Source organism: Nuphar pumila, chromosome 3, assembly GCF_984573655.1.
Source record: "Nuphar pumila chromosome 3, dmNupPumi1.hap1.1, whole genome shotgun sequence".
Taxonomy (NCBI): Eukaryota; Viridiplantae; Streptophyta; class Magnoliopsida; order Nymphaeales; family Nymphaeaceae; genus Nuphar; species Nuphar pumila.
The window spans coordinates 116,840,283-116,912,371 of NC_143251.1; the positions used below are offsets into that span (position 1 = coordinate 116,840,283).

Here is a 72,089-nt window from a genome sequence, read left to right on the forward strand (position 1 = left end):
TGCGAACCTAAAAGGACGGACCTAGGACTACTTCTGGGTTTTTGGTTTTTGTACTCTCTTGTGTACATATGATATATTTTGTAAACCTTTACACTGAGAAGTGATTGAAAGTAATTTTTGTACTTGCTTTCGAAAAGGGAAATTTTAAATTAAGTTTTTGAAAAAAAAATGGCTGTCACAACATGCATGCTATTTACTCTTGTTATACTAAATTTCTTCTATTATTGAATGCTTACTAGTTATTATAATATTAAAAAATAAATATTTTTATTAGATATGTTCAAACTAGGTTTTTTATATATATATTTCTAATATATATATATATATATATATGGCTAGGCCAAGGGAAACCCCATGATCCTCTTGAGCAACTATGGTAAGACCACTAACTTTAACAATCCTGCAATACAACCACCAAAAAATCTGCTGTTTCAGAACAACAAATAGTAACATCTTATTTGGACCCAAAATTAAACATAATCAAAACATATAAAAACCATGGGAGGATTGCACTGAGGAAGAAAGCATTCAACGGGTACGTGCAAAGTAGCAGAAACTCTATACGATCATTATCCTGAATACAGCGTTAGCAGTTCGATTATACTAATTCAAATTTCTAACAAACAAACAAAACATGAAACCACAAATTCCAAAAAAAACAACTAAAACCATCATAAAATCAAAGAGAAAAAACCAATAATTCTTCAAGAATATCAACAAAAAGGGCAAAACTAAAACATGGGGTTTCCTCAAATTTCCTAAAATGTTGAAAGCCAACGCATAACAAATAGAACCATCACAGAATCAAAATGTAAGAAGCAAGAACCCTCAAAATGTAGTCTTTTTAAAAAAACAGAAATTGACCAAAACAAGTAAACCTACAAACGAAACAACCAAAAATCATTCAAAAACATAACCCAACCGAAAACTAAGAAATGGGTATTCTTTTTCCTTATCTGTTTAATAATCCCCACCAAGAGAGAAGTCTCACCTCTTCATATTTTTGAGTGAGTCCCAGTCGTTCATCTTCGGACATGTCCGGCCTCAAAACGGCCATGGTCTCGTACTGCCTCAGACCAGGCGGACATTGGGGCTCCTCCTTCTTCTCATCAACCGCGATCGAGGAAGCAGACGGCCCGAAATCGGTGTCTTCGTCGCCGATACCGTCTTCGAAGAAGGATCCTGAGAAGTCCAGCGTTAGAGCTCGGACGAAATTGAAGGTGGGTGCTCTTCTGAGCGATCGAGGACGGCGGTTGCTGTAGGAAACAAGCAGAGAGCAAGAACCGACGAGTGGAGAGGCCGAGGAACCTAAATTGGTGGTGATGGATTTCAAGGAGGGAGAGAAAGGGGTGAGGAGAGTGGACGAGGAGAAGGCTGCCATTTTAGTCAGGGTCACTAGTTGCCCCGAGTGCTCTTTTCTGGTAGAGAGAGAGAGAGATGGATAAGGGGAGAGGAAGAATAATTACGAAAAGGCTGCTAACGTATGATCTATTCACCAAGGAACGGAGCATGTTTTTATCGGACGTATTTGGTGATAGAATCATTGGTGAAAAGATTAGGTGCAATGCTGATCACCCTCCATCTTGGGACAGGCTTGTCAGTTGTGGGGCCCAAGGCCTGATGGAAGGCAATCAGGTGCTTAATGCACAATTTCTGTGCCATGTGATTGCACCCAATGCGGAAGGAGGTTGGCACGGTGGGGGTGAGGCCTTGCCGCTAGACGGATGATCAAAGTTTGATTCTCATGAACGTCGTTTCTCTGCACAAGCCGATGCTCATCATAAGAATTTGATGAACTTTCACGAGGTAACTCGTTGTCTTGAGTCAACATGAATTCTTGAATTTCATAGGGTCTTTTTTTACCTCTTAGTGTCTTTTATCTTATGAATTCTTCTTTCAAGTTTCGAATTCACTCTTTATACTCAATTGGCTGGGAAAACAAAATCCCGGTTGTTGGCATCACTATTTCTGGTAGCAACTACACTTTTTTGTTTATGCATCTGGCTATAACTTCGATGCTTAACCTCATTTTAATAAATTTTTTTGTTGGATTTCTTACATCATCAGTTTTATGTTGGTATTGGAGTTCTCTAACTCCTCTAGGGCAGACCCTCTTGAGAAGTCCTGAACTATTCCTTTCTCTTTATCTCATACTTTATAACAATAGCTCAGCAAGATTAATACAAATAACCAATGTTGGGCTTAGTTATGCTCGTATAGGTTCATTAATGAATATATTTTATGAAAAATAATTGTATTGTCCTTATAAAATGATGCAGTTTCGAAAATGCCTCATAATTTGTCAAAATCCTGTCCATAACATTTTTACCTTTTGCGAACCTCCTGAACTTTGCACAAATATATTGTGAACCTCTTGAAGTTCGCATGTGAACCTCTTGACATTAACACAAATATGTTATGAACCTCCTCACGTTTGCACAAATATATTGAAAACTTAACATTCACATGTGAACTTCTTGATGTTCGCACAAATATATTATAAACCTTCTCACGTTCGTATGCAAAGAAGCTCTTGACGTTTACACAAATATATTGTGAATCTATTGACGTTTGCACAAATATATTGTGAACCGCCTGATGTTCACATGCGAACCTCCTGACATTCATATAAATATAGTGTAAACCTCCTCACGTTAGAACAAATATTGTAATATCGCGTATTTTCACATTTAGTTAAATTTAAAGATTTTTAAAAATTTGGCTAAGTTTGGAAGAAAAATCGTTTGGGGCTCGGTTTTTAGACTGATGTCTTTGAGTCTGGGCTTGGCTCAGGTCCCATCGATAAGGTCGTAATGAGCCAATCAAAGCGAGATAAAGAATTTCATTTTTTACTTTTAAATTCAAGCAAAATTTAGATTATTTTTGGACAAAATTCAGAATTTGATATTAGTGTAATATGTCGTTGGATGCGTCTCAAAATTTTGAGCGCAACAATATGTTACTTTGTTTAAAATCGAGTTTCGGTTGACCCAAAAATTTTATTTTTCTAAAAAAAGAATAGTTTGTCGGTTTGGATCTGAATTTGGATCAGACTGAATCTAATGGGTTTGGTCCGAATTAATATGGATTTGAACTCTATCCAAGACCCATATTAATCTAGATTTGGTTCAGTCCAAAATCCATATGAATTTTTAGAGATAGATTTGGATTTTGGATCTGAATTCATATCCAAATCCATGCCCAACGATTTTTGAGCTTTAAATTGATCTAAAAGCTTTAATTTGAAGTTAAATCAGGTTAAAAAGTCTCTTAGGTTAATTTGTTTATTTTGAAAGCTTTTAAATAATGATTAATTAATTAATATTTAATAAATAATTAATTAATTAATTTTTATTGCTTTTGAAATTGTATTTTAGGGTTGAGAATGACTTCTTAATAGAGTCCTTACTCATGTCTAAAAAGTCTTGAGAGGTTTTAAAAAGGGACTTTAAAAAAATTTGAAAACTTTGAAAAAGTAAAAAAAATAGAGTTTTGAAAATTCTTGGAAAGGGAGGTGAGAGAGAGTCCTCTTATGAGGAAACTTTCCCTCTCCGGGCTGGAAAAAGGGAGGGCCTCGCCCTCCCTCTTGTCTATATAAAGTCAAAAAAAAAGAAGGAAAGAGAAAGACAAAGAAAGAAAGAGAGAAGGAAAGAAAAGAGAGGAAGAAGGAAGGAGAGGAGGAGAGTTGCTCCCCTCCACCGACATTTTTCAACATTCACCTCTATTTTTCCTCACTTTTTTATTCAAGGTATGAGTTTTCTCTCTTTGGAAGTGCGAAATGTTAGACTCGGTCTATGTACAAATGGATTTAATCCATTTAGGGGTAGATCAACTTCATACTCATGCTGGCCAGTATTTGTAACTCCATACAACCTTCCACCAAGCTTGTGTATGAAACGTCTAAATCTTTTCTTGTCTCTGTTGATCCCTGGTCCAACCTCACCTCGCCAAAATCTTGATGTATATTCAAGGTCATTGATTGATGAACTAAAAGTATTGTGGGATGATGGTGTTACCACGTATGTTGCCCAAAAAAAAAAAATCAACATGAAGGTTGTTGTTCTATGGACAATCAGTGACTTCCCTGCATATGGTATGCTATCTGGTTGTAGCACACATGGGAGGTTGGCATGTCCATACTGCATGGAGGATTCTAAAGCTTTTAAATTGAGGCATGGAAGGAAGCCTTGCAGGTTTGAGTGCCATCGTCGATTTCTACCTAGCGACCATCCGTTCCGACGATAAAAGAATGCGTTTAAAGCAGGCACAACTGAAACAGAAGGTCCATCCTCAAGATTGTCTAACATAGAGATTCTAAGAAGATTGCGATACTTTCCAGATGTATTAACAAATGCCCGCAGTCCTACACCCTTTCGTGGATTTAGGAAGGATCACAATTGGACGAAGAAATCTATTTTTGAGAAACTATCGTATTGGTCGACCCTATTGATACGACATAATTTGGATGTGATGCATGTGGAGAAAAATGTGTTTGATAATGTGTTAAATATAGTAATGAATGTTAAAGTAAAAATGAAGGATAATCCGAATGCCCGTATGGATTTAAAATTAATATGTAAAAGACCATAATTGGAACTCAAAGAGTATAATGGCAAAGTACTGAAACCAAAGGCAAAGTACGTGCTCGGACCTAATCAAATAAAACATGTATGTCAATGGTGGAGACAATTGAGATTTTCAGATAAATGTCTCTAACATTGCTCGGGCTGTGAAGATTGACGATGGACAGTTGTATGGGTTGAAGAGCCATGATTGTCATATCTTTATGCAACAATTGATACCCCTAGCATTCCATGATATGTTAGACAAACCTATATGGGGGGTATTGTCTGAGTTGAGCGGATTTTTCAGAACATTGTGCGCATCGGAGGTCGTAGTATCAGATGTAAAGAATCTCGAGGACTCTGTCATCACCATTGTTTGTCTGCTAGAAAAGATATTTCCGCCAGCATTTTTCGATGTTATGGAACATTTGATCATACATTTGCCATATGAACTAAGGGTTGGTGGCCCTGTGCAATATCGATGGATGTACCCATTTGAAAGGTATATGTTTTTTTATATTTGTCTTTTTAATGACATATATTTAAAATTTGAAATGTATATTTTTGCCATATGCATGTTCGACCTCAAAAAAAAGGTTTGCAATAAAGCAAGAGTAGAAGGTTCTATTTGTGAGGCGTACACTTTAGAAGAGATTTCAAATTTCTCATCTATGTACTTCGAACCTCATATTCCAACACGTTACACATGCCCGGCCCGTAACGATGATAGAGAACAAGTAACTGTAGCTGACACGCTGTCGATATTTCAACCACTTGGGCATGTATTTGGTAGTTGTCGATCAAGGCTCTTGACAGATCGAGAGCAAGACGCAACACACATCTATATTCTTTTTAATTGCTCAGTGATCGACCCATACATTGAGTAAGTATATGTAGATGCAACATAATTATAAATCTTTTTATGTTCTATACGTGGATATATGGCTCGGTAATATAAGTATTTGTGCTTTGCAGACAATTTGATATAGAGTTGCAAAGAGAAGTTTCATATCTCACTGATGCAGAAGTACAAAAAGAACGTGAAACTAAGTTTGTGGAGTGGTTGAAACAGTTGGTAAAGAAGCTATAGATTGGATTTTCATGCAATAATTTGATAGAAATCCATGAAAAAAAGTGTTTATAGCTATGTTTTTGCAAAAACACATGGAGGATGATGCATGGATCTTCTTCCATGGTTATACTCTTGATTATGTTCATTCTTTCATGCAATAAAAATTCTATATATACTAAAACAAAAATTCTATTGGTAGTAGATGTGTGTATTTAGAGGCTTCTTTTGAGGGATATCGATTTCCATGGATACTTGTGATTCGTTCGGTCCTTACTCACATAAATTTTTTGTGCATTATTTTATTTTTGGAGCTTCATGCTAATTAAGTCTTTATATTCCCTGGCTTTAGTTGACTGTTGCTATATTCATGGTAGTCACAATCTACCTATCGGGATAAAATGAGTGATCTCCTAGATGACTTGTTGAATGCTTTTGTCATTTACAGGTTACTGGTTATGGGTGTGCTGTTGTGGAATTTTTCTTAGGCACTAGATCATCATATGTAATGTATTAGACAGTTTGGTTTTAGCCCATGGTTTCTTGTTGCTAGTAGTTAAGTACACTCATCCTACGATATTTTTGTTTTCTTAAATACAAGGTTCACAACTTCGTTAAACGTGAATTGATATAACCAACATGATCAAGAACAACGGTATAGCATTTTATTATAGTACGTGGAATCCTTATTGCTATTTGTTCGATATATATTAACAGATCAATAATATTCCTATTTATCCATGGTGTGTTTTCAATACTGGATCCTATTACTGGAAATAAACTAATATAAATTTGGTTTATGTTGTTGCGTGTATGCATGCACAAAGTGGTGTGATCATGGTGGGTAGGGATTATATGTAGAACTTAGGAATATAATATTACCGTGCTGCCATGTCTGCAAAGCTTGGGGTTGTTTTGTGCAGTAACAAGGGAAAGGAGATTTTGGAGAAAAAAAAGTCACACTTTCCCACTGACATCAAATTCGGGTTGTGACTAGTTTCTAACATAATAGGTCAGCTAAGCATTTTCCCTATTAAAAAAAACAAGAAAAACAAAATTATATTTATATTTGTATTTTGTGTGTGTGTGTGTGTGTGGGAGTTAAATGATACAGTATCATCTCTCTTACACTGACAAACTTACATATGTATGTGTGTTCTTGTGTGTCTATCATAATCTAACTTACAATTTTGTTGCATGGGAGCTTTCTAAAAATCTTGTGGATCTGAAAAACTATGGCCACATCAGTATGTTGTGATCCTAAAATCATTGAAGACGTCTGATTGCTTATTGGGTATGGTCAACCCTTCTATTCTCCTACAAGACTAACTGCGGTCAAGAAAGAAATCTGTCTAACTAAATTTCATTTCTGTACAATATGCTTTCTGGAGAGGTGCCACATGTTACCTGGCTCAAATGCTTTCTAAACTTTGCAGTTTTGCAGCAGTAAATATGGGTTGTGTTTGAGTGAAATTTTCCATTACTGACTTGTGCCTGTGGAGCTCAGAGGGGGTCGGCTGGGGCTGCACACTGTCATTCAAAAAACAAAGGGAGAGCTTGTGTAGCAGGGGGTGTGTCCTGCTACAACCAGCTGATTGGGTTCAGCTAGGTGGGGTTTGAACCCCTGTCGACGGGGTCAGCTTGGCCTGATAGGCCTGCATCAAGAACACGCACTTTTAGCACTTGCTTGTGAAATCTGAAATTTTGATCTCTATGCATGTTAAATTTCAAGAATATGTTATATACATGTACTTTGATTTCATTAACTATTAAGATTGAAATTCTTTATATGTTTGATGTGACATGATTAAGCATCATACTATGATAAAGTTTTCTTCAAGGGCATGGGCATAGATAAGATTTATGTGTGTTTTGTATGTACATAAATGCACAAATGTTCACTTGTCCAACTTAATATGATTCATGAATGGAAGCATGTTTGTAGAATGGTCACATAAAGGTACATGCACATGAATACTGAGCACATACACATGAAGGTGGTAACTCATGCACAGGTTAAATTTGCATATATGAATGTGCATTTATAAAGCATGTGGTTTATTTCCTATATGACATGTTATGGTTTTTGCATATGATGCATCGATGATCGAAATGAATCATCGTGGGTCGGGTGGGCCTCGAGTTGTGGTTTGCTCATTTATTTATTTTAAATACATCACAAAAATCACATTAATATTTTACACTGCATTGCACTGTTCTATATGTTTTCACGGGCAAGAGTCCTGTGATGACTCTCGTAGGGGTAGATGCGAGTTGTTGCATTTCTTTGCAAGCTGAATTTCAAATTAAAAAAATGGGATAATAATAATCTAATAAAAATAAAAGAATAGTGTAATATACTTTTTAAGATGTCTTGTTGGGAGTACAAGATCTTGGAGTTTCAGTTTTAGGGGACCACAAGGATACAAAAACTCCATGTATATTATTTGATTTATCCCTAAACCTGATATTGAGGTTCTTTCTCCTAGCCATGGTTTTATGGAGAGTCTGTCAATTTGCCTAGGAGTGATGTATAGACACAACTGTTATTTTCGTATACCAAGAAAAGTGACACTTGTGGATGGGTGGTCTCTGGTGTCTCCGACATTAGATGATGATTTTTAATGTTCTGATGGATGATGTTGTTTCCTTATATCGGTCGAGGGATAAGTTTGAAACCCAATAATAAAATACAAATTATGTGCTAAGCTACCCTAAGAACCTAACTTGACCTCAAAGATTTTACCCGTTTGGTGTATCTACAGGCAACGATAATTAAAAAGAACTTAAACTATGTGCATTTAATAGGGACATACATACAAAAAGAAAAATCTAATAAGAAATAATAATTTACTCATTCATTGCACTGAAGTCATGCATATTCCTGCTATATATTAGATCATGCATGTTTACCTATTCCCTTAATTGTTAAATATTGGTGTATGCATAATGTTGTTCTTTAATGCATGTTAAATGATTGTATTGCTTAAATTGTGATCCTTGTTACTTATTAAATGTTCATTCATGCTTAATAATTATTTTCTATTGCATGAATGCTTAATTGAATTATAAATTTATGATAATTGCATACCTCTAAATTATTGCATGAATCCCTATTTGTATTTCTTATGCTCATTTGTTTCATTAGAGATACTCGTACTCAAGATTTTGGTTCTGACACCCCTACTTCTGTGGTTTTTTGCAACCGCACGAGATCAATGAAGTGACTCGCTTTGGGGAGAGCTATGAGTGTTACACGTTTACTAGACAATGTTACAGATGGACATTGTGGCTCTACTTTTCTTTCGTTTCCTTTACATTTACTTGTTATTGCATTCTGATTTTTTTTATGCAATTGTCTCGAGATTACTAATTCTTATTTAATTAATAAAATTTTGGTTTACTATGGTATAAATGATAAATATAAAATCTCTTGTAGTTGGTTGGTTATCCAATGGAGAGTGAAACTGTAAAGGCCCTAGGTCTCTGGAAATGTTTCTGCAATGGTTTGCCTATAAAAAAAACTGCATTTTTAAGGGGTATGAGTTGGGGTCGATACAAATATATTGCAAACATTCTGGCATTCGCATATGAACCTCTTGACGTTTGCATGTAAACCTCCTGACATTCATACAAATATGTTGTGAACCTCCTGACGTTCACACAAATATGTTGTGAACCTCTTAACGTTTGCATGTGAACCTTCTAACATTCACACAAATATGTTGTGAACCTCTTGACGTTCACATTCGAACCTTCTGATGTTTGCATTCGAACCTCCATTTGTTTGCATAAATATATTGTGAACCTCCTAGCGTTCACATAAATATGTTAACCTTCTGACATTCAAATAAATATGTTGTGTAAATGTCAAGAGTTTCAGAACATATTCGCATAATATGGTTAACAAAAGGTAAAAATGTTCTAAAAAGATAGAAATCAAGATTTTGGGCATGGGGAGGATTTCAGAAAATTGTGAGGCATTTTTGAAATCGTGCCATTTTATGATTACAGAACGATCATTTTCTATATATTCTACATACACTTTATATCATTGAGTGTAGACGGTTGAAGTGTTTGGCTTCTAAGCAATAAGTTTGGAGTTCAAATCCTATTGCTTATAATTTTATTTCAAAAAATTATTGTATTGTACGATAAAAATGATATGTTTTCCAAAAAACTATATTTTTTTAAGATTCAACCAATGTTCAAAACTACAAATGTTTAGCTTTAAAAAGACTATTTTACCCTTTACACAACAGACCTCCTGAGGTTCACGTGATATATTCCCCCCCCCCCCCCCCCGGTTGGCTTGTGTGTGCATGGTTTTACTTGTGTATGGTTTGTATTTACAAGTATGAAAATATGAAATTATGGTGTTTGTGTGAGCATGACATCCTGGTTATGTATTGCAATGATGGGCAATACATAGATAAATGCATGACATAAGAATGATGTCAGTTTTGAGTGTGGCTTGTGTGGGCATTGACTCGAGTTACCAAGAGGGTATGCCATGATGTAAAAACAATTAATAATTAAGAACAAGTTATACTAAAGGATTGGTTTGGCTCACCAAAATATGTGGTTGGAGCAAGCTTGTCAAAGGTGGATGAGCATGACCACCAACCTCGTGGAAAATTTTTTGGAACAAAACTTCTGTCATTTGGATTTAAGGGATCTGTCCCCCACTATGGGGCTTAGGGGACACTAGACTCTGATACTCGAGGTGAATGTGGAGTTGCTGAAGTACGCCTTTCGTAGTGCACGACACTACCTCATGAGAGTGAAGTAGCGTGCTCCTCACTCTAGTGCAAGTGTCGGGGTATCTTTCATGGTTAAAATATATAATCAAATGGATGAATAAACCCCTAGCGGGTCGTAGGTGACCAAGTGGGCCAGAGGAGTGGTGCCCCTTTGGTTAAGTAGGATTGAAATAATAAATGTGCATAGAGCATGACATGTACATAGCAACTAAATGAAAACACTTAAAAAAATATTCATGCATGTGTAAGTAGTCATGACACAAGTCCATATGTAGGTGCCTTGAAAAAAAAGGGTCAACCCTTGAGTTGAGAGGGTCGACTCCTGTCGTTTCAGTTTGAGGGTTGACCCCTGATTTGGGAGGGTCGAACCCCATTTGTTTTAATTTATGGTTTAGTTGCACTGAGGGTCAACCCCTAAGTTGGCTGTGTTGACTCCTCTAGGTGTCAGTTGTGGCTCAGTTGAGAAGAGGGTCAACCCCTAAGTTGGTGAGTCAACCCTTCGCTATTTCAGATAGGGGTTCAGTAGGGCCGAGGGTCGACTCCTCTTTGGTTGAAATGTTATTTTTTTGTTCCAAGGGTCGACCCCTGAGTTGAGCAGGTTGACTCCTCCTTGTTTAGTTTGTAGTTCAGATTAGTTAAAGAGTTGACCCCTGAGTTTGTTGAGTCAACTCTTTTGTGTTTCACTTATGGTCCTATTAGACTGAGGGTCGACTCATCTCTTGTTCTATGTTATGTCTTGTTTTAAGGTTTGACTCATCCTTGCACTTTTAAGATAAATTAGCTTCAGCTGAGGGTCGACCCTTCGTTCAGCAAGGTTGATTCCTCTTGAGTTCTTTCCTTGTGTATATTCTCTATGGTCTATGAGTCAACTCCAGAGTGGGAGGCGGGGGGGGGGGCAGGATCAACTCCTTTAAATTATGCTCTTGGTTGTGAGTTAGCTAAAGGTCGACACCTATGAGAAAGGTTTATTCTTTGTATTTGAGAACTTAAGATTTTTTAAAATGAACTTTTGATTTGGATTATACTTACCCAATCATTGTATGAGTGGTGGGACCATACAGAAACATGTTGTGTCTCACCCTCATACTTGTTCTATTTTTCAAGGAATAAAGCAAAGGTGGAATAGAGCGCAACAGACATTAGAGGCTTGTGGACCTTGACAGATGGATTCTTGGACCTCCTTCTGGGAAACCTTTTGGAATTATGATGTAATTTTTGAAAATATGTGATGTGAAACTATCCTAATTTTGTGAATGAAAAAAAGTGGTGTAAAATTGACCTATGAGTCAATTCACGACAGTGGAAGCTTTGATACCAAAATATGTAAAATCGACGTATGAGACGATTCACGACAGCGGAAGCTTTGATACAAAAAATGATGGCAGAGTCAACACTGGAGTCGATCCATAATCTGAGATCCAAGTGGATCTCCACGCACTGAAGCTAAAAGGATGATAGTTGAGTCTAAACAAGACTCATTCAAAGAGTGATTTGAGATAGCAGACTTCTGTTTCGTCATAAATGATAAACACAAGAAATATGCGCGACAGACACACGTTTCCATCAAAGGTAAAATCATATAAATTGGATATGGATTATCCGATTTATGAACGTATCTCTGGACCAGTCGGACTGGTCATCCACAGGCTGACTGGAAAACAGTCAGTCGTCTTCGAGAGGGTTTTGGATCCCTTAGACAAAAAAGTTTGGGAAAACTCCGAACAAAAAATTTGTAGTTTAGTCTGTCTATTTTCCAGAGAACTAAAATTTGTAAATTTTGATATAGTAAACCGATTTCTACGTCTATTTGAAGTTGGTGTATTTTTTGTCCTAATGGTTTCGAATTGCAGAACAGGAAAATAAACATGCAACAAACAAACAACTTTTCGATATATCAAACGATTGAATCAACAAAAACTCAATACATGAATATTCTCAAGAAAACAACTATCTTTTCAGATCAGGTTTTGATTTGAAAAACTAAGCATGCAAGACGAAGATACATAACCAATACGGCAGGCTTTCAAGCAAAGAACAAACAGGTCAATTTATAAATAGCTATTGACAAGCAGAGATTGTCGAGTATTTTAGGCTAACAACAGTTGTGATTCAGGAAAAATCATAAACATGAAAGATGCAACTTATGATGTTATATTTTCAACAAAGTATGATTTATAATTTTTCAATCAGTAATAAAAAAGATACACTGAAAATATGGAACAATAGCAGGGCTATGTTACTCAGGATAGGACTTAAATCTTTTTCAACTGACATGGATTTGCTAGTAATTATCATGGGAAAATAAGGATGATTCACAAGAAACCATAAACAACAAAGTTGTAGGGTAAGATCTTAGCTTTTCAACAAGCCAAAGATCACACGATTTGGCCAAGTATCCATGGAGATACGGCCTGAACACTAGAACTATGTCAGACAGGCCCAAGTACAGAAATGAGTTTCTTTCGCAAAAATGAGATTCAATCAAAACACAAACATACATCAGCCAAAAATGAGATTTAGAATAAAATAATTACAAGAACAATTTCACTAATATTCTGAGAAATAATCTCATAAACCTTAATAAGCAATCTATCATACGAAGACCAGCAACTATGCAATACACGAAATAACCAAAGACAACAAGTTGAAAGATGTTATCGAGTTTGTAGCAACAAGCTCGATGAAGATGATGTTCACCAGCCTTCACCAAGGCAAACGAAAGCACCAATGAAAGATCAACCAACGGATGTTCACCGGTGAGAACCTCAAACCGATGCACAAGCCTTTCTTTCCCAAATGAATCCTCACACCTTAGAAACAAGTCTCTCTCTCTTCCTCACACAACAAGAACAACCAAGAATTTTAACCACTCTTAGGCCTGAATTTCGATCAAATGTTCAACACCAAAGTTGTAGTTTGGTGTCTTGACTTTCCAACGAGCCAAAAGTCACATCAATCGATCTTGTATCTTAAGAGATACAACCCAAATATTGTCTAAAATGCTGAAAGTGACAAAAACACACAGCAAGAACCACCTTCTTTCAAAATGACGATTTTTCTAGAATTAAAAGCAAGCCCTCTCCACCATGGTCAACCTTTCATCTTTAACACATATGGGAAAGGGGTCTCATTAAAGAGAGAAATCTCTTTCCCCAATCAATGGCTCTTTTAAGGCTTGACTAAGCCAAAAATAGCACAGAAGATATTAAAGCCCTTCCAACAGCCCTATTTGACTTTGAGTCAAATAGAATTCAAATCAATAGACATGGCTGTCCACACTAGGTGGCTTCACCCATGGGGGGTTCAATAGTAGTTTCGATCTTGGGCAAGATCCAAAAAATGTTTAAAGCTCCGGACCCGTAGGTAAAAATGCATTAAAAATTAAAATGCAGAAAAAAATAAAATAAAAACTATCCTTAAACCCCATACACTCTCTAGTACCACAAAAAAGATTTCACGTGGCACTAGAACTGTTCGGATCCGTAGAATCCGATACCTAAAAAAAACTAAATAAATAAAATATCTAACATGATTCCTTACTTTAACAATATGAAATCGACACTACAAAATATAATTTCTGAGAAGGTAAATGCAAAAATCTCATAAATTGGAATACAATAATCAAAATAGATTTCACTCAAAGATCCAATTGGACTCGGATAGTCCTGCACGATTGGATCTACAACAGATCACATCCTAGATCGGGTCTGGTGAATTGGATTTGGATTTAATTAGTCTTCAAGGTTCAGAACATTGGACATATAGAATGCAACTTATGTGAACAAGCCACCAAACGTTGGATTGAGTACAATTGTTAAAGAACAAACAAAATATGTGTTCTGTCTTTTTTGTTCTTTCGTTCAGTCTAATCTTGGACAAGCCATCAAACAACCCCTAAGGTCTCACTTTTTGCATGTTCATGAGAATGGGTACAGATTTTCCAAAAAAACTGTAAGAATGTTTTCACAGAGAGGTATGAAAGAACTTGCACATGAAAATCAGTTGGGGCCTACTTGTGCTAACATGACACTTTCCAATACGATGATTTAATTTTTGTCACTCACGATGGGAATGGTGGGAAAAAGGATGTCAGCTCAGCAATTTCTCATAACAATTACATGAAACAAACAGGCCCTAAGGAATGAGAACGCCCTTTCAAAGGAAAGACGAATGATGAAGAAGGTGGTGCACAAGGGAGGGGAGGTGTGACTGGAAGGTCACATGAAATGGGAGAGTGGGTGAGAAAAGCTTTTCCTCCATTGCCCGAATAGGCTTTTCTCTTTCTGTTTATTTCATCAACGGTGGGAAAGGTCTGGACTTTCCCGCTAGCTCAGCATTTTCCACCAGGAACCTCTAAAACAAACAGGCTGCTAAACCATATTATGCATTTTTTTAATATGTTCCATTGCTATACAAAGTTTCCTCGCTTATGAAAATTAAGTGCCCAATTGAGTTTGAGAAAATGAATCACTATCGTGGACTTGACAAACACCTGCACTTTAGAATGTACAAAAGATAGACAAAACTCAAAATAACAGAACAAACTTCTCATTTTCCAGAAACAAAATTTTGGAACTAGCCAAAAGTCACCTAACAGTTGGGTGAAACTAGTTATAATACTTTAGCTATTTGAGAGTTTTATAAATTGGCGTAAAACCACCTTATAGTTAGGTGCTAGTGTTTGAACAGTAACGTGGACCAGATAGAGGTCAAACACTCTCAACTATCAAGCTGGCGCACATATCACACACACACACACACACACACATCTTCCATTGCAATGTAGAAAAATGAGATTTTCCACATGAAAATCCAAGATACAAGAATAAATCTCAGAAAAAAATAACTTATGATATTATTTCATTAGATCCAAAAATACAAAACCGTTCCACAAACTATGCAAGACCATGGATGCCAAAAGATTTCTCGAGCGAGTGAAAACAACACCCATGACCAAGCCTAGAAATACAAGAGGCAAAATTCGCTGAATGTTGAAATGGGCAAGAGCAAATATTACAGCACTGGCCGCTATCGCACACCACACAGGCATGTAGCGAGTAAGTGAAGGCAAAAGGAAGCCCCGGAACATAATCTCCTCCCAAATTGGTGCACAAACCGACACCACAATCACGTAAAGAGACATAGCCACAGGATCGCGCACCATTATCGACTGTTCTACATTGGATGTCATTGGTGAAGGGAATGGCAAGAGATCAAGGTTGATCTGAGCCAAGCGATTGACCAGTGGAAACATGAGGCAGCCCAAGGCAACGTCCAATTTCCATTTGCCCTTAAGGCTGAAATGGAACCAGTTGGGTGGAAGTGGCTGGTATCGAGAAAGGCAACCATGGAGGACAGCGATTCCGGCAAACCCCTCAGCTATGTCAGTTAAGAGGCTGTACCAAGCCTGGCCTCTGTAAGTTAGTGCCTCTTTACTGATCCCAGCAGCGTGAGCAATGAAGGGAATTGTCCAAGAACCAACAAACCAGAAAGAAGCAATCCACAAGAGCATAACCTGATTATATATTTTTTCAGTTAAAAGCATTCTTGAGAAAAGTTTGTGTTTGTGTCAGCCATTGTAAGCTTGGAACAGAAAATATGGAAAGTTTTGACTAGGAAATCTGACCTGGAGTAATGTTTCTGCTGTCCAAGGTACTGTCCAAGGTTCAACATGCAGGATTCTGGAGACAGCATTAACAAACTGGAAGGGAACAGAGGTTCAATAAGTCTTAAATTCAATGCTGGACAAAAAATAAAGCAAAGTATCAACAACCAACCAAACTCTGAAATCTCAGGTCAGTGATCCAAACAACAGCACTTCTGAAGTAACACACCCATTTCATATTAAACTTCACTGCTTCAGTGTAATTTGACAAGGAAACCATTCAAAACCACTATTTTCAATTAACATGAAACATCTACTTTGTTTGATTGATCATCGATGAATTGGGCCTCATTGGTTATCTCGAAGAATTTTACATGAGATCATAAATGAAGTAACCTTCAAGAGAAAGGATAGATACACATTTAACAGACATCCCTCAATCAAATCCACAAACATCAAGTCAGCTAAAATGGAATAATAATATATTGATATTCTCAAGATAAAGGGCAACAGGATGAGAACAAACCTTTTGAAGAATGTGTGCTGACTGATTCTTCTCTAACAATGATTCATTAAACTCAAGATTATCTTCTAATTTCTCTGACTCATTTTCTATAGATTCTGCATTGTTGATGTCAAAAGATGATCTGTGATGGGTACAACATGATATTTGCCAGACCTACAAAGGAAGAGCATACCAGTTAAGAGGAAAAGCAAATGTTAGTCCAGGTTGCTCAAGGATGAGTACATCTTCTGACTATGCCGCATAAAGGAGGAGCAAAAACACAAATAAAAGCATGGTCTTACCTTCAATAAATAAATAAACAAATAAAAGCATGGCCTTCAAAAAATTAAATTGAAAACAGATCCTAGTTTCCCAGTGTATAACACAGTAGGGCTGTCAACCGGTCAGATCCGGGTTGGGTCGGGGTCAACCAGTATCTGCCTATATTAATCGTGATCGGGTTCAGGTTTGGGTAGTTATCATAAATCAGAGATGTAAATTTCCATACCTGACCAGATAAATACTCAAAACACGGATTACAATGCAGCCAGGTAGGGTTGGGTCGTATCTTCGTTAAGCGCATACATTTATTAGTTTTCAGTATAGTGTCAACAACAAGGTGTTTGTCTATGTCACATAGCTGTGGATACGGGTTCGGATGCGGCGATGCGGCACTTTAAAAAGGCTTGGGTGCGGGGTGCAGGGAGGGTATATATATAGATGAAACTGGACTTGGTTATGGTTAATTGAATCTACTTTTGGACAGAAATGGACCTTAGTATAGTTGACTTCACCTGACACAAAGGAAGTTGTGTCCAAGTGTCGCACCTGCATGGGTGCGGGTGTGGTGCCCTATTAGAAGAGTTTGTGTTACATAGGTGTTTGTGTAATGGTTGTACGTTTTTTCTTTTCAAGTAGTGGAGTCGGGATCGAATTCCACAGCAACCTTTATTTTTAGAATGTGGACATACATACTTTGTATGGATGCTGATCATGCATACATTTTAGCGTTTAATTCATATTAAACCATGCATGATCTAGTAGAAAATTGCATTAAAATCCAATGTTTGTCGTTAGTTTCGAGAAAATGTGCGAAAAAGATAAAACTCAGAAAACGCATGAATAGCAAGTTTATTTTGCGATTTATTTTGAACTTTGTCACTTGCAATTATTTTAGTAAATTAAGTAGAGAAATAAAGAGAAAAAAAAATGGTAGAAATAGTTAAAACTTTAGTTTTGAACAAAGAGGTTAGGATTTAGTATTTTAGAGAAAGTATTTCTCTTGGCAAGTCTCTGTTTGGAATTTCTTTAAATAAATAAGGGGTTTTTGAAATCTTGTAAAAATACCCTAAAAATACCCTTTATAATCTCACGTAGAGGGCCAAGAGGGGGGTCTTTTCCCATGCAGCCGACACCCCTTCTTTTCCTTTCTTCCTTCTCTTCTTCCCTTCTTCTTTCCCTTCTCTTTCTCTTTTCTTCACCTTCTCTTTTCCTTCCTCTACGATGAAGAAGCTCAGTCCGGCGGTGGCGCAAGGAGGAGACCAACTCTTCTCTCAACCAAATCCGTAGTAAGTAATCCTCCCTCTTTTCCTCTTTCTCTCCTTCCCTCCGCTCTCTCTTCTTATTCTCTTATCCCATCTCATTTCACGTATTGTTTGTTGTTTTTTTTAGTTGTTTTTCATCTGTACACACTAGCATTCGGTATTCCCATTCTCAGTAGAATAGGCATTCTCCATTGCACAGCATCAACATTGCATAGCTTTGCTCACCGGTGATTCCAATTGTCGGATTCTCCTCTGCTCTGCCGGATTCATCTGGCCGTGAAAGCAGATTTAACCTGCTGTTCTGAAATTATCTGCTGCTGCCGGATTTCCACCATGAAAATCCTTTGATTTCACGGTGGAGCAGTTACCGTGAATTCCCTATTCATGGCACTTGATTTTCGTTGATTCACACCTAAACTTCCTTCATCACCGACAACATTTCACGGCACTTCACGGCTGAGCCTTGTTCCCATGAGCCTTCACGGCATTTCCGGTTGAGCCTTCATTGCATTTACAACTGAGCCTTCACGGCATTTCCGGTTAAGCCTTGTTTCTGTGAATTTCACGGCATTTCCGGCTGAGCCACCACAGCATTTTCGGTTGAGCTTTCATGGCATTTCCGACAGAGCCTTCACGACACTTCACGGTTGAGCCCTGTTCCTGTGAACTTCATGGCATTTCTGGCTGAGCCTTCACAGCATTTTCGGCTGAGCCTTCACGGCATTTTCGGCTGAGCCTTCACGACATTCACAGTTGAGCCTTCATTAGCACTTCACGACTGAGCCTTGTTTTTGTGAACTTCATGACATTTCCGGCTGAGCCTTTACAGCATTTTTGGCTGAGCCTTCACGGCATTTCTAGCTGAGCCTTCACAACATTTTCGGCCGAGCCTTCATTAGCATTTCACGGCACTCCACGGCTGCACTCGATTTTCACTTCACGGCATTGCATTTTAGGTATTTTTATTTTAGGCATCGCATTTTAGGCATTTTTGCTTTTCACGTTTTGCATATCTTTCGTTTCGCACATTTTTGCAGATTTTACATTTTTAGCATAGTGTTAGTTTTTCGTCTTTCGTTCCTTGTGTGTTCGTGTTTTGCAGAATAGCGCAGAGTGAAGGCAAGCGAGCGAGACACGTGGTGGCGCACATTCGATACGTGACACGAGGCGCGAGCGCACAAGATATTTTTGCTTTTATTGTAGAATTATGAATTTAATTTTGGGCTTGTAATAAAACCATTTTAAACCCTCTGCGCAGGGTAACATTTATATAGTAGTTAAGTAGTTTATTTTCTCGTATTTTTCTATTTTTGGCAATAAAGTGTAGTTTAATTGCGTGTTTGAATACAAAGTATCCCCCGTTCCCTGATATCGACCCAGACTCCACCACTCGTGCGAGCCGGTTTTATTTTTGGTGTCTGGCTTTCACAAATTTCCAAATTAAAAATCTTTTCAAAATTGTTTTAAACAAAACAAAACCACATCAAATTTTGGCGCCGTTGCCAGAGAACGGCGAGATACAAGTATTCACTTTATTGCATTTGATTGTTCACGTTTAATTAGGTTACTAGTTTACTTCTGTTCGTGAATTAGGACTGTTTAGTTTTCATTCCTGTTGATTAATTAGGATTGCTTAGTTTGTTTTTCGCAATTAGGGTTAGAACCACGTGTTTGCACACCGTAAAAACCAATTTACTTTTCCTGCACAACCCACCTATTAGGATACCCTTAGAGGTGATTGTGCACGATTGATATTGTGCTCTTAGTTTGCTTTTCGCAAATTCCCTGCTGAGTGCAAGTGTGTGGTGTTTTATTTATTTCTAGTTTTTCAGTATTGCTTTTTGTTTTACCGGTTTTGTGGTTTGTGTGGTTTGGCCGCTTAGCGCATTAGTTAGGCAGAAAACCCAAGTTTAGGATGTTTGTTGCACCAGTCTATCTCTTAGTGCATGCAAAAGCTCCGCTCGCTTGACCCCGAGCTTGTTGAGCCAATCGAAGGCCCTGAGTCCCTCATTAGGAGAGCCCATCGATCCACTGCCATGGCCGACGATCAGCAGATGATCCGTCCTCTTAGGAAGCACTTCATGCCAAACACTTACACTCCCGTCTCCTGCATCACGAGACCTGATGTAGGAGCGCGAATCATTTCGAAATAAAGGTCAGTGTCATTCAGATGCTACCATCCTTTTATGGCCTTAGCAATGAAGACCCATACCGTCATCTCGACGAATTCCTTGAGATCAGCTCTACAGTGTGGATCAATAACTTTGGATATGACATGATGAGGTTGACGTTATTTCCATTTTCCGTCAAGGATAAAGCCAAGCACGGGTTAAAGGCCCTAGATACGGTTCAAATTACTACTTGGGAAAATATGCAAAGGGAATTCCTAAAGAAATATTTCCCAATTGGTAAGACGAACTAGTATTGGAAAGCCATCACCAGTTTTTCGCAAATCGAGGGAGAAATGTTTCATAAAACTTGGGAGAGGATGAAAGATCTTCTCCGTAAGTGTCCACACCATCAGGTGCCTCGCTGGCAACTGGTGCAATATTTTTATAACAGTCTTATTGAGAAGAATCGTCAAATGGTTGGCGCTGCCTATGGGGGCACTTTTATGCTCAAAAGTGAAGACGAAGCATGGACCCTCTTTGAGACCTTAAGCGAAAATTCCATGCACCATGTTGTTGCTTCACGTTTTGATAGGGCCGCACCTGCACAGGATGACGCAAAGAAAGCAGGTATTTTCGAGATAGGGATGCACCTTGAGTTGAGTAACAAGGTCGACCAGTTGTCCCAGAATTTGGATCAGCTTCTGTGGGGTCCTTCTCCTGCCATGCAGGTGTGTGCGTTGTGTGCTAGCCCTGCACACCATGTTGTTGAATGCCCAGTCGCGCCACAGTACCCTGAGTTTGTCAAAGAGCAAGCTCAGATGGTGCAGAATTTCGTTAGGCCTGCACTCAATCCACATACCAACACATATAACCCAGGCTGGCGAAACCATCACAACTTCTCATGGCGAAACCCACAAACCCCCCCCCCCAACCCTTCCCAAAACCAACTCAGGCAAGGCAGTTATGCGCTTGGATTTCAGAGACCTAGTTACCCCCTAGCCCAACCTGCCTATAGTCAGCCCCAATCCTAGGAACCTTCGACTAGCCAATCCTTTGAGGATAAGATGTTGCAAGCCTTATCGGATATTAAGGCGAATTTGAGCTCTCATACTCACTCTGTTGCAAAACTTGAGACACAAATGGGACAACTCGCCAAGGCGCTTAACAGGCGAAGTGAAGGAGCATTACCTAGTCGGCCAGTGGTGAATCCTAGGAGCAAGGAGCTGGCCCATCAAGAGCAGGCTCAAGCGATGATCACCCTTAGGAGTGGGAAGCAGTACCAAGTGAGGGAGGCTGCAGAAGAAAGAGAGAAGATAAGTGAGAAGCAGCCTGCCTCTATTACCTCACCTCAAGAAAGCGAGAGAGCTCTACCATCTGAGCCTTCGAAAGCCTACGTTCCTAAATCCCCTTTTCCTGATGCGCTAGAGAGACCGAGGTCATTAGGCAAGTCGGGAGTGAACATGCAAGAGATGCTTGAGATATTTAAGCACTTGATGTTATCCAGCAAGTCCCTGCATACGCAAAGTTCCTCAAAGAGCTTTATACATAGAAAAGAAAGTTGAGGTCCCATATTCCAAAGAAGATATATTTGACCGAGCAGGTAAGTGTGGTGTTACAGCACTAAAACCCACCAAAGCTCAAGAACCCAAGGACTCCGATCATTTCATATGTCATAGGAAACATCACTGTTGAGTGTGCATTGCTCGACCATGGGGCAAGTGTCAACATCTTGCCAGGTTTCTTTTATGACAAATTTGAATTAAAGGAGATGAAGCCAAGACCTATGACTTTGCAGCTCGCAGATAGATCAATCAAGGTCCCACGGGGGGTTCTTGAAGACGTTCTAGTCAAGGTGAAGGATTGTTACTTTCCTTTCGACTTCATTATTTTGGATACGAAGGGAGTAGAGAGCATGCGACAGACCCCCATTATTCTTGGATGCCCCTTCCTGGCCACAGCCAATGCGTGCATTAACTGCCGCACTGGTGCGATGGATGTTTCATTTGGCAACAGGAAGATGAGGCTAAACATTTTTCATGCGGCTATGGAGCCTACCAGAGAGGAGGCTTTTTTCGAGATGGATTTCATTTAGGACCTCGAAGAAGTAGAGCATGCTTGGTTATTGAGTGATCCACCTTAGGAGGAGGAGGATGAATCACTCGAAGAGGATCACCTAAGATTGATTGAGAGTCAGACAGGTGATTTGAGTTGGACCTGGCACTTTGAGCCACTTCCCGATTTGACGGAAAAGCCTGCCCGACCATCCATAGAGAGTCCCCAAGAGCTGGAGTTGAAGCCCTTACCGACCTTACTCAAGTATGCCCTTCTAGGCAAGGACCGAACTCTCTCAGTCATCATTTCCGCAGACCTGACCAATATGCAGGAGTGTCAGCTATTACAGGTCTTACATGAGCATAAAGAGGCGATGGTCGGTGGCAAATCTGAAGGGGATAGATCATTCCTTTTGCATCCATAGGATTATCATGGAGGAGGGGGCTAAACCCTCAAGAGAAGCGCAAAGGAGGCTAAATCCCCACATGAAGGAAGTAGTGAAGAAGGAAGTAGTTAAATGGTTGGACGCCGGAATCATTTATCCTATCTCTGACACTCAGTGGGTGAGCCCTACCCAGGTTGTTCCCAAGAAGTCAAGGATCACCGTGGAAAAGAATGAAAAAGGAGAAAGCATTCCAATGAGGACTACTACGGGATGTCGAGTATGTATAGATTATAGGAAGTTAAACAGTGCAACTTAGAAGGATCACTTCTCGTTGTCGTTCATCGACCAGATTTTAGAGAGACTCGCAGGCCAGCAGTATTTCTGCTTTTTGGATGGATAAATCAAGTGGTCGTGCATCCCGAAGACCAAGAAAAAACGACATTCACCTGTCCCTACAGCACATTTGCTTATAGAAGAATGTTGTTTGGGCTCTGCAATGCCCGACAACTTTTCAGAGGTGTATGATGACAATTTTTTCTCACATGATGGATGACGTCCTTGAGATTTTCATAAACGTTTTTTTGGTCTATGGCTCTTCCTTTGATGATTGTCTCTAGAAGCTATCTCGTGTACTTCAACATTGTAGGGAGACAAATCTTGTACTCAGTTGGGAGAAGAGTCATTTCATGGTATAACAGGGGATTGTTCTTGAACATATTGTGTCCAAGAAAGTGATTGAAGTCGATAAGGCCAAAGTGGAGACCATTGCTAGATTATCTCCACCGACCTCTGTGCGGCAAGTGCGATCATTTTTAGGGCATGCAAGTTTCTATCGACGGTTCATCAAGAATTTTAGTCAGATTTCTCGACTGTTGTGTAACTTGCTGTTGAAAGACCAGCCGTTTGTTTTTTATGATGCCTGTTTGAAGGCGTTTATGGCCCTGAAGGAGGCCTTGACCACAGTTTTGATTCTCCAATCTCCTGAGTAGTCAGTGCCTTTTGAAATTATGTGTAACACTTCTGATTACGTAGTTGGAGCTATTCTTGGATAGAAGATAGAACGACGATCTCATGTTATTCACTACGCTAGTAGGACCCTCTCTGATGCGCAGTTGCATTATACCACTACAGAGAAGGAATTGTTAGCTGTAGTTTTTGTGCTTGAGAAGTTTCGTTCTTATTTGTTAGGCTCCAAGGTCATCATTTACTCAAATCATGCTGCATTGCGATATTTGATGAGTAAAAAGGATGCCAAACAGCGTCTCATTCAGTGGATTTTTCTATTGCAAGAATTTGATCTCGAGATTAAAGATAAGAGCGGATGTGAGAACCTTGTAACAGATCTTTTGTCCAGACTGACAGTGGAGACATCCACTGATTAGGGACAGATTGCGGATTCATTCCCGGATGAGCAACTCTTTTATATCAAGCATCTACCCTGGTTCGCGGATATCATCAACTTTTTGGTGACTGGAGAGTATCCTGCGCATTGAAACTGTAATAAGAGAGATTAATTTTTCGCGCAAGTGAAACACTACTTCTGGGAGGAGCCAGAGTTGTTTCGATTATGCTCGGATCAAATGATTAGAAGATGTGTTCTCGAGGAGGAGTATGACTCCATTCTATCTTTTTGTCATTCATTGGCTTTTGGAGGCCATTTTTTCAGCCGAAAGACCACCACAAAGGTCCTCCAATCGGGATTTTGGTAGCTGACACTTCATAGAGATGCTCACGAGTTCTGTAGGAGGTGTTTGCGTTGTCAGCAGACAGGTCGCATCACCAAGCGTGGCATGATGCCTCTCCTTCCTATCCTGATTATTGAGATTTTTTATGTTTGAGGTATTGATTTTATGAGTCCTTTCTTGCCATCGTTCAGATTTGTCTATATTTTAGTGGTGGTTGATTATGTCTCCAAATGGGTCGAGGTTGTGGTCACCCGAACCAATGATCATAAAGAGGTACTTTGATTCATCAAGCACAATATTTTTAGTCGGTTCAGAGTCCTGAGAGCGATCATTAGTGATGGTGGTACGCATTTCCGCAATGTGCAAGTAGCTTCCTTACTTAAGAAATACTCTATTCATCACCGGATTGCCACACCTTACCGCCCACAGACTAATGGCCAGGTCGAGGACTCCAACAGGGAGATCAAACGGATTCTTAAAAAGACAGTCTGATCAAACCGCAAGGACCGGTCCCAGCGCCTTGATGATGCCCTATGGGCTTATAGGACTACTTTCAAGACTACGATTGGCATGTTCCCATACTGATTGGTCTTTGGGAAACCATGTCATCTCCCTGTTGAGTTGGAGCATAGGGCATATTGGGCTATCAAAAAGTTTAATTTTGATATGGCTTAAGTTTGCGCTGAGAGAAAATTACAGTTAAGTGAGCTTGAGGAGATGCGCAATGAGGCTTACAAGAGTGCCAAGATTTACAAGGCTCGAACCAAGCAGTTCCATGATCAACACATTGTGAGAAAGCAGTTCGAAATTGGTAAAAAAGTGTGGCTTTATCATTCGTGGCTCCATCTTTTTCCAGGAAAATTAAAGTCTAGATGAGATGGATCGTTTATTGTTCATAGAGTTTTCCCATATGGAGCGATAGATCTTTTGGACCCTCGCGCGGGCAGCAATTTCAAGGTCAATGGGCAACGACTGAAGCCCTATATTTCAGATACTGTGATAAGGTAAGACATCGAGGATGTCGACCTCGTGGACGCGTAGGGCGCACACAGGTTTGTATGTCGTATTATTCATAGGATTTTGTAAATATTCATAGAATAGTATCTTGTCTAGTTTAGATTTGCTTTCATGATTAGATCATGTATACAATTTTGGGTAAGTGTAGGCATGCATTCATATGTTATATAAGGTAAATTTCTCCTCCTATTCCCCTTCCTATCTTCACCTCATGATCATTCACTTAGTCTCGTTCAAGCATGGGAGAGTGCCACTGGGACAATGTCATTCAAGCACGGGGGAGGGTGTAGTTGCACACCCTGATATTTTTGTCTACGTACTTGCATATTATTACACATCATTCAAGGAAAGTAGGTTTTTAAAGAAAAAGTTTGAACTTATATGAATGTTGTGCAAAAATCTAATGTTTTTAGAGGATTTTTAAGCCCCACGATTTTTTTTCTCTGACATGGATCTAGAAATTATGGTTGTTTATGTGGATTTCAAATAAATGACGATAGATGCATGTTAGAGTTTATTTTTAATCACAAATATGAATATTACAGTGTTATTTTTGAAAAAACTAAGCAAATGAACAAAATCGCAAAAATGAGCTCAAAAGTGTAAAAGAACATGCGTTAGGTTGTTTGGACGTGTTTCGCAATCCTTAGTAGTTGGGCTCAGACGCAAGTTGAAGCGTTTGAGTTTCATATCGAAAAGGAGAGTGAAAGTCTTCGTTATCCCCACTAATTGAGAGCATACACAAGTTGAAGTGTTGAGTCTCATGTCGAAAAGGAGAATGAAGAAAATCACCTTTATGTCATAGTCAATATCTTTTGCCTATATTGTTTGAACAAGAAAGCTCGTTACACAGACCTTATAGAAAGCATAAAAGATATTGGCATTGCACAGGACATAAAAGCAGACCATACGCAAGCCATAAAATAAAATAGTGCGCAAAAAGAAAAAGTGTAAAAAGTTGAAAATCAAGAAAAAGAAAATAGCATAAAAGAAAAAGTTCAATGCTTAGAAGCAAGATTGAGAAAAAACTATACAGAAAACATATGAGTGAGGATAAGTAAATAATAACATGTGCTTATTTGATTTTCTGAGAATAAAACATAAATAATGATGATATTTAGAAAAGTGAAAGAAATGTTTTATTTTGTGGTAGTATATAAAAGACCCTAATTATGTTTTGATTATATAATGATAAAAAATATTTGCGAAAACACACTCTTTAATTACCTACTACTCGTGAAGTTGAGTACTTTTATGCATACATGACAGAGATGTTTGTGGGTAGCATCACTGCAAACTCTCACGAGACCTTACTCGTTCATTGGGGTAACTCAGGGGTTGAAAGGACTTATTGCATGTGTTAAATGCAACCGTGATTCCTACGAAAGTGAGTTAGTATGAATAGTTGTTGATTCTTGCAATTTTCCAGTTTGCTCGAGGACTAGCAAACAATAAGCACGAGGGTATTTGATCATGCATACATTTTAGCGTTTAATTCATATTAAATCATGCATGATTTAGTAAGAAATTGCATTAAAATCCCACATTTGTCGTTAGTTTTGAGAAAATGTGCGAAAAAGATAAAACTCAGAAAATGCATGAATAGCAAGTTTATTTTGCGATTTATTTTGAAAACTTTGTCACTTGCAATTATTTTAGTAAATTAAGTAGAGAAATAAAGAGAAAAAAAATTGGTAGAAATAGTTAAAGCTTTAGTTTTGATTGAAGAGGTTAGGATTTAGTATTTTAGAGAAAGTATTTCTCTTGGCAAGTCTCTGTTTGGAATTTCTTTAAATAAATAAGGGGTTTTTGAAATCTTGTAAAAATACCCTTTATAATCTCACGTATAGGGCCAAGAGGGGGGTCTTTTCCCATGCAGCCGACACTCCTTTTCCTTTCTTCCTTCTCTTCTTCCCTTCTTCTTCCCCTTCTCTTTCGCTCTTCTTTACCTTCTCTTTTCCTTCCTCTATGGTGAAGAAGCTCAGTCCGGCGGCGGCGCAAGGAGGAGGCCAACTCTTCTCTCAACCAAATTCGTAGTAAGTAATCCTCCCTCTTTTCCTCTTTCTCTCCTTCTTCCCTCCTCCTCTCTCTCCTTCTTCTCTTATCCCATCTCATTTCATGTATTATTTGTTTTTTTTAGTTGTTCTTCATCCGCACACACTAGCATTCATTCTTCCCATTCTCGGTAGGATAGACATTCTCCATTGCACAACATCAACATTGCATAGCTCTGCTCACCAGTGATTCCAATTGTTGGATTCTCCTCTGCTCTGCCGGATTCATCTGGCCGTGAAAGCATATTTAACCTGCTGTTCTAAAATTATTTGTTGCTGTCGGATTTCCACCGTGAAATCCTTTGATTTCACAGTGGAGCAGTTACCGTGAATTCCCTATTCACGACACCTGATTTTCGTTGATTTACGCCTAACTTCCTTCATCACCGGCAACATTTCACGGCACTTCACGACTGAGCCTTGTTCCTGTGAGCCTTCACGACATTTTCGGCTGAGCCTTCACAGCATTTCCGGTTGAGCCTTCATTGCATTTACGGCTGAGCCTTCACGACATTTCCGGTTGAGCCTTCACGGCATTTTCGGCTGAGCCTTCAATCGCACTTCACAACTGAGCCATGTTCCTGTGAACTTCACGGCATTTCCGGTTGAGCCTTCACAGCATTTCCGATTGAGCCTTCACGACATTTCCGGCTGAGCCTTCATGGCATTTCTGGCTAAGACTTCGCAACATTTCCAGTTGAGCCTTCACGACATTCACGGTTGAGCCTTCATTAGCACTTCACGGCTGAGCCTTGTTCCTGTGAACTTCACGGCATTTCCGGCCGAGCCTTCACAGCATTTCCGGTTGAGCCTGCATGGCATTTGCGGCTGAGCCTTCACAACATTTCCGGCTGAGCCTTCATTAGCATTTCACGGCACTCCACAGTTGCACTCGATTTTCACTTCACGACATTGCATTTTAGGTATTTTTATTTTAGGCATCGCATTTTATGCATTTTAGGCATCTTTTCTTTTCACGTTTTGCATATCTTTCATTTCGCACATTTTTGTTTATTTTACATTTTTAGCATAGTGTTAGTTTTTCGTCTTTTGTTGCTTGTGTGTTCGTGTTTTGCAGGATAGCACGGAGTGAAGGCAAGCGAGTGAGACACGTGGTGGCGCGCATCCGATACGTGACACAAGGCGCGAGTGCAGAAGACATTTTTGCTTTTCTTTTAGAATTAGGAATTTAATTTTCATTTAATTTTGGGTTTATAATAAAACCATTTTAAACCCTTTGTGCAGGGTAACATTTATGTAATAGTTAAGTAGTTTATTTTCTCATATTTTTCTATTTTTGGCAATAAAACGTAGTTTAATTGCATGTTTGAATACGAAGTATCCCCCGTTCCCTGAGATCGACCCGGACTCCACCACTCGTGTGAGCCGATTTTATTTTTGGTGTCTGGCTTTCACGTTGTTTTCATATCAAAATATCTTTTCTAAAATTGTTTCGCAAAACAAGGACATCAGATGCCTGGATCGTGTACCCGATTCGTTCGTTCTTTTACAAGGTCAGATATCCAAGACAATTATTAATGTAACTCCTAGATCCGGACCCATACCTGGTCGGGTTTGGGAATTTAGCCCCATACCCACACACATTTCTATTTGGGTTTTAGTACTTCTGACCAAACCCTACCATGTGGGATCCAGGTCGGGCGGGTACCCATCTAAGACCCGACCCATTGTCAGCCCTATATGACAGTAATAAGAGACCTATAGCTGCAAAATGAAAAGTTATATTCTACATCATGATTTTGCTCCATATGGAGAATGCCTTTAGAGGAACTGACAAGGCCAAAAGAAAGAGCATCAAAGCAGCAGCTAAATCAGTTTAATTACCACCAAACACAGATGCAGATTCATTAAATCATCCCTAACTTGTGATAAACCAATTCAAGAGATATCAAATAATCACCCTTCCAGATAGTTGAAAATTTGTCCATACAATGGAGAAGATCAAGAAATTATGATGAAAAAGCCATAAAATGCACCATCCATGGACACTCGCATGAGGAAAAAGCTGACATATTTTTTAATTCACTACAGCACGTAACATTTAACAATGTCAATCTGAAAAAATCAACAAAAACATACAAATATCCCAAGCTTAGTCAAATTATATAGGAAAATACATCATTTGTCCACTAAGGAACTAGTCACAATATACTCATAACTATTTCCTGCTTAATACCAAATATTGCAATAGTCCTATTACATAACAATCACTAAAAACACATAAGCAATGGAGAAAAGAAGATCAGCCAAATATAGGAAATCCAAAAAGACAACTGTGGAAACAAGGTAGTGAAAGATTCCACCAATGTGCAAGCAAGACCATCACAATTTTCAAAAGAATCATTCCAAGAAACTTACCTCATACATCCAGGAGCAAGGAAGCCCCCAAAATACCCTCAATTTCCTTCATCAAACCTCTCATCAACCAATTCCCTAACACGAATACAAGTTAATCTAGCTAACCCTAACTCTAACTTGGACTCCAAGCAACCTTTACGGATCTAGATGGATCCAGACTTGATTCAACCAAACCCAAATTAAAAATGAACCCAAACACAATCAAAGGACCTATGCTCATACCCAACAACCCAAACCAAAAACCAAAAACCCAATTTAAGACTGGTAAGACCCATAAACCCCTACAGTGGATGTGTGCTATCATTCACAGCCCAAGTTTCTCATGTTTGAAATGAGGTAAGAAAATAGGGCATGTGAAAAAAAAAATCATTCACTCAAGCAAACATACCCATAGACATGAATTCACTTCCTTCTAATCCCCATGAAATAGTTAAAAAAACACACTTATTCGAAAAAAAAACTATTATCTGCATAAATTATAACTTTCAATCCGAAGTCCTAGGGAGTTTCCGATTGGGTATCATGAAAAAGAGACTTCCTTTTCTTCTCTCATATAAGAACTCTCCTTCACATGTATCTAACACTCCGGATGCAAAACTAAATAAGAAACTTTAAAGCTCATGAAGATTCAAAATACATTCTGATTCACCAGGTTTCAGTATTATGCTGTTCCAATTGGAAGTTTCTCGACCCATATAGATCTCATCCTGCAAAAAATTTTCATGCATACACAACCCAAAGCGTTATGTAGGATTCTATTGAAGTATGTCCTACACCACACAGAGTGATTCTTAACTAGTAATGTTATGCATTAGTAATTTAGCAAGCATTAAGCTAGGGATCTTGAACTGCCAATTGTCGTTGGAAAAAAAATGAGAAAGTTAATCTAACAGCTTAATGCAAGATACAATAGCTCCCTACAGATATAGATAACCATGAGACACATGTGGTCCTTTAAGACTGGATACAAAAATCAAGAAATTGAACTGAATATTAGATGTAGAAATATGACTAGCTGCATCTGTCAACTGAAACTTCTTATCCACCACAATGATGGAGTTGTGCCTTAGCTAATAGAGTATTCATCAATGGTTTCATCTAGCTGAGACTTGGAACACACCACACCATTGCCACTGGCCTCTCAACCATACAGATGATGGTGCACCCATAGTCGATTTTCAGTGTTATAGAACACTTCAAGACAACAGCTCGACGGTAGGTCCTCCACCATTAGTTGAAGAAACCTTGGCTGTCAAATGTAGCGTTTCATGGACAATTGAACCTCCTTTTTAGCCTCTTCTTTGTTCTATGAAACTTCTAGAAAAGCATGGCACACCTTCCCTCAAGTCATCAATTTGGATTTTACCTCTTTATTTTCATCAGTAACACTAAAGTCAGTCCCATAAGAAAATTTCTTATTCTAGACCAAGCGCTCAGCAAAACCATTCAAAGAATGAGTGGTCTAGCGTCATACCTATTATAAAAAAAGAAGAGAAAAAGTGTCTCATCTCATCTCACCCTCTCTTAAAATCACATCCACCAACAGCTATTTTCTACTTAAAGTAGTGAAAATTCCAACAGATCTCAATCATATGAATAAAACTAAAGAGTTTCCAAGAACGAATCGACCATATATCAGCACAAATTCGAACAATCTTCAATCCAATGAACGAAACTATGTGATTTCAAGTAAAATATAATGAGAAACTTTCACCAAATTCAACGAAATAGAAAAACAAGAAGGGGGACGAAAACGAAGGCTCGGCGCGAATCGAGCCGAAACCGAGAATTCGATCCGTACAAGCAACGAAATCGATCGAATTGCCGAGCCGAACCGAAATCAATAGCAGAGAGAGAAAAACGAAAAAACAACGAAATCGATCGTTTCACGCAAAAATTTCACCTGATTAGGAGCTCGGGAATGGGGAACCCTTCTGGGGAAGCACGGATTGGGAGGCGAACAGGCGAGGGTTAGGGTTTGGCTGGGCGGTCGGGACAGGCGAGCGCGGGAATGAGGGGAGAGAGGGATCGACGGCAGCGGGAGGCCTGATCTCACGCAGAGGCCGAACATCGGGTGGATCCGATCGTCTCTCTCCCCCCGGAAACCCTAATCCTCTACATCAGAGGGAAACCCTAATCCACCACCACGAAGGAAGAGAGAGAGAGAGAGAGAGGTTACCCCGAGATGGCGGGCGAAGGAGGGCCAGGTTAATGCACCGGATTACGGGAATAAAAACGGGTCGGAACTTAGACCCGGATCCGATAATCTAGTTGCCGAATATGGGTCGGGTCGGGTCCGGAACAAATATGGTTGGGTTACTTGGGTATATCTAAATCTGGGCTAATATCGATTAAGAAAATTTGGTCGGATTCAGGTTGGAATCAAATCTAATCTGGCAGGTCTTATCTCTCTTCCTCCCCCGAAAATCAATGGATTTTAATATTTTACCCATCTTCAGTAGATCCAAAGTTGCCCACGATGGCTAGGCTCGGAAAACATCTCCAAGTTGAAAAGAGGTCAGGAGTTCAAAACCCACAAATGCACGTCCCTTGCAGCAAGGCTGAAGATAGGTGTATTCTATGATGGGGAGGGGCCCAGGGGGGGGACCTGGGGTATTAACAGTAACAAGCTTGAGGTGTTTTTTCCTGGTTATTCAGAAAAAACCAAAAAACAAAAAGCAGATCCAGAGGTTTATATCTCAACTCAAATCGGATCTGAATCTAAAAATGAAACCATGTTTGCAACCCCAAGTAGGGCTGGTAAATGAGCCCAACAAAAACCCCCAAAGGGTTTGGTGTAGTGGAGGGGGGGCTTGGCCACTAGACTCATGAGCATCAGCTCTTTGCAAATAAGAAGGGGTAAGGGCATTATGTCCCTTGCTTGTGCCCAAACCAGGCAACTCTCTGAGAGCAAGGAGTCCGCCACCGGTTTACATCACCGGGAAGCCCACCGGAAGTACAACAAGCATAGCCAGCACGATTAGGTTTCTGATCCCTGAGCTGGTTTTTTGGTTCCTCATGAAAAAAAAAATGAGCCAAAAAGAACCGAATAGGGCATGTTCAGGCTTGGCTCATTTACCAATTGGTAGAGCTTGTGACTCGACTCATGTTCGTGTTTACTCGAGCCCAGCTCGAGCTTGGCTCATGAAAGAATGAGACGAGCCTAACACAAGCTTGCTCGTGTAAAATAACCATGTTAACTGTTATATTCTAATATATAATGTTTATATATCACACCTTAAATTATTTGTAAGATTTAGGATTACAAACTGAAAGGGCTTTAATTGTGGATCTGATTTACCATCAGAAGTTTTCAGGTACACTGGTTTCTCCTAGCAAACTCAGCCATTAAATAGAAAGCACAGCCAGCCAACCCGGCCAACATGGTGATCTTCTTCGGCATCCTTCCTCTGTCCTTCCTAACCACCAAGGCCTCATATATGGGCCAAGAGTTCACCACAACAAAGCCAGAGATGAACAACTGAACAAACATATCCTCCACAGCCCCTTGAATCACTGCTCTAACTGCACCAACTATCAGTGTGACCAAGCTGATTACTGCAGCTGCAGAAATGGTGAAGAACATCGGCGAAGTGTCTCCGAATTCAAACACGCCTTGTTTGTATCGCTTCGCGACTTGATCATCTGCAACCTTGCTGGTTATGTTGAAGACAGACATAGAGATGCCCATATGTTGCAACAAGTACTCAAGGAGGCCAAAGGGGAAGCAGGAGACCCCTTTGATCATCCACATCCTTTGATCACTCCACCACCTTGCAAGTGTACCTCCCTCCATGATGTAATCAATCATGTCTTGACCATAGGAGCCGAGGAAGAGGTAAGTGTAGAGATAGATCCATGGATCAGATGCCTACAAGAAAAAACATGGTGTCAATTTTCATTTGCTAGTTATGCAAAAAGCTGCTTTTACTATCAAGGTGATATTGCTGAATAGTTCTCAACTATCCCACTTAATTAGTGAATAATAATGTCTTGAAAAGAGTGTCCAGTTCATGAAATGATCCAGGTTTCTCATTTTTCTTTGATAATGAAGGAACCACCCATGTAGGGCAGTAGGGAAGGATTCATGGTCTCAATCGTTCCTTTGTCAATCGCCCCCTTGGATGTAAAACCTTAGGGATGTAAATGGGTGGGATCCAGGATGAAGGTTTTGCAATTTTTGGCTGTTCCAAATCCTATTTCGATTTGAATCCCCATGTATTTAGCCCATGATTCCTATCAAACAAATTATGCTAAAATATATCTATGGCTATGTTTGCAAGCCTTGAGTTAGCCATTGTGTTGTGGTTTCCACCATGTTCCTATATTCTTACTGTTTGGGATCAGAGGCATTGCTGAAAGGATGTCTTTGGGACTGGTGCTGGCAAGCTAACACCACATTTCAACACCTTTCACGAGAAGATGTTTTTGGCAACTCCATCTCTCAATATCACACATTGGCAAAAAATGATATTTTTGCAACAGACTGAAATCTTGTTTCCATCCCTTTGTAAGGCTCCCAAACATAGCCTATGAGTAGGGGGCAGAGCCGGACCTGTAAAGAGGCCAATGAGGCTTGGGCCCCTGGGCCCAAAAAAATTTTAGGGGCCCATTTTTAACGCCCGAGCTCCCCTATTTTATTTAATATAATATAAATATTTGAAATATTATATTTATTTAATGTGAATGCAAATTTTATTGTTATTTTGATTCTTTAAAAAAAAATCGGAGGCGCTGCCCCCGAACTCCTACTATTAATAGGGGGCCCATTTTTTCCCTCCGCCTCAGGCCCCATAAAACACAGGTACGGCTCTAAGTAGGGGTGTCAACGGGTCGGGTTCGGTTCGGACCAGGGTAGAACCATATACCTGGATCTGATTTTTGGGTATGGTATCAGGTCCAAACCCGGGTCTAATCAGGTCCGTTATAAAATAAACCATACCCAGACCCGATAAGAACTACATGAACCAGACCCAAACCTTATTTTTTATCATTTTTACATTGAAAAACTTGCTGATCTTAATCTAAACTCAGGTCAGGCCCGGGTCTGGTATAAAATTTCGCAAACTATACCCGGATCCACGTATTAATCTGACCTTCGGGCCCCAACCCAAGTCTTAATCGGGTCTTCTTATTTATCATCATACCCGGACCCTATAGGGTTTGTTCCTGGTAAATATGACCCGTTGACACCCATGAGGTTTGATTGAAAAAATGCAACCTACAACCATGGTTTCTACCATATATATATATATATATATATATATATATATATATATATATATATATATATATATATATATATATATATATATATATATAGAGAGAGAGAGAGAGAGAGAGAGAGAGAGAGAGAGAGAGAGACCTTAGGAAAGAGTGGTAGACCAACAAGGAGAGCAAACTGTGGGAGGAGGGCGTAGATGATAACGGGTATGGACCACAGTGGCCAGAAGGCATAGTGTGCGTAGGACAGGGCATTGATTAGAGAGGCCCTTCGGGTGCCATAGGTAAGAGGGCACTTGAAGCAGGAGAAGGACACTTCCAGCAGCCCCACGCTCCACCTCTTGCACTGTCCCATCATGTCATTCAAGGAGATGGGGAAGTCGGCCACAAAAGATGGCTCTGGTGGATTGCAAAACACTGACCGCCATCCCTCACAGTGCAGGTCATAGCCTGTGTAAAAATCCTCAACCAAGGACCCATACCTAAATCCAATCTGTAATTAAGCATAAAAACTTGTTAGAAAGTAAACAAATAACCGTTCATCCCAAGGAATGTCCAAAATCTAGTACCAATAATAAATGCATGGAGTTTTATGCTGGCAGGATAGTGATGGTAAGTATGGCAGGCAGAGCCAGTGCTGCTATAGGTCTATGATACTGGGGTGGTTTCTGGGTGTAAATAAATAAAAAAAAAACAGTCTATATATCTTGGGCTGGGTAAGTGATAGTGCCCATGGGATACCCAGCCAGATGTTCAACCCTAAGTGTGAACATAACCAATCCAGTGAGATCCAGGTCAGGCAGGTAATCAAACCTGGTTGAACCTTGTGAGAAATCGGGTCTAATCCAAACACTTTATCATTTCCACGTGAAAATCAATAGTTTTGAATGGTTGAGTATCACAATGAATCAGATAATCAAAGATTCAAGTTTCGTTGGTGAGATCCGAGTCATCTCTGGATTTGGAACCAGACCACTCTCCAGAACTTAAATACAAAGCCGGGTCAAGCATGACACACCTCATATCTAACTCATTTCTCATGCCTAAAATTAATGCAAACATATCTATAGGTAGAAGTTACACACAAAGAGAATAGGTAGCCGGTATCTATAGTGTTCACTTATGAGTAGGGGTGCACACGAGCCAAGCTTAGGCTCAAAAAGCGCAGCTCGTTCAAAAAAATTTGTGTTCAAGCTCGGCTCGAGCTTGAGCCTGAAAACCTAATGTACAAACTTGGCTCGGCTAAAGCTGAGTTGACTTGTTTTAAAAAAACAGTTTTCAAACATGTGTAAATGGCCGAAATTGACCCCTGCTCCTCACGCACGAATGCATGATGCCCTCACCACTTGGGTGAAACGACCTTTTGCACTTTTTAATAAACAAATTATATATGTTAAAATTAGTCATTATATGACTGCATTAACCGAGCTTTATCGAGTTTCAAAGTTTGATCAAGCTCTGGCTCCTTTACTTACCCAGGTGAGTTCGAGCCGAGCTCAAGCTAGCTCGGCTCTTTGTGCACCCCTATATATATATATATGTGTGTGTGTGTGTGTGTGCGCACTCACGTGTGTGGGTGTGTGTGCGTAAGGAGAGGGGCGGAAGGGAAAAATATTTGCTAGTCTCGTGGGTAAGAAAATCCTAGTTGGAACTCATAGGAGGATGTTATTTTGAGCAAATCTAATCTCAAAGATGTATTCAGCATGGTAAGAATGGACCCTTAGACTATATTTTCTCGATTTAAAAACATAATTTTTTGAGGGTTCAAGATATTGTAAGCTATTGATTTTTGAAACCCTATATATATATATATATATATATATATATATATATATATATATATATATATATATGCTATGGTTCTCCCGGAGCACCTACTCACACGAACTAAAATGTCATAGTTGTGGTTGTATCTTCTCAATGTACTCAACATAGTTTATTTGACAGGAATCATACTTTGGATCATGTTTTTTGGACATAAAAATAGGATTTTTAAGTCATACAATTTTGATACATTGTGAGCCATTGATTTTTAAATGTCTTAAAAAACTACATGTATACATTAATCACATATCCAAAACTTATCTTATACTAAATAATGCTTATAGATCATATCTATAGGGTCTGATCAACAAAAAAAATCAAGAAATTTGAAAATCTAAAGCTTCTATCATCATTACTATATGAGTGTATGTGTGTGTGGATATGGGTAATACCTTTGTGCTAAATGAAATATGCTTAGGGGTGTAAATGGGTCAGGTTTGGTTCAAACCCTAGCCTCGATCGGGTCCAAACTCGAGTTTAATCGAAGTAACCATAAGAGAAACCATACATGAACCCGATAACATGAACCAGACAGGGCCATACTCGGTAAAACCATATTTTTATGGTCGATTTACTAGGATTCCACACCCAGTACATGTGCTTTCAATGAAGAAAATGATAAGTGGAGCCTAGAAATTTTACAATGATCGTGCAATGTTGATTTTTTGAACCTTATAAAACCCCACCCATGTGTTAGAATAGAAAACTCCAAGAGCTTATCCATATAAAATCAAATACATAGATCACATCCGTGCCGTAAAAAATTAAAAATAACCTGAAACCCATTTAGCATGTGTCATGGAGCATGCATGTATTACCCTGATATATATATATATATATATATATATAGAGAGAGAGAGAGAGAGAGTAATTAATGTGTTTCTTAGGCTCTCTTTTTAGTTAGGTCTCGTTAGGACCCCTTCAAAAATCGTAGTTTTAAGTAACTTTTTTCTCAATTCTAACACCATAGATGTGATCTACAGGTTTTGTTTAGTGGGAATAGACTTTTGGATCACCGGAATCTGACCTGTATACAGGTTTTTCTAATGATCCAAAATCAATGGCTACGAAGGTATCAGTTTTTTCCAGCTCATAAATATATATTTTTTCATCAAAAAAATATGATCCAAGAGTCGATTCCCACTAAATAAAGCATGATAAACACATCTAACGGGTTCATATCTATCATAAAACACTTAAAACCTATGGGACAGAATGAGAAATGGGGCCTAATATGTTGAGTTCTATATGTGGGCAATGCGCTCCTCCAGCCCACCTTCTCGTTCTGCTCCATTCTGCCCCCTCAAAAAATATCTTTTTTGGGTTTTTTTCTCACATCTAACACCATAGATGTAATTTATAGGTTTTGTTTAGTGGGAACTGGCTTTTGGAGACCTGCATACAGGCTTTTTTGGTGATCTAAAATCAATGTCTATGAAGGTATCAGTTTTTCTCGGCTCATAAAATTATATTTTTTCGTCCAAAAAACATGATCTAAGAGTCGATTCCCACTAAATCGAACAAGCTAAACACATCTAATGGTTCAGATCTATCATGAAACACTTCAAAACTATGGGGCAGAACGAAAAATGGGGCCTAATATGTTCAGGGCATACATATACTTACAGTGGAACCCCATTCAGTTCCTTGCTCGTAATTGCACCCTGCAACATGATGAGCTTCTTCCATGGTTACCTCTGACCAAATTGGCTGTCTACCTTCATTCTTGCAGGAAGAGTTTTCCAGTATGACTTCCGGATGTGGTGGTGATGAAGGGTTGCCGGCGAAAGCTCTGCGCTGGAAAAAACACCCGGTGCCGAGGTAATTTGGGCCTTGTGATCCATCCATACCCAAAGGATTGATCTGAAACAGGCGCTTATACTCATTGCCATAGATGTCATTCTTGTTGATGCCAGGGTAGATCTGGGGGAACTGCACGAACGCGAGATCAGTGCGTAGAGCTGGATCGAGCAAGAAACATAGAGCTCGGCAGGGTGCGACCGGATCGTTCGAGTACATGTCGCAATCCAGGTTCAGAAGTATGGGAGCATTGCTCATCACAGATGATACTCTTAGCTTCACAATACAGGAACAGTTATGTCAATGCTTTGTAGTCACAAGTGTAAAATATGCTACTTAGTTTGTGGATAAGCTATGAACATAATGCGTATCACTAAGTCTTAGGGCACGTTTGGCGAACCTGTGAAATGATTTCTCACATGAAGAAGTAAGACATATTTTCTCATGGAGAAAGCGCTTCACAGTGTTGCAAACATGCGATTCATTTTCTCTGGGCAAGATGACCAAAAAAGGCATGCCATTTTTAGGGTGAGAAAATTTACCTATGAAAGTTTTCTCCACCCTTCACAGTCTGGTCCCTGATTAACTAGCGTAGTTGTTGTTTTTTTTTATTCATGAAAAGAAAACTTGGGCCAGCCTCCCCATAATGTATCGGTTACAGAACTCATTCTCGAGTTTTCTCAGCAAGGAAAATCTCATGATATATTGAAATGGTTTAGTTTGTTTTAAAACATATAAAACATATCCAATTGCTTTCTTATGTTTTTAACTATAAATGCATCAAGATTTTTTTTTAAAATCTTGGTACACTTGTAGTTAAAGTTATAAGAAGAATAATTAGAGGGAAACAACATAAGTATAAAAAACTAACGAAATCATGATAATGTCGAATAATATTGCCATGTATTGAGAATATGTGAGCTCCAGAAAATCTTGTGAAATTATCAGGATTTTCACAGCTAGTAAATATTGTGAATAGTGAGGTATTTTCAAAACCTCATCCCTTTCTATTCCTTGAGAAGCTGGCCTTGGACAACATTTGTGATCGACTATGTAATATACAGGAACTAGTGAGACAGGAATCCTTGGATATAGCAAAGCAAATCCAGTGTTCTGAGCAGAATAATTGTATTTTGTCCAATTAGGACACAAGACCACGCCTCTGGGTACAGACTCTAATGTAGGTTGGGCCAATGAGTTGTTTTCTCATTTATATGGGAATCAGAATCAGTACCCTTGATGGGAGAGGGTGGTGTATGTTCCCCCTGGATGATTCACTGAATCCCACGTCTGTGTTCGGGACTTTGAATGAGCACCACGTATACAAGAACATGAGGCTCGTATTCCCGTGTATGTTGACATCACTAAGCATTGGAATCTGGTGTGGTTGCAAAGACTTCAGTACCCTTTCTTGCTATTCTTCTCATAAAGTGATGGTTTGAGAAAATGACAAAAATGCCTTTCATTCAAAAAAGAAAAAACAAACAGTTCAAAAAAAGGACAAACATGTCCTCCATCCAGAAAGTCGAGGATGATGTTGACTCTTCAAATTCTTCTTCTTCTTTCTCCGTAAAACACTGTAAAACCCCCTCTCTCTCTAGAGAAGAAATCAAGGGAGGCAAAGAGTTCTCCCTAGAGAAGGCCATGAACATCAACCCTCTCACTCTCTCTCCCTTCTCTCTCTACTTCTGTGCATATCCAACAGACGATCTTATATTGCTCCATCAAACACCGACTGACTTGCACACTGACTATAGCAACGTTCAACTTGATGAGCTGTAGAGCTTGATTCATAGTTTTTGCCCTTATAGGAGGAGGGTTTGGGGGCTCCTCCCAACGTGGATAGCATCGTTCAACTTGATTCGTTGTAGAGCCTGATTCAGAGTTTTGCCCTTACAGGAGAAGGGTTTGGGGGCTCCTCCCAGCGTGGGTAACATCATTCAACTTGATGAGTTGTGGAGCCTGATTTAGAGTTTTTGCCCTTACAGGAGGGGGGCTCCCCCCGGCAGCGCCCTCCGGACCAAATTTTTTTGGGGCCTTGCAACAGCGATTTGTAGTGTTATCGGGCTTTCCTACAGCAATTTGTAGTATTTTTTGGTCTCTAACGAGCCCGCAAATCGCTATAGCGATTTATAGTGTTTTTGGATCTCACTATAGCGATTTGTAGTATTTTTTGTAAATCGCTATAGCGATTTATAGTGTTTTTGGATCTCACTATAGCGATTTGTAGTGTTTTCTGCAAATCGCTATAGCGATTTATAGTGTTTTTGAATCTCACTATAGCGATTTGTAGTGTTTTCTGCAAATCGCTATAGCGATTTATAGTGTTTTTGAATCTCACTATAGCGATTTGCAGTGTCTTCCATAAATCATTATAGCGATTTGTAGTATTATTTAGTAAGCAAATCGCTGTAAATCGTTAGCCGAATTAGGATCAACTTGTCACGGTCATATCTCCCTAACCGGAGGTCATATTCCAAATCCATAAAAAGTGGGGTCTTCGTTATTGAGTCTAGTTTATTTCTGTAAATTTTCAGTGATTTATATTGTTATTTCATTCCCCTATTTAACTAAAAACCAGACCTCTATTATTCTGTGTTATTTGAGTTGCACAACACCATTCTCGTTTGACATCCACATCTTGATTCTGGCATGCTCCTTGCTGGATTTTCCATTGATTTCTTTCAACCTTGCTTGGAACAAAAATATGTCTTTCTCACCACGATACCCTGTGCATTTTTTGACCATGACACCCGGGACCCATGCCGGGGGAGCCCCCGGACCCCCCTCCTGTAAGGGCAAAAACTCTAAATCAGGTTCCACAACGAATCAAGTTGAACGATGCTACCCACGCTGGGAGGAGCCCCCAAACCCTCCTCCTATAAGGGCAAAAACTTTAAATCAATCTCCACAATGAATCAAGTTGAACGATGCTATCCACGCTGGGAGGAGCCCTCAAACCCTCCTCCTATAAGGGAAAAAACTCTGAATCAGACTCCACAACTCATCAAGTTGAATGATGCTACCCACGCTGGGAGGAGCCCTCAGAGCCCCCTTCTGTAAGGGTAAAAACTCTGAATCAGATTCCACAACTCTTCAAGTTGAATGATGCTACCCACGCTGGGAGGAGCCCTCAGACCCCCCTTTCTGTAAGGGTAAAAACTTTGAATCAGACTCTACAACTCTTCAAGTTGAATGATGCTACCCACGTTGGGAGGAGCTCCCAGACCCCTCTCCTGTAAGGATAAAAACTCTGAATCAGGATCTACAACTCATTTAGTTGAATGATGCTACCCACGTTGGAAGGAGCCCTCAAACCCTCCTCTTGTAAGGGTAAAAACTCTGAATCAGGCTCCACAACAATCAATGTGCAGGTCAGTCGGTGCTTGATGGAGCAATGTATGATCTTCTGCTGGATGTGCACAGAAGCAGAAAGAGAAGAGAGAGAGAAGGTTGATGTTCATGGCCTCCTCCAGGGGAGATTTCTTTCTCGGATAATCCTGCAGTGCAGAGACTGGGTCTTAAATAATCATCTTCGGGGCACTTAAGTCTTTACAACCACTCCTTTTCAAGAATCGTCATTTTTTTTTGCACCAATGGATAAGAGGGTACTTAAGTCTTTGCAATCGCATCAAACTCCAACGCTAATTAATGCTGACAAACATGGGGATATGAGACGCGCATGCTTACATACGTGGTGCTCTTTGGGACCCCGAAGATGAGATGTAGCTAACTCCCCTGTTCGGGGGGGGGGAACATATAACCTGCTTCACCATGGATGGTAACAGTGGACCAACAACAATAAAATGCAGGCCCCATCCCACTGACACAGCTGTCATATTATTGGTTTCTGTCACATAAGCAATCAGTTAAACAAGTCCTGGATCCCAACTAGTGGTTCACTCAAAAGCCATCTTCAAACAACTCATTTTGAGCCGTCCATTTTAAATCCTTCCAGTGTCATCCATCCACACTAGGGACGACATTAAAAAACAATAAAGTGAGGCCATCTAAGGGATGAGCATCTTTCATGGTCTTTTCAGTGACGTTTATCTTGAGATGAACGGCATTCAAGGTGCCCCTGATAGTAATACTGTCAGGCGCCTCATTGTTCGTCATTCTAAGGTTTTTTCAGCTGTCTTTGTCATGAGATGGTAACACTGCCCGGTGTCATTATTGGTCTCATGAGACTTTAGGTACTTAAAATTACTATTGGTCTCATGAGACTTTAGGTACTCAAAATTACTAGAGCCCATGATTAATACCTAAGAGCCCGTTTGTCTGTCACGGAAAACATCTTTTTACCATGGAAAAGTGGACTTTTCCTGTGAGGCCCATATCGTGGATTTGTGGTGCATGCAAACAAGTGAATTCCCTTTCCGCAGAGAATTGCTCGCCTCAGCCTGCTTTCTACGCTGCATTCCCAGTGAAAACAAAGTCCGACGGAGGGTGGTTGGACTTTGTTCCAACTGTAACACTTTTTTGTGATTTTTTATGCACGGAAAGTGTTACCCTTCAACACAAACGCCTTAATTCTAAAGGGGGATCTAAAGAGACGGCAGACACTATATAAGTGTTAAGCTAACAACGGTGAATCTGCTTCCCCCAACCCACCATGACCATGTGCCTGGACGTATATCATCAATAGTAGCATCATTCACTGACATCATGAACATAATCACCAGTAACATCATCATCATCATCATACTTTTGTACTTACCAATGCATTGAGGGCTCCAGCCTTGAAGTGGTGATGGCAAGTCAAGCTCTTTTGTCTTGACACGTAGACCAGGTTGGGCATGACATGCCCCCATAGCATCCATATCTTTATCTGTCCCTATCAACACCTGTCCAAGAAAATTTAATAGACCTGTGAGATATCCTAAGGAAAAAGAATTTCAATGATATATATATATATAAATATGGCCCAGTTGTGCTAAGGAAAAAAATAAAAAAATAACAAATTTATTCATTCATGACAGCTCAGTTTCTCTTGCAATTGGGCCATTGCGATTCTGGGTTGGATATTTAATTATATATATAGAGAGAGAAAGAAATAGCTACGTGATAAATGGTTTTTTTTTTCAGTGTTTTTTTTTACAGTTTTGACCACATAAATATGTTTGGCATGATCGATTTACGAGAAATTCACACCTGAATCATCTATTTTTATGAAAAAAATGATATTTGGAGGCTCAAAAATTTATAAAGATCTTATACAGTGGATTTTTCTAACATTATAAAAACTCACCAATGTGTCATCAAACACCTCAACAACTAGTCCCTATAAAATCAAGTACATAGATCATATTTGTGTGGTCATAATTTAAAAATAAAATAAAAAAAACATAAAAAACCTATTTAGCATGTTTATTTTACTATATTTCATTTAACATGTACCTATATATATATATATATATAGATGTTAGACCATGATTCATGTCCAGCACCATAAATTTTGATCATGCTGGACCAAGTTAGAACCTACTTGAGGTTGGATCTGGACTCTTGACTTGTTATGGCCACACAAAATGTCTACTTTTGTTTGATTATAGGGGTCAATGCTCCATATCACGTGGCCATCCCAAATTCATGGGATTGGTGGTTGTGCTAGCAAGCGACATAATTCAAAGGACATTTTTTTAAAGGCAAGTTGGGGTTAGGCAGACCCTACCAGTTATACAATGATAGCATTGGGATTTGAACTTGCAACGTCCCAACACAAGGAGACGTGCACTAGCTGTAACGACATGTTTTACTTTCACGGTCAAGCTCTCATCCAAATTCCCTCTATTATTTTCCTAGGGTTCTCATTTCTATGACTTCAGTGTGGAATACCAAGACAATTTTGGATTATAATTTTTTTATCATTTTTGTTCCATTGCCCGAACATAACAATCACAAGTTCCCATAATTTATACCGATTCAGGTGAATCCACCGATACCTATTCTCAAGTGAATTGTTTCTAAATTAGCCAAACTTTAATTAAAAAATATAATGTGTCAATCACAACATAACACATGTTAAAGCCATTAAAATAATATTAAAAATAATTTTAAACTATTTTATATTTATTAAAAAATAGCCGATTCAGGTTAGTATGGTATCGATTTTCTGGTGATACGATCCGATTCAGACCGATACCCACCGATACTGACAATTGTGATATGAGTGGAGATGGGCCATTTTCAACTAGATCCTCTCAAGGATGTTAACAAGTTCATCCTCAACTCTCATTTTCATCTTCACTCTCATCTCCTCTCCCAACACCAGCTCCCAAACATAAAATTAATGAAGGTGTGTGGGGCCCATTGGCACAGATGTACAATTTCTAAGTGAGATATGCATTGAATATAAGTAGGGGTGGCAATTGGGTCGGGTTGGCGGGTTGGCGTGTCAGCATACCTCAACCAAACCCGACCCGTTTATTAAACGGGTCGGCTGTGGCAAACACGAACCGACCCATTTAATAAACGGGTAACCCGACACGACCCGCCAACCCATTTAATAAATAGGTTGGGTCGGGTAAACGGGTTTTCAGGTTCGCGGGTCAGGTTCGCGGGTTGACGGATCGGGTTGGCAGGTAAGCAGGTTGGCGGGTCGGGTTGATGGGTCAGGTTGACGGGTTGGCAGACTAGTTGGCGGGTCAGCGGGTCGGGTTGGCGGGTTGGCGGGTCGACCCAACCGCCTAACCTGTTTATTAAACGGGTCAGGCGGGTTGGCATACCCCTAACAAGAACCCGACCCGTTTAATAAACGGGTTAGGTGTGTCGACCCGTTTATTAAACGGGTTCATTTTTTCCAAACCCGAACCGGCCTAAGAGGCGGGTTGGCTGGTCGTGTCAGGTTTTGCCACCCCTAAATATAAGCATGGATCGGTTGTATACATTATGACTTAATCGGCTCTTAGATTGTTTAGTGCAACAGTAAAGTGGTGAGGTTGTCAGCATAGATTTGAATCTCCAAGTCAGTCACTTATTTATTAAGGAAACAGTAAAAGAAAAAGAAAAGACCACATTGAATTAAGGAGAACACCACATTGGATGTGGCCCCTTGATTTTGTCTTGTATTAATAAGATTGGGACAATTCTTTGATCCATATTATGGAATCTAGGGATATATATTTACCCTGGTTACTATGAAACACCTTTGACCGAAGTAACATAATGTTGCAATATATGTATAATACAAAGGTGCTTGATTAAGGTGTAGATATATTTTTTAGTTAAAGTGCTCCTTAATTTTTGCTTATTTTGAATCCGATCCAGATCCGAATCCCCATGTATTTAGCTGCAAGTCAAAACTAAGGAAAACATTTCCTTGTGAGTAGGGGAGAGAGTCCTCGTGGAGAAAACACAAGAACTGCCCTCAACCCATACTAGGGACGTCAAAAAAGAAGTTTATTTATTCCCATTTTCAAAAAAAAAAAAAGGTGTTCACACGTGCACACATACACATGCAGAGAAAGAGAAAACCTCAATGAAGGTAGGATGATCCTTGCGAGTAAATCCGGCCGTCCACTTGTTAAAAGCATTGTGATCTTCTTCATTGGTAACTTGATCATCGGACACATCCCCTCTTTCTAGTGCACTTTCTACCCTCTCTTTCATCTCCTCATACATGGCCTTCATTAATGATTAATTAAAAAACAATCAACTTTGGGATTATATAGTTGCTTAGGAAGAATTAAATAAATAAATAATTAACAAGAGATCGCACCACACGTGCTAACTCTAACTAATGTGATCTATATTCTTGGTTTAAAGGAACCAGCTCTTGAATGATCCTATTGCGATATATAAATATGATTTTTAAGGCTTGAAAATCAATTGAATTGAATTTTTTCATAAATATTCAAGCATCCAAAAATCATTTTTGAATCAGAAAAGCATGATCCAACAGTGGATTCCTAGCAAATGGAACAATTTGAAAACATTTATAAGTTCAGATTTGCAAAAAATAAGTCATCTAAAATGTCTAGTTCATATTATTATAGTATTCTAGTGGTATATATATATATATATAGGAAAATGGTCCGTGCTAAACCCATTTGGTGCTAAACCACGTGCTAAATGAGTTTTTCGGGCTTCTTCGGTGCTTTTTATGTAGTTTCGGCTCCATAAATGTGTTGGGCACGGTCGATTTACTAAAAATCCATACCTGATGTGTTTTTTTATGAAAAAATGATGTTTAGAGTCTCAAAAATTTGCAAATATTTTGGACCATTGATTTTTCGAACTTTATAAAAACCCACCCATGTGTTGAAATCAAATGTTTTAAGAGCTAATTCTTATAAAATCAAGTACATAGATCACATCTGTATGGTCAGAATTTAAAAATAAAATAAAAAGCTCCAAAAACCCATTTAGCACATAATTTAACATGGACCCATATATATATATATATATATATATATATATATATAGAGAGAGAGAGAGAGAGAGTGTGTGGTGATGGAATATAGCATGATAAGTATAGGTTAGTGTTGGCAATTTACCAAATGAATTTTATCAAGTAAGCCAAGTGTCGACTACAAGAGGGTGTGTGTACCAAATGGCTCAACCACTAACTATTGCCAATTGTGCTGACAAGCATATGATGCACAAACAAACACAGAATTTACCTTCAAGTCCCTCCATCCCTTGAGTGTATGCCCGTTGTTACTTGCACTAGTGAAATAAGCTTGTGGGTTCCTTTCCTTTATCCTATGCTCCTTGCAGAAGGGTATCCATCGCTTGGCAAACCTAGCAGCCTCCATGAAAGCAAAGAGGGTGAGCTTGGACCCGCCGTCGTCGGAGACATACACCGAGATCTTGTCGGCAGGATAATCAAACGCCATGACCGATAATGCCGTGTTTGCGACGTCGATCGGGGGCTCCTTGTAGGGATCAGCAGTGCATATAAAGACGTCAAGAGCTGGCAGCTCGGCTTCAGGGAGCTTGGCCATGAGGTTCTCCGGGAAGGCACGGCGCCGCACCGGGGTCCAACGGAAGGCTTGGCAGAGGATCCACATCAAGGAGAGCACAAGGTCTGCAAGGGTGATGGTGAGTAAGGAGGTGAAGGAGAGTATGGTTGGGGCTTGGATGAGAGAGAGGAGCCTGTTGTAGAAGAGGATAAAGAGTGCACATGTATAAACTACAGCATGGAAACGGTTGAACCAGAGCTGTGGTAGTGTTTGGATTGTGTGTAGTGAGAGATGTTGCTTCTCCATTGCTCACACACACACAGAAAAAAAAAACACAGAGAAGGTGAGAACTGATCGGGCCTGTGGGTGTATAGATATAGACGTGTGTGTGTATGGGAGAGAGAGAGAGAGGTGGGTCCGGGTTCAGATCCAGCCTCCACTAGGCCATATGTGGAAGAGGCCTGCCTGTGTGATTGGATCTTATCCCTATGGTGACAATTAATTTAAGAAAATATCCCTATGATTCTCATAGAACATATTTTCAATTTGGGAATTGTTGATCCGTGACAAAATGGACCTGGATCTAATCAATTTTGGATCTGACCATATTTACTTTGAGTTGACCACGTGTCACCCACCATCTGACAACAAGGCCTAGTATAGTGGAGGTGAATCCATCCTGGTTGATAGTTGATCGGATTTGCCTATAACTAGAGTTGCGAATGTATCTCTTGCCAATGGAAAAACTAATTCACTTCAAGGATGTTTTACTGATATAAAGAAAAACCTATTGTCCATCATTAAGTTTGCTAGAGATAGAAAAAGTGTTGCTTTAAATTCTATTATGATAAGTTTCTTGTCAAGGATTTGCACAGTGGGAACTTGGTTCAAAGAGGAGGGAATGACACTACAAGAAAAACCCTAATTAGCGATGGAAATTTGCACAGATTTTTTTCATCGCAAATTTATGACGGATTAGCGAGAGAAAACTATCTGTCGCTAACCTTCGAAATATTTGCATAATTAGCGACGAAAAAACTTTTGTCGCCAATCCGTCGTGAATTAGCGACGGATTGGCAAAAAAGAAATTATCGTTTCAAGATCCGTCGCAACTTAGCGACGAATAAGTGGCAGAAATATTCCGTCGCGAAATCTGACGCTACTTAGCGATGGATTTTGCGATGAAAAGTTTTTCTTGCTAATTTTGTCGCTAATTTTTTATTAAAACTATCAAATTAGGGCGCTAAATTCTCCCTCCCTCTCTCGTTATAGAGTGGCTTAGGGCGCTTCGCTTCCCTCCTCCCCAGGTCAACTCCATCGTCGTCTGCGTCATCTTTGGCGACGACAAGGACCCCTCCGCCGGCTGCAGCACCCAGCTGGGCAGCATCCTCGCCAAGTTGCTCCTCGACAGCATCCTCGAGTTGGTGGTGAGCTCGGAGAGCGACGAGGAGGACTACATGGCGGGGTTGACCCAACATGGGGGGTTTAAAGAAGCGTGGGGGTTTCGGCGATGGCGGCAGCAGTAGGAGGATCCCTATGCAGCTCTGTACTCGCCCTCTGGTGAAATGCATGTTTGTTTCGACCGTCTCTGTTGGTATGGCTTTGCTTGAATCCATCCTTTTAGCTTTCTCTCTCTTTCTTTCTTCTGTTGGGGAATTGGGGCTTCTGGTTTTCGTTTCCTTTCTTTTTTGTGATTTTTGGTAGGTTGTGACCTGTAACGACCCCAACTCCTACCTTTGAAAAATGCGGAATATTTTTTTTTTATAAGAGTCGCGGAAAACTTCTCAGAGACCTGGGGTCCCTACAGTTCCAATTTCAGTTGGATAACCACACACCACAAAGCAACTTACATTTATCAATCATAACCAATCCACTGAATTCTTTTATTAATGAATCAATAAGAGTAATATGTTCCATGTCAAAAGTGAAATATCAAATTGCAGAAAATCAGAAGAACTAAAAGAAAATAACAGTAGAGCCACTCTGTCCGTAAGTGAATCCGTCTGAAACAATTGTGACCCTCGTATCCCTCAGAAGCGAGTCGACTTTACTGATCACCTGTGCCTGGGAAAAACCAATAAAATAAGAGGGTCAGAAATCTGAAGAATTCTGCGTACAGGTTTCCCTAATGAATCAAATAAGAAAAAGAGCATAAATAAGATCCATGTAATATTTTGAGGAATACGATTATAATCAATTACTAAGTCAATTAACCATTCATGCATAATTAAACATTTAACAGGAGGGAACACGAAATATGTAACATTGATCACAACTTAATCAATAAGGTAATTAAATGCAAAAGAGCTCAATGATCAACATAAACAACCAAGTGAACATGTAAACATGCTTGAACTAATGCATAGCAAGAATATGCATGATTTATGTGCAATGCATGAACCATTTATTATCTTCTATTTAAGTTTTCTTCTTTCCATATGCATGTCCTATTAAATGCACACAATCCTTAAGTTCCTCTTTTTAATTACAGTGGCCCGCGGATACACCAAACGGGTATAATCCCCGAGGTCAAGTAGGGTTCCCGGGGTAGCTTCACACACAATTTGTATCTTATTACCAGGTTCCAAACTTAGCCCTCGATCGATATCAGGAAACAACACCATCCATCGGAACCTTGGAAAACAGCATCTAAAGTCGGAGACACCAGGGAAAACAACATCCACTGGCGCCACTTTCTTGGTATACCAAACAAACTCACAACTGTGACTAACACACCACTCCCGGGTAAAGTGGCGGACTCTCCCTAAAACCGTTGCCAGGAGAAGAACCTCAATATCGGGTTCAGGGGTAACAAAACGCACACGGAGTTTTTGTATCCTCACGGTTTTCCCCAAACCGCAATATCCAAGATTCCCATGCTAAAGCAGGGACATCAAGGAGAAAGTGAATTACACTATTCTTTACTTTTTTTTATCTGGTTATTAATTCATTTCTTTTACATTTGCAAATTTACATGCAGAATTAATAACATAAGTGTGCACATCAGCATGCTAAGCTTTTCACGGGACCACCGCCCATGACAACATAGAACAGTGCGGTAAAACATTAATATCACATTTGATTTGTTGTAATGCATCAAAATAACTAAATCAGAGAACGACTGGTTCTCGAGGCTCACCCAGCCCCTGATGATCCAATTTGATCATCACTGCATTCACAAGCAAGAAAAATCATAAAGAGCATGCCATTATGCATTCTTTTCACACGTTTTTCAATGTACATTCATCTATGACAAAATCAATAATATTTAAATGCATGAGCACGAGTTCCCACACCAACATGCAATGCATACTTTCATTCATTGCACAATTCCTGTCAAATGCATCATTCCAATTATAACATGTGAACGATCATGCAAAACTCATAAATTTCAGTGTGCGTGTATGAACAATCGTGAAATCGACACTTTCACTAAAGCATGATCATCTAAGCATATGCACATGAATAACTCATTCTTTCACATGGGTACAATTGACTCCATTATCAATAGAGAGCATTCCAGAATTCAACATGCTTGAAGAAACCTTTTATTCGGCTCAATCAAGCCCAACAATTGTACCTGGAAAGCAACTAGATACAAGTTAAGGAAATCTGAACTGATCCTGTAAGCATATAAAAAAACAAAGCCTGGATATTTCAACTTGTACAGACCCTGCTTGGGGGTCCAACACGGCTGTCAGGTAGCTGCTAGGCCTGACAGTCACTGCACAGACTCTACCAGAGCCCGCGCAGGAGACTGCCAAGGCCTGGCAGTCAGCCCTTTCTTCAAAGAGGGCCCGAAAACCCGTTCAGGCATATACGAAGATACCTAGAGGAGGGAGATCAGGAAGGCACCAATGGAACTGCCTCCTTTTTTTTTCTTTTTTTTTTGCAAACTTACATTAAAGTGCAACTTAACATGTAGAAGGTTGCCTCAATTGGTAAATTGGGTTCTGAATGCAAAAAGTAGATGTCTAATCCACATGATGTACATGAGACACAATGTGTTAGTTTGTTTTCATGGAATCGGATTTCAAGAAATCAGATAGGATCTTGCCAACAACGGCAAATAGGAAAAATACATTTTATTAGCACTGCCAGACTAACTTACGACAGCTAATTTAAGCAATACTTTATGCTCGTGTAACTCAGAAACCTAGTTGGCTTGAATTCTTCTTTTGTTACTGGGTCCCATGTCTTTGTCAACCTCTACAATCATGCCCCATATCAACCAGACATCCCTGAAATGCCCTGGGATCAGATATGATATACAACAAAAGGTATGGAAACAGATCTCTTTTCGTATGAGAACAAAATAGCATGAGCCCCCTAAACAAAAACGTAATTATGTAAGTTTGACTGTTCTATCAATGTCTTGATTGAACTCTAAGTTGTGGGATTGCATCTGAACTATGTTATCAACCCTATGCAAGAAACGAATACCCTTTCATCAAATAGTCTGAATACAAAAAAAAAAGAGTAGGCAGCTAATACATGCACACAAGTAACCAATCGGGTTAGATACAAGTATAATCACCAACATTTAGCAAAATAAAATCTTAGGCTTCCATTGAACTATATGGTCTGAACAGAATTTCAAAAAAGAATGTATTGAAATATGCTGAATAAAAAAAATCTGAATACCCTTAAGCTGGAAACAGGTTTAAACCGCGAACTTGGACTTCATAGAGCAAGAAAATTAATGTATCCATGTCCTACCCTAAAATCCGAAACTCCCAACTAAGACAAATCATACCCAACTCATATTAAACCACCGATCAAACTTAAACTCGGTTTTAAATTCAGGAATCAGGTTCTTAATAGGTTCAAAAAAAGCCATCCTGAAACCCTAAACCCATACGAGCTGCAATTCCCTTAGCTTGCTGAAACTAAATCCTTCTCAAGAAGCATTGTGAAAAAAAACTCGCAATTTAATCCCATGTGATGCGACCCACCGAAAGCTAAAAAAAAACAGGGATTTCAAGATGAGATTTCCCAAAAAAATTACATGGAATCCAGTTTATACCCCCTTTCTCACCCGATTTCAAAAGAGAGAGCCCGTACCTTTTAAAATCCAACGTTTGGGGTTGCTGCCGTGCGAGGAAGAGCTACTCCGCCGGCCTCGACTGCTCCGGTGTCGTGGTGGTTGCACGCAAGGGAAAAGACAACAGAAGGGCTGCCGTAGCCTGCGGTGGCTGCTGCCTTCCGGCGACTTCCAGCCTTCCGTTGCACGTCTACACGAGAGAGAGAGAGACGAGGGAAGGGACAAACGAGGGAGACAAGGGAAGAGGGTGAGACCCCCTCTTCCACCTCCCATTTATCGCCGAACCCCTCCCTTCTTGCCGAGATGGGTGGGGTTTCGGTTACGCCTGCGTAACCCCCCCCTCTTTCCTGATTTTAGGGTTTTATCGGGCAACCCTTATCGGGTTGCCCCTTGCCTTTTAAAAACTTACAGGGGCGCGACTCGGGTCCGGACCCGAGGCCCGTAACCCGACCCCCAACTATGTGGATCCATCAGTTGGATCCGAATGGATCCAACTGTGGATCCTCGGATAATTAAATAAAAATTTAAATTTTATTTATATATATTCCTATTATTATTATTATTATTATTATAGATATGGATATAAAGACCACTATATGGATCTCAGATCCACATGTTGGATCCATTTGGATCCAAACACGGATCCAACCTTAAATGCTTGGTTTTTCTTTTCCTTTTTTTTTGTATACTATTAATTATTTATTTAACTATTATAAGTATAGTTTTAATACCCCATGGGTTATTTATGCATTCTTTTCTGGATCCGGTAACGGATCCGAGGCCCAAATTTAGAAAAGTACTCGTTATTTTCAAATAAATTTAAATAAATAAATTACAAAAATTGAGGTTATTACATGACAGGAACAGATTCAGACGATGCGTTGAGATTCGTCGAGCCATCGAAAAATGGGAACGTTCTGCCGCTCTACATATGCACATTCTCCGATCATCTCAATCTGGTCCTCGCCTGCCATTGTTTAGTGAAGGAAGACGATCGGGAGGCTCCTAGCTTCCTCTTCGAAACCGTCGAACAAGACTACAAGGGAACGAATCTCGTAAGCCTTCGGTTAAACTGTCGTTGATCTTCTTCACGTCTCAATTGACAGACCCGTTTGTTAGTTGTGTTGTTAGAATCATGTGGGGCTCATTGTGGTCTCGATTGTTCTTCTGGTAGGGGAGGTACAGTGTTCTTGGGGCGCAACCGACGTTGGAGATTGTTGCAAAGGAGAACTTTGTGACCATTATGGATCATAGAAAGGGGAAAAGGACTGAAGAGCTTGTTGAAGACCCTATGGTTATACTCAGAAAGATTATGGAGAAGTGGAAGCCCCAATTGATCGACGATCTTCCTGATGCTTTCTGCGGTGTGTCATCTTATTTTGTATCATTTTTATTCTCGTTTATGCTTGAAAAGCAAAAGAATTTGAAACCAGCATCCGTTGATCTGGATGACAGAATGAACTCTCTGTGTGAGAATGCACGATAGAATATCTTATTCTTGTTTTCTAAGGACAGAGCATCGTATTTGCTTTTTTGGCTCTTTTCAGCACACTGAGTAGCTAACACATGTAATAACTCATATAAATCAACACCAATTGTTAATGTAGGCAATTTACGACTTGAAATTTGGGCAAGAAAGGTGCTTTTTTAGTTAACAATATTGCATGTGAGTCCCGACTTCTATTTGTGTTAAGGATTTTAACTCTGGAGTCCTCTCACCGTTTGGTCTTCTTAGTTCTTGAAATGACATGTTAAAACAGAAGATTAAAATTGAGCAATAAGAATCATTGCATTTTTCTGCAGTGCAGCTAACATAATTATCTCTTCTTGGTTCCCAAATGTCATTCTTATGCCTTCGGAACACCTTTGCTGTTTAATTATATTTTTGTATAGGCTGCTAAATTGTTTGATTTCTTGAATCTATAGATGTTCTATTTGCACTTTGACCAAGTGGACTATTGGGATAGTTAACTGTATGCAATTGTGTGTTACTGTATTTTCATTATTTTGTTTTATATTAGTTTTTTTTCTTGATTTTTTAGACCTTTTGGGTTTTCTATTTTCGGGACTGTGATGTGATAATATTTGCTACTAATTATCGTTCTAACATAATTAAAACTGCTATGGCAGTTGTTGGAAGAGGAAGAAGTGGAGGTGCCAGTATCATATGTCAAAGAGCCTCCAAAGGAAACAAAGGAACCCACTAAAATGGAGACAGATGATGTTCCAAGTAATGTTGCTCCTGTGGCCAATGGCGATAGCGATATAAATATGCAGGATGCCAAAGCTTGCAATAATGCATCTGGTTCTGGTGTTGAAAATGGTGTTCCAGAGTCTGATGACAAGCCCACACAGATGGATACAGATGCGAAGGTTTGAAACCTAGCCTTCAAGCAGTCATTAAGTGCTCATTTTGCTCTACTGGCATTTTTATGAATGGTATCATTTTTTATGCATCGTTTTATATTTTTTGTTTGATCAATTGTGGTAAGTAGCTCTTTGTTCACCTAAAGAGCTTGAGGCGCGCCTCGGCTCGAGGCGTGCGCCTCAAGGCGTATGAGACGCACGCCTCAGGGCTCTTTTTTTTATTTTATTTTTATATTTTGCTACGGATTATGTCCGTCTCTAAGTCATTGCCAATTTCAATTAGGCAATGTTTTGCGACGGCCTTTAATCCATCACTAACTTGCCGACCAAAAGTTAGTGATGGTTTATATCCGGATATAAGTCGTCGCTAATTAGCGACGGATTAGCGATGAACATAAGTCATCGCTAATCTGTCTCTAATTAGCAACGGATTGGCGACAGATAAAGTCGGTCATAATTTAGCGATTAGGATTTTGTGGCGAACTCTATTCGTCGATAATTCATCGCTAAACACGTTAGCGACGGAGTTTGTGATGGATTAGCGACGGATAGAGTCCGTCGCTAATCTACATTTTTCTTGTAGTGTGAAAATGGGTTGTATCGCTGGCCGAATGCACATAGCAAGTTTTTTGTTTAAGAAAATGACGTATAAACATGGCGTTCAGTCAGCCTAAAGTGAGTTTGGATGCATGACATTGCCGGTTAGGACGTTCGGGACATAAAGTTCTTGATTGGTTGAAAAAATAAATTAAACATGGTTGATGATAGACATATACTTGATTTCTAATCTAGTTGCATAGTTAGTAAAATGCATCAGTTGCCTTTTTGAGAGTTCTAGTATTGCTGCTCAATCACCATCGGAGGTGATATCAGTCATTTCTTCTCGTGGATGACTATTTTTCTAGATTTTCATGGTTGTTTCCTTTGATAAAAAAAAACAAACACTTTCTTATGTTTCAAACTTTTCAAAAATATTATTGAAAAACATCATGACAAAAATATAAAATTATGTCATAGCAAATTTGGTGGTGAGTTTGTTAATTCTGAACTTTTAACTTTTTTTTATGGTATGCTACAAGGATGAGGGTCAATAGCAGTGACTCTTTAACAGTTACATAAAAAGTCATTGCTATTGATTAAGCAATAATGGCGATTTTACATATCCTCGTGAATGCCTTGGCCTCGAACAAATGTCGTCATTATGAATATGTCTATAACTATCTCGGGCCGATCTTTCAAAATAAGACATGTGCAGTGCAGAGTTCTACTAAGTGGAAAATGCATCGAGTGTAGGATTGTGCAGTATGCATTCACTTGATCGGTGACATGCGATGATAGCATGATACGTGATAGGCATCAGTATTGTTGTTAGTGCAACGTTGTGTGGTGGCACGGACGTGGAGCACTGTTTGATTAAGCAGTGCCAGTGGATCAGAGGATGTTTCCTTTGGAGATTTGGTTAAAGACCTCTTGGCTTGCAAGAGTCTCATGCGTAGAAGTTGGATGTATGGGGGTGCGTGTAGATTAGGGCTATTTCTCCCAAGAATTACCTTAGGTGGTTCCAACCGAGTATGGTGACTCGAAGCTAGGCGAGTAAATGCCTAGGCGCCGATAAAAAAATCTGGGTGGTGCTCTTCGCTATGGTGTTCAATCATCAACCGGTCTTCGAACTGGGGACCGCAAGGTCTTGTTCTTTTGATGACGAGGTTTTATTATGTCATGCGCATAGAGTCGTAATATGCTCCATGGCACGCAAGGCTAAGGCAAAGTTTGTGCCTCTCTCGAAAGTGATAACTAGTATGGGATGACTATGCACTAAGCGGCATGAACTATATGAAATGCGCATTTGAAAATGTGCTTGATCAACTTCTCCTAGGCAGTTGTATACGGAGTGGTGTGCAGGGCCAATGAAAATGGTTCAGTACATGAAAAAGTGTTGGTACGCGGCCTTTGGTCGTTAGGCTGGCCAGCTTGGCACGTCGCGGGTTTGTGAAGTGTTCTATGGTCGTGACAGAGCGATAGAAAGGCTTTTGGCGGTAAGGAAGGACCGTCGTGCTGCATTAGATTATTAAAAAAAGTAAGCACATGACAAATTGGCATCAGAGAAGAAAGATTTAGGGAAATCTTATTGTTTATTGTGTGTGTGACACTGAAGAGGACAATGATGGTTTATCTTGGTTATGCAAATTTTTGCAACTGAAGTGTGGTTGACTGAGCACAGAAGCAAGATTTTGGCAGAATGGTATGGAACATCTTGTCGATGACAAGCAGAAGTGTAAGGTTGATGTTCAGTTGGCTAAGAGAACGTAGAGAAGCTGAAGGTTCCTACCAGTTGTGCGTTAAGCTCACAGGTGGAGTGTGACATTTGCCTTGTGCATGTAGAAAATGCACGTTGGATTCAGCTAGATAGATTTGCATATTTGGGTATGAGAGACTCAATTAAACTTCTAGATTCTCTCTCAAGATTGTGGGTTAGCGGAGTGCCCACGTTGAGCAGAAGGCTCATTATTTTGGTCCCTTGAGTTAGCAGATCCTCAATGGATTGTGTGTGCAGAAAACGTTATTTGTAGCTCGTTGGTTCCTATGAGAACATTTTACTGACTCTAAAAGAGAGTTACAGTGTGTTGGCTTCAGGAGGGGTGTTGCAGCATTGGAACAAAGTGCTCCTGTGAGGACGAGTGCCCAGGAAGACACTTTGAAGGACCACTTTAGAGTGATATGTAGGAAGACATTTCCCGCTTGAGAACTAGTTTGAACCATTGGAAAACTGCAAGTTGGTGCTTAAGGGAGTTGATATCCCTACAACACACATTGGTGGTCGTCTTTCTCTGCGAGGACCACGAAGGGCTTGGAATTACTCTTGCTGGGGTTGGAAGGCACCCCAACCATGATCATGAAGACGACAAGTTTGTCGTGCGGGTGAGGATGACCTGCTTGTCTATGGGACTACACTGGGGTCTCACGAGCAAAAAATGCTCAATGTTAATAAAGCAGAAGATCATTGTCTAAGTGATCGGAGATGCGTTAAAGGTATGGGACTTGGCGTGTTACAGGTTATGACAATGGTAGATGTAAACCAGAACAAGTTGAGTAGGCTGAAGAAGAAGAGTAAACCAAAGATAAGTACAAAAGGAAATTGGCATATCAGTGAAGATTGTGTTCTTACCTACAACAGCATTGTCGAGGATGACAATGGTTTTTGGTGGGGGGGAATGTTCTGGGTTGATCTTTCAGAATAGGACATGTGTAGTGAAGAGCTGTACTGAGTGAAAAATGCATCGAGTGTAGGAATATGCGGTATGTGTTCGCTTGATCAGTGGCGTACGGTGGTAGCACGACATGCGATAAGCATCGGTATCGTCGTTAGTGCATCATTGTGTGGTGGCACAGACGTGGAGCATTGTTTAGTTAAGTAGTGCCAGCGGATCAGAGGATGTTTTCTTTGAGGATTTGGTTAAGGATCTCTCGGCTTGCAAGAGAGTCCCACGTGTAGCGGTTGGACGCATGAGGGTGTGTGTGGGTTAGGACTAATCCTCTCAAGAATCACCTTAGGTGGTTCCAACCGAGTATGGTGACTCGGAGCTAGGCGAGTGAATGTTTAGGCACTGACAAAAGAGTCTAGGTGGTACTTTTTGCTATGGTGTTCAATCATCAACTAGTCTTCGAACTGAGGGTCACAAAATCTTGTTCTTTCAGTGGTAAGGTTGTGTTGTGTCATGCTCATGGAGTCACAATACGCTCCATGACACACAAGGCTAAGGCAAAGTTTGTGCCTCTCTCGAAAGTGATAGCTGGTATGGGATGGCTATGCACTAAGCGGTATGGACTACATGAAATGCGCATTTGGAAATATACTTGATCAGCTTTCTCTAGGCAGCTACGCACGGGGTGGTGCGTAGTGCCAATGAAAATGATTCAGCACATGGAAAGGTGTTGGTACGCAGCCTTTGGCCGTTAGGCTGACCAACTTGGGCAGCTTGGTGTATCGCGGATTTGCGAAGCATTCTATGCTCGTGACAGAGCAGAAAGGCTTATGGCGATAAGGAAGGACCGTCGTGCCACACTAGCTTATTAGAAAAAGTAAGTCTGTGACAATAACAGTGCCTTAAGATATCATTATTATAGGTATATTTATAACGATGACATTGTATGGTTGTTAACTATGTTGCAGTTATAAACATACTTATACCAGTGACCTTAGCTATCGTCATTAGATGTATAACTGCGACATTATATGGCCACTACGACGATGAGAGTCAATAACGATGATGCTTTAACGGCGATAATAAAAGTTGTCATGATTGATCAATAATGGCCCACATGTCGTTGTTATAAACATACTATAACAACAGTTTTATATATCTTGTTAAAGATACATCACTAACGATGATATTATTTGGCCATTAAATATTGCCATTAAAAACACTTTAACAACAATATTTAAAGATTGATAATGTTGTCATTAAAGATGAATAATGACGATGTATAAATGTCATCGTTATAAGGTTTTGCTAAATAACTATGACCTTATATATCGCCATTATATAGTATACTAACAAACTTTATAACGACGACATTTATGTTGTTATAAGTAACTTGCAGAAAAGAACGTGTGTGTGTGTATATATATATATATATATATATATGGTTGCAATGATACGCGCGTAAAGACCGAAGCAAAGTTGCAGTGGCCTAGAAGGCGTGAACCATAGATTAGAACCCTATGACACATAATTCATCATAAATATCGAGAAATAGTCTCAAAGATACACACGTAAACATAGAAGCAACCTTATGGTGGCCTAGAATGTGTGAACCAAGAAATATGACGCAATATCATTTTAGAAATATGTACGGTAAGAAAAAATTTATGATTTCTTCCGTACATATTTCTTATGCTTATGATTTCAAATTAGAGAGCAGCATGCAAACCTACCAAAAATCTGATATAGGTGGCTTAGCATAAGCATATATGCGCTCTTAGGTCATGGTCAACACGTCCTTACGTCTGGTATGATCATAATAAAGAGTATCTCGTGTAGAACTCATCGGTGCGAAAAAATGTAGAAAAATCTAAAGAGAGTTTTTTTCTAGAGAGAGTAACAATCTAAAGAGAAGGTTCTTTTCTAGAGAGAGAATCATTTTCTAAAGAGAAGAGAGAGGAGAGAGAGGGTGTGGTGATTTTCTAAAAAGGGGAGGGGGTCTTATTTATAATGGTTGGGTGTGGATCCCATCCCAAGGGATAAGTATGCCCTTATTTTCGATTTCTTCCTATCATTTTTTAATAAGGACAAATATGTCTTTTATGAAGCCCACTTAGATATTTGCATAAGATATTTATGTGATGCCTACACTATATTTTTGTTAGATATTTATGTGAGGCCCACAAGATATTTTGTGAGATATTTATGTCAGGCTCCTACTTTTTTAGGGTGGTCAATATTTTTCATAAAAAAAAAGTGAGTACGCCATTCTCTTCTTCTCGACGAGATGAAACGGATTTTCTTTGCAGAATTCTTTTATTTTATAGAACGAGTGTGATATGGCTTCTTGAAATCTTTTTGTTTCGTATTTCAGGTCAATACAATAAAATTATATAAAAATACTCCGTTGAGAAGTTTACTGAAAAATTATGGATGTTAGGAAGACAATAAAGTGAGGTTGAAAATCGATGATGAAGTTATGGACGACAAGATCTGACACCAAAATAAAGAGTTCGGCAAAGAATTGCCTGTCTCTACAATATCCTGCGCTCTCTCACACGTCTTTGAAAGGTAGGTTTTTACTCTTCAACAACTTTCCAATACAATTCACATTATAGCTTCCTTTTTGTTTTTTCAACCTTTCACCTATATTAGTAAGCTGGTTTTCTCATTAATTACAATTCAATCCATCATGAATAAAAGAATTGTGGAGATGATGATGTTTTGGACTTTATAGCTTCCTTTTTGTTTTTCCAACCTTTCACCTATATTAGTAAGCTTGTTTTCTCATTAATTACAATTCAATCCATCATGAATAAAAGAAAGAATTGTGGAGGTGATGATGTTTTGGACTTTTTTATTTATACCTTCATTTGCTGCGTCTCTAGATCTTTCTTCTTGTTTTTAGATCTTTATTTGGATTTTTCTTGGAGATATTGGGTCCTTCATTTAACACACACACACACACACATATAGTGTCACCTACCTGCAAAATTTTGTATGTAATATTCGACCATTTTAGACCCGGATATGTGTCCAAAACCACAAAATTTGATTTGGCTGGACCAGGTTAGAACCTACTTGAGTTTGGATCTGAACTTAGACTTGACTTGCTTATGGCCCCACAAAACATGATTGTTGGTTGCATCTTGATGCATTATCATCTAGGAGAACGACATTCTTGGCTTCCACGCCCAAGCTCTCAGCAAAATTGTCCCATGCCCCAAAAGCACCCTCAATTCCCAATTCTTTTGGCTTCCAAATATTAGTTGGTGTGGAATACCAAGACAATTTTGGACTTAATTTTTTCAGTTCTATTGCAGGAAAGATAACATGGTAAACGAGTTGAACGAATAAAGACCCTCTTGTTCAAGTTTGGTTCGTTATCATTTAATTCAGTTCGGGCTCGGCTCGGCTCATGTTTGTAACTAGACGAGCCGAGCTTGAGTTAGATGAGCTAAGCCACGAGCTGGCTTGTTAACAATGGGAGTTTGAATTGCAAACCACTCTTTTACATGTCACAATTTGTTTAGGCTCATTTTTTGTTAACGAGCTGCTCGTGGCTCGGTTTGTCAATTACATGAAACTACTTCAATCAAAACATGAATGAGTTCAGTAGACGAGCTGCTGGGCTTGTTTCACAGCCCTAATCACAACTCCTCATATTAAAAAAAAAAAAGGAATTTTTTGCAAATATCTGATTTACAAAATAGTCCATGTTTTATGCCATTTTGCAATTCGGTACCTGCCTTTTTCATTAACCCTTACAAATCAGTCACTGTTAGCTTCCCCTAAGAAAACAATCAAAGGTCTGACAAATTGAAGGTCCTGCTCTTATGGGAGGACCAATTTGCAAAATATGAATTAGGTAGGATCAAAATTGCAAAAATTAATATACTGGCAACTATTTGATGAAAGGCATTTTGGTGACTAGTTAATCATGGTCAGTGTTTGACTATGGTCAAACTAGCAGCTCTTCACAGAAGTATCAAGGATCATCAGTTTGTAATAAGAATGAGACAGGAAAGGACTGATTTGCAAAAAGGGCATAAGTCCGGAATTATTTTGTAAATAGGTTATAAGGCATGGACTAATTTGCAAAAAATAAAAACCCAAAAAAACTTAATAGTTTGCAAGGTCAGGTCATTTGTATATAATCGATTCTTTAGTTTATTCAATCCACCGGAAATGAGGGGGTGGTGGGGGCACTTTTCTGGAGACAGGAACAATGGGATGTGTTGTGGAAATTGAATATTAATGAACAATAAATAGGTTTGTGACCACTTTGGAACATGACCAAGATGAGCTTGGGCTTTTTGTTTCGCTTCAACAAAAAACTTCACTAAAAAGTATGAGACCTTTAGCCAAAGGAGTATTTGGACACTGTCATGTTCAAAAGTGGTCTTGCATGTATGTATTATCCATGACTTAATATGCTCTCCCATTGCTTGGTGCAACAATAAAGCCATGAAGTTGTCAGCATAGACTCGAATCTCCAAGGAAGCCACTTTATTTATTAAAAAACAAATAAATAAATAAAATAAAGTTACGACCGTCTCCAGTCAGAGGCAGCTTCCTGAGTAAAAGACAACATTGGATTTTGTCTTGTATTAAGAAGATGGTGACAACTCTTTGATTTTGATGCAAGTTGTGTAATTTTTGAATTTTCTTGCAGCTTTAGAGGAAGTTGGTAGATGCTTATGGCATATCACTTCTTTTTCTGAAAGGCAAGCTGAGGTTAGGCAGACTTCTACCAGTTATACAACTATACCATTGGGATTTGGACATGTGGAGCCCTGTTGGTTAGGGATATCATATCTTTGATAGCAATAACATTCATGGATTTTCAACTCCAATCAAACACAGCCTTAAACATAGTGACTGAAGTTTTTCCTTTTGTTTGGACCTTTGGGCTTCTCCCTCCCATTTCATTGAACAGATTAGAATGCCAATCACTCGCCATATTCGGTATCTTCAACCTCTTCGGGTAGCTGACATCGTTGGTTCGAACCAGGCAAGGGATGCTGATATGCCATATCACATTCAGCAAATTCTGACCACAAAAGGCATCTTGCCTCATTCGGGGTTCCAGGATCCCGATCTTAAGGGTGCAATCACGTTTGGAGGCTCCTCCAGTCTTTGGGTAGGAAACACCACCCGATTATGGGTCATATTTGGGTGTCCGGGACAGGACACTACCCATGGGCAGCTCTTGTTCTACTTTTTGTGACAGAAGATAGGATTCTTACTTGGAATTGATTAAAAAGATGGGCATATCCATGGCGTCTTGCTGTAGCCTGTGTAATTGTGGGGAGGAGACTTCAGACCACCTGTTTGGATCTTGCCAAGCTGTTCTTCAGGTTTGGAAGAGGTTTGGCCAATGGTGTATCCCGCATAGCTCCATCATACATTCTTTTATTAGGTGGTGCCACACCGAATGCCTTCAAAACTGTTATTTCAGGCATGGCTTGCAGCTTTTCAGATTATAATCTGAAAAACATGGTCCATAAGAAACAGGATTGTTTTTTAAAATCAGTCTTTTAACATTTCAAATCCAGAAATAATGCAGCAGGGAGCAGCATGTCATGCGTATTTGCAAAGATAGTAACCATCCTATTGTTGATGGATGAAGATGCTAAAGACGTGGGATTCCCTAACCCATGAACTGGATTAAGTTGAACATTGCGAGCAAATCCAGGGATCACTAACGGGGCTCAGCTTGTCTGGTAGGAGCAGCTAGTGCACGTCAGCTTCAAGTCTGATTATCCAATCTTCTTGGAGGAATCAGGTGCACGAAATTGTCAAATGTCTGGATGGGCGAGTTCATGCCACTGGATCCTTGGAGCGGCTCTTAGAATGCCTTGTTAACTTGAACAGAATTTCTATTAAGCATATCCCAAAAGAACAGAACTATGTTGCCTTTTCACTGGCTGTTATGGCTTCGTCTGGACCTCTGTGGACAGGTCTTGTACCAATATGAATCCATGCTGGATTCCCCCTTGTAAAGTGTTTTTTTTCTTGATCTCATGATTTAATAAAAACAGGTAGGAGTCGGACTAACCCAGCTTTCTCTGTCAAAAAAAAAAAACAAGCAGGAAAATACAGAGCATCCAAATCTGAACATCAGATCATTAATCATACTCTTAAAATAATTATCATGAAATAACAAAACGAGAGATTGTGGCACGCCTAATACACAAGAAAAACCATTGAACAGTTCACAGCTATTTTGATGCTAAAATAGTTATAGAATTATGTACCCCAATTGTAGTCTGGTATCAACGCCTCAAACGGCCAAGCAAAATTAAAGAACAGCGAAAAGAGATGACAAAAAAACAAAAAAGCACTTCAGTCAATGTTCAAACTCAGCAGCATCAGACCAAAATCGTTATAAGAAGCCTTCTTCCTCCGGAACATTTCACCCACACGCTTAATCGAACAAGCCGAACCCCATATCCTGCAAAATTCTCACCACCAAAACACTGTTAAATCAGGGAAAACAAAATTGCAGTGCAGAGAAATGGAGTTGCACTACCACTAGAATGTTTGAGCTGCACCCATTGTGTTCCTAAGAGAGCTTACCTCATCGGATTCCTCTTTCTCCTCAACCTTCTCTTCCTTCTTTGGCTCTGCTGCTGCAGGTGCTGCAGCAGCAGCACAAGCAGCGCTTGGAGCCACTGCAACAGCAACACCACCACCACCTGACGGGACGGAGGCAAACTTTTCCCTTCCAGAAGCTATGAGCTCGGTTATGTCTTTGCCTTTCACTTCGCTCAATAGAAAATCAATTCTATCATCCTCGGCTTCAGCTCCCACTGTTCAAAAGTTTAAAAAAACAAAGGTAAATAGGATTCAATATAACATTGAGAAACACCCATACTCGATGTGCTGCATGAGTACATCAAAAGGAGAAAACAATGCATAAGTTGTTCACATAAGTGCAGTACATTATATTTCATCAGAACGGACTCAAACTTGTTTGCATGGTACCAATACAGCAAGGGAAGCCAATGTGATAATGATCCAAAAAAGTTTTAAGTATACCAAACAGTAGTATGCATCCTCATTGTCAAGTACTCAATTAGCCAAGGTCTGCATTGATTTACAAAAATATGTTTTACCTCACCGAAGGAGATGAACACAGGTGTTAACTCAACAATTTAGAGATGGGTTTGCCAATACCAGGAGGCGATGTCCTTCCAGTCTAACACACACAATACTACAGTCTCGCTCCAGAAGGGTTATAAAATACAAATTGCTGCTCCAAAGACGTTATTGCACAAGGATTATTCACCCTCAACCTGATATTGTTGTCAGAAATGGAGGCTAGAAACATAGCTGATGAAAAAATAGATTGCAGGTTTTGACCAAGGGATACTTTCGACCTTGACATGGATGATTACCACTACACCAGGCATGTGTATGGCATAAAGTTTCTAAACCAAAGTAGAAATCAAACACACTTCAGGGCACAAAAAATAGAAACAAGGTACAGAACACTCTCCAAAGAAAACAGCAACAATGATAACAACCGCTAGTAGCAGTGATACTGTAATAGTAGTAATAGCAATATATCATCATCATCATTATTTATTTGAGTGGGTTCGTGTACACAAATACAATGATAAGTGGAGTGAAACTAAAATTCTTATTAAGATAAAAATTTACTAGAGAGACATATTTTTACACATTAATAATAAATTATATATTAAAGATTGTTGTTATAATTAAAAGCAAAACATGTTTCCATGCAAAAAATGATTAAAACAAAGGAATACATTTTTCACACCACTTAGATTTAAAGAGGCAAACAACAAAAAAGATTAAACCAAAGCATCATCTTGCACAATTTTCACTTATCCATCAAAGAGAGAATTTTGAATCTAGTCATAGTCACAAATATTGATCTCTGCTATGTCTCAGCAAGGCAATTTCTTGCGATAATATAGGTTTAATTTATAAATCTCGAGAAAATCAATGTTCCTAAAAAGTTCAAAAAATATAAAAGCAGTAAAAATAACTAAGAAAATAACATGCTTAAATAATAAAATACAAATATAATAATAGAAATAAGTGAAAAATACAAATATAATAATAGAAATAAGTGAAAATACAAAAGAAAGAAGAAAAATGTAGCTAAGATATAGAAAAGTAAAAAGTAAAAGGTGACTCATAATATGGTGATATTAGTGTGATAATATTGTGATATTACCGCAATAATATCATAATACATATGTTTTTGATATTTTAAAAATATCATAATATTTTGCCTTTATTTTTTATGAATTTACAGCAATATTATTATTATATCTTCAAAATATTTCCTATACATGATGTGACCATGATTCTAGTTAGCATCTATGTCACGAAGGTGGGGGTGCGGTGATGCGGCACTTTAAAAAAACTTGGGTGCGGGAGGGTATATATATATTATTTATTTTTAAAAATAAATGGAGATGGGGTTACCCTTTATATATATAAGAGGAAGGGCAGCCCGTAACCCCATCCCCTTTCTATTACGTAACTCCCTATCCCCCTTTTATTATAAAAGGGGAAAGGGGTACCTCGTGACTCTCTCTCTCTCCACGAAAGAGAACAAGGAGGAGAAGACGAAGAAGATGGAATAGCCAGGGAGGACCCAACCCCACCGTGTCTCTCTCCTTGTGTATGTGGGGGGGGGGGGGGGGGGGGGTGTATGAAGGAAAACGAGGAGAAGACGAAGGACCCCAGCTCTCTATCTCGCTCATGTTTGCCGCACCGAGTGTGGCACACCAACACCAGCACCCGCATTGCATCGCGTCGACACGGGTGCAACGGGCCATTTGCCATGGTTAGGTTACCATGGTTACTATGACATAGGTTACCATGGTTAAAAAGTGTGCATATAAGATCATACCATTTGGGAAGGGGTTAAGCAAGCTTTGGCAAACATAGAAGAAAATGATTAGAGGAACATGCCTTTTAAAATATTTTACCTAAAGCAAAAAGATCAAATGAAAATTAATCTAGGTACCATTTGAGTAGGGTCATAAACTTTTTACATGCATCAGTTACAAATGTTTCTTAAGGAACAATAAGGGAAAAACAAATTTGGAATTCTATGAAATACCGTTTGAGGAGTCATCACTTTGTAAAGTTATACAGACAATACTTTTTGTAGTCATGACTAACCCCTGCTTTTATATACTCTGTGATGGTGATAGACATTATCATTACTATTACTGCTACTACAAATAGACAATGTATAAAAGCAGCAGTGGGGTTACGTCTTTTTACTGTTTTATGCTTCAAAGCTATGTCACAGGGACTCTTCAACTAGGTGCCGCACCCGCACCCGATGTGGTCAACCTGACCCTGGGTGCAGTCAATGCACCCAGGATCATTTATGTCCAACTTTTGGACTATATATATATATATATATATATATATATATATATATATATATATATATATATATATTTGCCGCACCCCCGCACCCAAGTTTTTTTAAAGTGCCGCACCCCCACACCCGCACCCATGTGACAGCTTCAAAGTTGAGTAGCCAAACCAATTCGAATAGCACCCAATCAACTGCATAAAAATATATTCATTTGCCTCATAGTCACCAATATCACCGATATTACGAAAAGACCGTGTGATTAAGGTCTTCTCGTCTATCTCACACGGACCCTCCATTTTGCCCATTGTACCCGTGTTGACACACGTGTCCCCGTGTCGACAAGCATCGACAACTGGACACACCATTTTACCCTCCATACATACAAGTTTGTATTCAGTTTATAATTTATAATTATATTTTCAGTTTATAACTTTATATTTTCAGTATATATTTTAGCTATGTCACATGGGTGTGGGTGCAGGTGCAGGTGCGGCAATATATATATATAGTCCAAAAGTTGGACATAAATGACCCTGGGTGCATCGACCGCACCCAGGGTCAGGTTGACTGCACCGGGTGCCGCACCCACTCGCACACCCGCGTCGACGCGGGTGTGGCACGTGGGTGCGGCACCCAGTTGGCCGAGTCCCTGTGACATAGTATTTTAGATATGGCGTATATATTTAGATTATATTCAGTTTATTTTGAATTTATTTTGTACTTATGCAATATTTAATAATATATACATAGTTGTGTCCCTTTGCCCGCATTTTTTGAAATTGTCATGTTGTACCCTCCGTACAAGTACCTGTACCCACACTCGTACCCATGTGACATGGCTTCTCATAGTATTCCATAAAAACATGCAAATATCATGGTACTTTACCCCTGTGATACAATCTTGCAATAATATCACAAAAATATTGTGATATTTTTTGAAAATTTCTTATTTTTCTCTATCTCATATATTTCAAGTATATATATTTCTTTGTTCTTTTTATATATTAAAATTTTTTAAACTTTGTTTTACATTTTCATCAAGCTTCTTAGTTTATTATTGTTTGTCATTTTTATGAGTTTTAAAATGCTGTGATTTTCCCCATATTTACCAAGAAAACACCCTTCTTTAAGATCTACAACCAAAACCTTTGTGAAAAAAATTATGAATTTTACCTAAATCATTTTTTAGTAGAATATTTTTATTTTTTTCAAAAAAAGTTAACTAATTGTAAATGTGAAAATATGTTTATGACTTAACATGGTTAAATTTTAACGTCAATGTCATTTATCATCCAATTTTGTTCTAGATAGATACCATATGGACAGGCAGCTATTCTAAGCTAGTTATTCTCATAACAATAACAAAAACTAGTTATAAGAGAATAACTACTGTTACTATTATCTAGAAAAATAAATCATATTGTTATCAAATTTAAGGAACCAAATAACACATGCTCAAAGAGCCCATCATGGTTGAGAAAATATCTTTAATGAAGATAAGTCGATCCTTAAGCGCTCATTAGTGAGATAGATTGTTTCCAGAATATTTATAAAAGCAACCGACATTGATAATATCATTTCTGAAACAGGCAAGTGTCTGTCAATCTCCACCTAGTTATCACATAAATTGCGAGGATAGAAGGACCTGAACACAAGAATGACAATCATAAGGGCACGTTTGGAAGTGATAAAGATGTAGGAAAAGTGATGCAAAATGGAAAATCTGTAGGGATTTTCTGACCCTTCACTGAGAGTGTTTCTAAAAGGTACACTTTTTGATAAGAAACATTCCTCCATAGGGGAGGGTGGAGTAATGTTTCCTACCAAAAGAAATTTTATTTTTACACTTCCCACCACCCATCTCACCATCACCATCCATCTCACCACCACCACCATCCATCTCACCACCACTACGACCCCCTTCTCCTCTCTAATTTTTTCACATTTTGTCACTGTGTTTTTCTCATGCTATACAAACAAGTGAAAAACTTTCTTTTGGAAAACTTCTCATATAAAAAACCCTCATAGGTAAAACTTTTTTTTTCCTATGAGAGTTTTTCTCTCTTCCAAACGTGCCCTCAAACTGTGTACATTAGCCATTTCCAATAAGATTTGATCGCCATAAACTAATACAAGCACCCAGAAAAAAAAATCCTGAAAGACATAATCCCAACTTCCAACATATATCCAAGGCACACTTGTCACAATCATGCAATTGCGAGCACAACCACCAAAAACCTGTTTCAATGTCATAAAATCACATTTCCAAACACAAGGTCCCCTGCAATCAAACCCTGACACCCTTTCATGAAAAGTGAAAAAACGTAAAAAAGTAAAGATACAAGGTTTGTTTGGATTTTGGGTACACCGGGTTATTCAGAAAATTAGGACCATTTAAAAAACTTGCACTCTAGAGCACAATGCAATTTTCCCACGTTATTCTGGATAAGTGGGTGCATCCAAATGTCATTTAACAACACCGCCTTCATCCGAAAACTCAAATTAACAAATTTCAACAGATAGCCACAAGCCCTAAATCTATCAAACTTCCATGTCAATCGGATTGAGAAACCAGCAAAAACCACTATCACATCACCAATCCATGTATCCAAACAATACACATCAAAGCGAACATGTACGCACGTAAGAAACCAAATAAGTGACCTTCAGAATCAACAAAAACTTCTGAGAAACTAAAACCCTAGCAACAATAAACTCATTACACCACAAAAACCGAAAACTAGAGCTTATCGGCGAGTCACAATAACAGGAAATCAGGAACCAAAGAAAAAATAGCACACATACTGAAATAAATAAAAAACATCAAAGAAAAACAACAACAACAACAACAACAACAACAACAACAATAACAACAACAACAACAATAACAACAACAAACGCTCCCAAATGACAATCCCAGACCGAGAAACCAATCGCATTGAAGACGCAGACTCTCATAAAAAACCTCCAAGTCACCCAAAAAATCGAATACCGATCGTACGCAATCAGCGTATCGAAAAAACACGATAACAGGAAAAGAATTAAGAATCGCAACTAACGAAAACCCATCACCCACGAACACCAAAACCCCTTATTTTCAGAGATCTGGATACCAAGAACGATCACAGAAGAACAAAAAATGGGAATCCAGAAAAGAAAGAAAACAACGCAGAGAGAGAGGTACCAGAACCAAGGATGGCCTTGAGATCACCGGTGGAAGGATTGACGTTTCCGCCCAATACGGCGAGCAAGTAGGCGGCGACGATCTTCATTCTCTCTCTCTCTCTCTCTCTCTCTCTCTCTCTCTCTCTCTCTCTCTCTCTCTCAGCGCGCAGAGATTGGAAGAGAAGACGATCTTGTAGTTTTGCTGTTTCTCAAGAAGCTAGGGTTTCATTGATAAGGGTAGTTTTGTCAGATGGCATCCAGAGTAGGGTGTCAATGGGTCGTGCTTACCTGACCCGTATCAAACCCTATAGGTTCCGGTTATGGTGATAAATGATAAGACTCGAGTCCAGACCTGAAGGTCCGATAAATACATGGATTCATGTATAGTTTGTGAAATTTTATACCAGACCCAGGCCCGACCCAAGTTCCGGTTAAGACTCGCAATTTTTCAATGTAAAAATGATACAAAATATTATTTTACTCCGCATGGTCCGAGGGGTTTGGGTATGATTTCTCTTATAGTGGACCTGATTAGACCCTGGTCCAGACCAGATACCATACCCGAAAATCGGGCCCAAGTCTGGTTTTACCAAATCAAACCCGACCCATTGACACCCCTAATCCAGAGGTGTCCATGGTTTTTTGGTAACAAAAGAAGGGTCTGACTAATTATTCAGGTCGGTCCGACAATTACGAGGTCTGGGTATGGTTTATGAAAATTTATACCTAACTCTAGTTCTGATCAAGATCCGCAATTTATTCAATGTAGGTGTGCACTTGGTCTAATTTATGGGATCCGGATGTGGTTTTTCTTATAAAATATCCAAACAAATTCAAATCTTAATCTGATACAGACAACTTTTAGTAGGATCCGGGTATGGACCCATCCATTTTGGCAGAGGTGCCGCAATCATCAGAGAGTGTGATGAAACTGATACATCTTTAAAACTGATATCTTCAAAAGAATTATCACCTCTTTTAAAATATGGTGACATGTCAAAGAAGATTGCCTCTTTTAAACATTTTTCTTTTTTTTTTTATCTCAATTTTTATGTGATGAAACTTTTTTAAATATTTCTAAGGGTACGTTCGGGTGCCTCAACTCGATGTATCAGGTTTAGAGATATTGGGGAGTTGAATTGAGGGTTTAGGAAAAGCACGTCAAGGTTCTATAGGAAACAAAGAACAGAAAAAGTACTTGATTCAAGCTATTCTACAGGGACCAAAGAACAGAAAAAGAACGCTCTTTAAAATGAAAAAACAATTCTGTCCTTTCTCTTCTGCGTGCGAGGACGATCGCAAGCAATTACCAATAAATAGAAAGAATTCTGCAAAACACTAGACAAAAAGCCCCAAATGGTTATAAACAGAGAAATTTAAGCACCTCGTGCAAGTATTTCCCATAATTCCTCAGCAAAAGAGGATTATTCGGGTTCGCCTTCAA

General features: G+C 39.3%; 4 protein-coding genes across 5 annotated transcripts in view; all 4 read right to left on the bottom strand.

The window, feature by feature from the left end:
* The window catches only part of LOC149843411 (small ribosomal subunit protein bS6c-like), a 16,469-nt gene extending 15,025 nt beyond the window's left edge, over window positions 1-1,444 (bottom strand). The window contains exon 1 of the mRNA XM_089999774.1: window positions 992-1,444. Within this exon, the coding sequence (XP_089855900.1) occupies window positions 992-1,381 (390 nt within the window). The 5' untranslated portion in view covers window positions 1,382-1,444. The remainder of the gene's footprint in view (window positions 1-991) is intronic.
* A 13,787-nt stretch (window positions 1,445-15,231) lies between these two features.
* On the bottom strand, window positions 15,232-31,916 carry LOC149843412 (uncharacterized). 2 transcript variants are annotated; one of them, XM_089999775.1, is made up of 4 exons: window positions 31,638-31,916; window positions 16,529-16,681; window positions 16,024-16,098; window positions 15,232-15,912 (listed from the first exon to the last, which is right to left on the bottom strand). In XM_089999775.1, the coding sequence occupies exons 1-4, from the start codon at window positions 31,803-31,805 to the stop codon at window positions 15,253-15,255; spliced, it is 1,056 nt and encodes a 351-aa protein (XP_089855901.1). In that variant the 5' UTR covers window positions 31,806-31,916; the 3' UTR covers window positions 15,232-15,252. The 2 variants fall into 2 exon arrangements, with proteins under 2 accessions (XP_089855901.1, XP_089855902.1); XM_089999776.1 differs by lacking the exon at window positions 31,638-31,916 and adding an exon at window positions 19,980-20,144.
* A 1,032-nt stretch (window positions 31,917-32,948) lies between these two features.
* On the bottom strand, window positions 32,949-47,826 carry LOC149843413 (cellulose synthase-like protein G2). Its single transcript, XM_090000907.1, has 6 exons — window positions 47,206-47,826; window positions 46,037-46,207; window positions 43,302-43,418; window positions 38,408-38,857; window positions 35,100-35,450; window positions 32,949-33,605 (listed from the first exon to the last, which is right to left on the bottom strand). The coding sequence occupies exons 1-6, from the start codon at window positions 47,791-47,793 to the stop codon at window positions 33,048-33,050; spliced, it is 2,235 nt and encodes a 744-aa protein (XP_089857033.1). The 5' UTR covers window positions 47,794-47,826; the 3' UTR covers window positions 32,949-33,047.
* A 16,392-nt stretch (window positions 47,827-64,218) lies between these two features.
* Window positions 64,219-70,865, bottom strand: LOC149843414 (large ribosomal subunit protein P2B-like). The gene is made up of 3 exons (XM_089999777.1): window positions 70,665-70,865; window positions 64,684-64,916; window positions 64,219-64,558 (listed from the first exon to the last, which is right to left on the bottom strand). The coding sequence occupies exons 1-3, from the start codon at window positions 70,750-70,752 to the stop codon at window positions 64,532-64,534; spliced, it is 348 nt and encodes a 115-aa protein (XP_089855903.1). The 5' UTR covers window positions 70,753-70,865; the 3' UTR covers window positions 64,219-64,531.
* Between the last annotated feature and the right edge of the window lie 1,224 nt (window positions 70,866-72,089).

What these genes read in the sequence shown, in the direction of transcription:
- LOC149843412 (XM_089999775.1), bottom strand. Translation starts at nt 31,805, where the DNA reads ATGTTCGGCCTCTGCGTGAGATCAGGCCTCCCGCTGCCGTCGATCCCT. An exon ending in ATTCCCGAGCTCCTAATCAG is followed by an intron (nt 16,682 to 31,637) that starts GTGAAATTTTTG and finishes CTTCCTTTGTAG; the next exon opens with GTCTGGCAAATATCATGTTG. An exon ending in CAGCAGAAACATTACTCCAG is followed by an intron (nt 15,913 to 16,023) that starts GTCAGATTTCCT and finishes ATATATAATCAG; the next exon opens with GTTATGCTCTTGTGGATTGC.
- LOC149843413 (XM_090000907.1), bottom strand. Translation starts at nt 47,793, where the DNA reads ATGGAGAAGCAACATCTCTCACTACACACAATCCAAACACTACCACAG. An exon ending in CTGGAGCCCTCAATGCATTG is followed by an intron (nt 38,858 to 43,301) that starts GTAAGTACAAAA and finishes TGTATTGTGAAG; the next exon opens with CTAAGAGTATCATCTGTGAT. An exon ending in GTCTACCACTCTTTCCTAAG is followed by an intron (nt 33,606 to 35,099) that starts GTCTCTCTCTCT and finishes TTTTTCTTGTAG; the next exon opens with GCATCTGATCCATGGATCTA.
- LOC149843414 (XM_089999777.1), bottom strand. Translation starts at nt 70,752, where the DNA reads ATGAAGATCGTCGCCGCCTACTTGCTCGCCGTATTGGGCGGAAACGTC. An exon ending in CAAGGCCATCCTTGGTTCTG is followed by an intron (nt 64,917 to 70,664) that starts GTACCTCTCTCT and finishes ACTTTTGAACAG; the next exon opens with TGGGAGCTGAAGCCGAGGAT. An exon ending in AGAAAGAGGAATCCGATGAG is followed by an intron (nt 64,559 to 64,683) that starts GTAAGCTCTCTT and finishes AGAATTTTGCAG; the next exon opens with GATATGGGGTTCGGCTTGTT.